Below are 72,089 nucleotides of genomic sequence, written 5' to 3'. Positions count from 1 at the left end.
CATGGTGAGCCAATAGAAGCCTTGCCTAATAATTTTCTTAGCTAGTACTGCTCCTCCCATATGGGCTCCACAAATTCCTGAATGTACTGATTCCATTGCCTCGCGGGCTTCTCCCGCATCCAAGCATCTTAGTTGTAATCCATCCATGTGCCTTTTGTAAAGCAAGTCGTTGTGGATGACGAACTGACGAGCTAGCCTTCTAATCACAGCTTGATCCCTAGGTTCTGACTCTGCCGGATATGTTCCATCTTTCATGAAGTTCACGATATCGAAATACCACGGTTTTTCATCTGCCCCTAACAGCATTACGTCTTCGTAGCACGGTTTGTGAGATCTTCTCAATACCAACGGTTTCGAAGCAAGGTTCCGGGGATTGTCCCAAACTGACACCAAAGTGGCCAAGGCATCCGTCGCCTGGTTCTGTGCTCGAGTAAAATCGGGCGTCGCCCAAAGCCGTTGGGCGGCCGCCCAACACCACGTTGGGCTACCGCCCAACATTGTTGGGCGGCCGCCCAACGATTGTTGGGCGATCGCCCAACAATTGTTGGGCGGTCGCCCAACAGCGTTGGGCGAGCGCCCAACGCGAGGTTGGGCGCGCGCGCCCAACTGCCGTTGGGCGTCCGCCCGACGCGGTTGGGCGCTCGCGCCCGCCTACTGATGGGCTTCCGCCTGACGCGGTCGGGCACTCGCTCAACGGCCGCCGGGGCACGTCTTACGTCGTCGGGCGTGCACGCCCCGCGGCTGTCGAGCTCGCGCTCCGCGTCGTCGGGCGTTCATGCGTCTTGACTGTCGAACGCGTGTTCCGCACTGCCGGGCGCACACGCCTCGTGGCTGACGAGCGCGCATCCCGTGCCGCCAAGCTCGTGTCTTGCTCGGACACCGAGCGTGAACCATTCGTGGTTGGATGCGTGCGTCCGACAGACATCGAGCGCGCGCTTCGCGTCGTCGAGCGGGCGTCCGACTATCGTCGAACGCGCGCCAGCCGCCGCTAAGCACTCGCACCGTGCCGTTAAACATTCGCGAGCTATCCGATCGACAACAGCGACCGACCGTAACTTATTTATTTTATTTATTTATTATTATTATTTTTTCTTTTTGAAACTTTCAGAATCAATCGCTTCCACCGTCTTGTTTCCAGGTTTTCGTCACAGGTCCTCCGACTCGGTGTCTACAGCTGCCATGGAGACATCCACATCAACAATTCATATACACAATTTGTTGAAATTGTTTACATATTCTCGAAGGGGTTCATTCGCCTTCTGCTTTAATTCAAAAAGCTTCCGTGACTTGACCACTGGAGGAATACAACCGGCGAATTTAGCACAAAACTCTCTACTCAATTGATCCCAACTGTCGATTGATCCAGGAGGTAAAGATTGAAACCAATCATAGGCAGGGCCTCCTAAGGTGGTGATAAACATCCGGCATAAGACCGCCTCACTTGCACGGTTAAGGCTGAGCAACATTCGGTATTTTCTTGCATGGGCCTCCGGGTTATCCGTACCCATATAAACGGGTATATTAGGTATTTTAAAATGCCTTTCCGTTTCTTCAGCTTCGATCCATGCTGTAAAGGGTGAATCACGATTAGCGAATGGATTATGTCGGGCATTCTCTTCATTAATGCGAAGCACCGCAGCTCTAACACGATCATCAAAATTCTCCGGACCCGCCCTCGGCGGTCTTCTAGGGGGAGATCTACTTAGAGATGATGAGGAGCTAGACCCGGATGATGGATGTGATGGCGAATGCCCACATCCACCACTCTGTCCTCCAGGGGGAGCTTGGCCGTTATCCCCTCCATGGCCTTCCGAAGGGACGTGTCTATCCTCTCCTTGGTTTGGTGGTGGCGGTGGCCTATCTGAACGTGGCGTCTCTACTGGCCTCTTGCTATGTCTACGCCCAGTAGATGGGGGTGATCTACCCCGACGGGAAGATCTCTGTCTCGGGGGCGAAGGGGATTTCGACCGCCTGCTTTTCCTCTTTCTCTGCTTTTTGTGCCTTCGACCTTTTGATTCGCCTTCGGGGAGATTCGACCGCGGGCGGCTTGGGTTACCTGATCCGCCCAGATTTATCCCTTGGCCTGCGGATCCCCCAGGTGGAGTTTGATTATTCCCACGACTTCCTCCTGCTCCGTTAGAGAATAATTGCCGATTGAGTGGTGGGTTATTGCCTGCTACAGTGGTAGTCACCATAGAATCCGTGGGTTGAATTTGGAAGAATGAAGAATCATAAGCGTTTGATCCTATAGCGGCCTGTTGCCATAGAGACGTCGTAGGATTTGTGCGTTGAAGCTCTGGTACTATCATGAATGACCTCAGACGTCTTTCCATCTCAGGGCCAAACGCTCTTCCAATGGATCCTGCACATGTTTCAATGAATGTATCCGGCGATATACCCCTTCCATCCTGCGTCGCAGGAGTGCTCATATCAACGCGACCAACGCTTGTTTCCGGTTGACTTGATGGTGTTACCGATGGTGTTTCAACCCCCGAGGAGGGGTTCTGTTCTCCATTCGTCATATCTTTTTAATGTGAATGAAACCCTTTATTTTATTAAGGCTCCACCTTCACCGCACCAATTGATGACTAGTGGAGAATTTCCGATTGACTTCCGTCTCTGTGGGGGCGTCGTTGGGTTCGACGGGGGGAAGCTCCGATGCCAAAGTCAGTATAGAAGAACAAGAGAGCAAACTGAATTGACAAAGGGTGAGTGAATGTGTACCTTGATAGCTCGAGATACTAGCTATATATAGTCATGAAGTTGTAACTTTTAGTAACTAGAAAGTCTCCATTAATGCTCCATTAATGGCGGTTTCGGGTTTCCTTTAAGCATGCCCGTTAGTAAATTGATTGCTTATTAATGGTCTTTATTGCGGGATCGGTTCAGCTGTTTCAATAGCGGATTGGGCGGTTATGGCGATTCGCCTCGTAGGTTCGCCCGCGGATCTCTTGTGGTGAGATGTGGGTGATCCGCCTGTCGGATCCCTTTGCTTAATACGCCGTGATACTCCGGTATCATGTGATCAACACGTGGCGCTCTAGGCGAATATCCCTTTTGATCCTCAGGATAATATCACCATGTTATCATAGGGGTAGAGATGTTATTGATTTCTACGGTTGGCAACCCTCTACAAAGGGTATTTTCTCTGCCAAATAATACTATTCAGTTATTAGTCCTAGTTCCTCTTCAGTGGACTGGCATAAATTTGTTTGGAATGCTCACACTCCCCCTTCTCGCTCCTTTACTTTCTGGAGAGTTTTGCATGGACGGGTTCCGACTCACGATCTCCTGCAGCGCCTTGGATTCTCCATTGCCTCTTGCTGTGTTCTTTGTGGCAGGGATGCTGAGTCCATTAATCATTTATTCATTAGCTGTTCTTTTGCAGATTCTCTTTGGAGGGCCCTTGAGATTCATTTTGCCTGCTCTTTACCTCGTCATTCCCAATTCATCCACTTCTCCAACAATCTCCGTAGCATTCATTTTGGCTCCCAGGTGTCGACAATCTGGCGTGTTGCCGTTATCACTTGTATCTGGTTAATCTGGAATTATCGGAATGAAGCAATCTTTAAGGAGGTTTCTCCATCTATTCAACACTTGAAGCTCAAACTTTTTCGAATGATTCGCGAGTCTTTTGCCTTTTCTAAAGGTTTTTGCTCTTCGCGGAGAGATGCTGTTATCTTATCCAGTCTTCTAGCTTCTCCTAGACCGCCTCCTACTCCCAACATTATTCCGGTCCACTGGCTTAAACCTCATCCGGGATGGGTTAAGGCCAATATGGACGGATCTGCTTTTGGCACCCTTGGCGACGCTGGAGCAGGTGGTATTTTTCACAACTATCGAGGTTTTCCAAAAGGTTGTTTTGCTTTTTCTACCCCTCCTTCTTTTGCTTATATGGCTGAATTGAGAGCTGCTATTTTCGCAATTGAACTCACTTGGGAGAAAAATTGGCATCAGCTTTGGGTTGAGTTAGACTCAATGTACGTTGTTAATCTGCTGAGACATCGTTCCATGGATGTTCCTTGGAGTATTCGACAAGAATGGTTGCACTGTCTCAGCATTTGCTTTAGGATGAACATTCTCTTTTCTCATATCTTTCGGGAAGGAAATAGAGTTGCTGATGCTTTGATAAAATTTGGAGTCTCTTCTTCAATGATCAATTGGTGGCCTTCCGCTCCTGATTTTTGCCACAGGTTTATCAGTGATGACATTTGTAGTATTTCACATTTGTGTTTCTCTTAAATTTTTCTCCTCCTCTCTTCTTTTTGTTTGTTCTTTTTCCTCTCTTTTTGTTCAAACATTCACTTTTTCATTTTTTTAATATATTACGGGCTTGACTGTTCTTAGGCCAAGAGTGCTCACCCCGCCCTAGTTCTGTCTCGTTCCAATTTTTATATAAAAAAATAGATATAATTATATTAGATATAAGTATATATAAAGGGATGGTATGAATATAATTTTTTTAAGGGTTAATTTCAAATATAATCCCCTTTGGTTTCAAGATTTGGAAAATAAATACCTGTGGTTTGATTTCAAGCAAATAAATACCTGTGTTATGCTCCATTTTTCAAAAACGCGGAAACAGATGATGACGTTGTCTATATGCTGACGTGGGCGATGGTAATTTAGTCAATAAGAGTTAATTTCAAATAAATTATTGTGGTTTGCATGTTTTTGCAAATAGGTACCTATAGTTTGGATATTTTTACAAATAGATACCCGTGGTTTGGATGTTTTTGCAAATATGTACTCGTGGTATAACAAACCAAAAACAAATGCTTAATTTATGCAAATATTATCCAAAAACTGAAGCTTAATAACTTTGGCAATTCCATACTAATGAGTTGTCACAAAATAGCTAACAGAGGATTTGTCATTTCCATGTCATAATACAGATACAAAAACATGTAATCAACAAGTGGTCACATATTGTCCAAAAAAACCTTAACTATGCGGCAACTGACTTCATTGTTTATGCCACATAATAGATTACAAGTTCAATTATTAAGAAAAAATAATTGTGATGAAATCAAACACAAAAAAACCACAACTTCAATCACTTGTCCAAAGTCGGCCTCCCATATCCAAATCTTTCTGACAGTCCTTCAAGACAAGATACCCTTCTTGGAGGCACACTTCTGCTTGTCTCGGGCATCTATTGTGAAACGCTTCTCTAGGATGATGACAATATTGGTGTAATATAACTTGGATTTAGAATTGTTGCTCTTGGAGGTCTAAATTGTTGTGGAGGCAATGATGAGCTTGATGGCATAGTCGGATTTGCAGAACCTCTACCTTGATTTTTAGAACATATACCTTTACCTCTCCTTGCCTGTGTAAGAACATAATACATCAATGAAGTGTAGCCACTAAAAAAATTAACAATAATCCATATTATTTTCTCTTTGAATGAATTCTATCATACCATAGGTTGGCTTTTCACCCTCCTTATTTCAACGCAATTAGAAGCATTATGCCCTGGAGCAGGTTGAGAAGCGCTAATAAAAAGAGCAGCTTGCTGTTTAAAAATTGACACACAGGCTTCTTGAGTTTACAAACATAACCAGAAAACAAATTGACAAACATAACCAGCAGCAGTACTAAAACAATTATTTGGTTAAATTATGAAACAATTTTACCTGATTACTTATTGAGGCACTTTGACCATTCTTCCTTGGTCTTCCAACCCTTCTTAGTGGACTCATCTACACACAAGCTTATTGATTACATAATTTGACTTAACATTCTAACAATAAAAGCTAAAGCAATACTATATTACCTGAACATTTTGACAAGCCCTTCTCTTTGTAGTTTTGCGCACCCTTCTTTGCCATGAGTTTCCCCAGTTATCCCAGCTTTACATCCCCTAGCATTATGTCCCGCTTGATTTCACTTGCCACATTTAACAACACCTCCTACCCTAGGAACCTTGTAGGGGTTTCTAGGCTCATCTGGTTGTCTAATCCTTCTCTTCTTAGGCCTACCAGGTGGCTTTTGCACAATCCAAGGGTGGATATCTGGGTATTGAGTCCTCTCCTAATCTTCCTTAGAAGGTACAAGTTTGAATGTATGACTATATATATCTATGTATGTGGACTTGTGGAAGTACTTGTCCACATACATCTCCGGTTTCTCCCTGTTCAAGTAAATGGCAAAAATTGCATGCCTACAAGGCATACCTGAAAATTCCCACAATCTACATGTGCATGTCTTAGCATTGAGATCTATTGCCACACATCTACTAAAGCTTGTGGACTTTGTATAATTTAGGACCAGCAGCAGTACTATCACAATTCCTACTTAACACTTTCAATTTTTCTAATTTTTCCTGATACTTAGGGCATATTTCCCCAGGGTACCTTTTGCATGCCAAGAAATTTTATATAATGCCTCTTCATTAAATTTTTCCTAACATTTTCTACCATCGAAACAATAGACAAACATCTATCATCTTTAATATACGCATTGAAAGCCTCACAAATATTGTTTTGAAGTGTATTTGACCTTGTCCTTTGATTGAAATTGCACATGGCCCATGTTTTAGGGTCATGTTGCATGACCCAATCATAAGCTTGCTGGTCAAACTCTTTGAGTTTGCTCATATGATGCTCCCAAAGCTGCCTTGTGCCTACAGACGCAACATCCCATAATAAATTCTTGTATTCGAGACCTTTAAACCGAATCTTCATGTTCTCGTACATATGTTTAACACAATGTCTATGTTCCACATTAGGCATTAACTCCTTGAATGATTCTACCAGGCCCTACAATACCAAAAAAATCAAACATTACATATTATCAACAAATATCTTACATGTATAAAGTAAGTGTAAATATCAAATAATCTGACCTTCTGTTGACCAGACATAAAAATCCAGCCAGTCTCTTCCACACTTCCAAAATCATCTTAGAGAAAGTCCTAAGAACCAAGACCAAGATTATTTGCATTCTGCATCCACAATAGCTAAAGCAAGAGGGAACATGTTCTCATTCCCATCCCTTGCTATAGCAGACAATATATGGCCTCCCATGTAGCTCTTCAAATGGCAACCATCCAAGCATATTAAAGGTCTGAGACCAGAGAAGGTATCCTTGTTTTTGTGCAACCAACCTATAGTACAAATACTTGAACAAAACTATTTCCTTAGAAAGGCTGCTTATATTTGCAGCATCATCTTCAACTTCGTTTCTGTCTTCATGTACTAAAGTTAACTCTGTCTTCATTTTAACCATATTGCCAGAGTTCGCGACTTTCACAGTTTCAGCATAATCGTACAGTCTTTTGTACTGTTCTTTTACCTCGCCTTCTATAATTTCCCTAGCAGCTTTTCTTGCCCTATAACATTTGGATATTGACACCTCAAACCCCAATATTCTCTTAATTTTCTTCTTAACCACGGTTACTTTCCAATCTTCATCATCTCTAAAGTCTTCTAAGAATCTCTCAGCTATAAATTCAACAGTGATTAATTTAGGGTCACACTCTCTGGCGCAAATATGTTTTGGCTGTAAAGATTTAATCCTAAAGGTCTTGTTATCCCTCAATTTTGATGCTCTTATCTTGAAATTACATTTTTATCCTTACAACCAGCAGATATCACATCTGTATAATTTTTCTTAAGCACATAGGAATAGCCAGTTTCAATAGCCCAATACCTCAATGCTTTCCTAAATTCTGCTGCTAATGTAAATCTCATACCAAGAACCAATTCACTTCGCACTTCTGGCCTATAGACAATATCTGGGTCTTCATTATCAGAACCATGTAAAATGCCCAATTCATCATCTAAATCAGGTGCGGGCTCATCAAATTCTCTCATTTCTTTTTCTATCATTTCTGGTGGTGCATCTTGTTGTGCAATCGATGGTTCTTCATCCACTAACTCCTCACTTTCATCATCCTCTAACTCCTCACTTTCATCATCCGCTAACTCCTCACTGTTATATTCTTCAAACTCCTCGCTTTCATCATCTCTAAACTCCTTATCTACATCTTCTTCAAACTCCTCATTTACATCCTCCCTGATCACTACATTCTCACCTGCACTACTTCTAGAGTCAGTTACATTCGCTCCTCTCTACGGTCAAAGGCGATTTTACAACTTGAGTCATAGTCACTAATGTAGACGGACATACATGAACAATAAAGAGAACACAGTTAATATACATGCGAGCAATAGCTTCTTGTTGGATTTTTTTTAGAATATATGCATCTAAATCAGTTTTCTTCGTCTCCATATAAAGTTAGCGAAACGGCTTTTTAAGCCCATGAAATTTACTCGATTATTTTATGGAGTCCCTATACTTTCTTTTCTTTTTCTGTTTCTGAAGCAAGTCTTGAACTTCTAAGTTTTTATTTAATTGGGCTTAGTTGATACTTTTTTAATTAATACAGGACACAAGTTGAAAGAAAGTAAATTTTGTATGCTTTAAAAGGGAGTCAATTATATCAAAGAAAAAGTATAATAGAATGACTTTATAAAGTTCATGGGGTCAAAACTGCATGCTACAATATTGATGTTCATCCCATTTGGCTTGTGGGAACCTCATGACTATTATTTCTATATGAAAGTTCATTTTAGATTTTAGGAAAGGTTATGAAATGAAACCTGGAAGATTATTCGTCTTTGTGGGAATTCTAATCTTTCATACAAGAGTAGACATAGTGGTAATATTCAAGTATGAAGCATCTCAAGTTCAGTTCACATAAAATTATTTAGAATTAAAACAAAATCAGGAATAAAGAGAACTATAGAAAGGGAGAAGTGACAAAAAAATTTATCAGAAGATAGAATCTTCTTCTTCCTCTTATATTTCATCGTACAAGCACCAAACCAGATTAGGAAAAATAGCACAAATCTAACAAAATTTTCCAAGATTTCTAGCGTCCAGCTCATCTCTACCAAAATCTCAAAAATCTGGAATTTTTACACTAGCAAAAATGACAATAAAAATGTAATAGAACTGATAATACAAGCTCAAGACTGATAATGCCCAGAAAACCCTAACCTATTTCAAACAAGTGAGACTAAAATTATGAAAAATTATAAAGTTTTTTAGACAACAATTTCATACCTTGTTTTCCACGCTAACCCTAGCCAAAAGCCCCAAAATTTGACCCCTTGATTACTTGCGCTTCGAAAATAAGGCTCTAGAGATATTGAGCAGCTTCTTTTGTATCTTATAATTTCGTTATGGTGAAGAACAAAATGAAGTAAACAACTGATTGAGATTTTAGGGTACAAAAGTGGGTAGAGAGTTTTTAGAGCAAGAACAGAAGTAGGACATGATATCACATCTGGAGAAATTGAAAAGTAATCGTGTGTGGTATTTTAGGGTAAAAAAGTGGGTAGAGTTGAGTTTGCAAAGGCTTTTATAGTCATTTTTTCTAAAATGACTGAACTACCCTCGCCCACTAACGTTGTCTTCACAGTTTCCGCGTATTTGAAAAACGGAGCATACCACAAGTATTTATTTACTTGAAATCAAACCACAGGTATTTATTTGCCAACACTTGAAACCACAAGGGTTATATTTGAAATTAACCCTTTTTTTAATAATATGAATTCTTAAAAAAATAGGAATTTAATTTAATTAGAGACTAATCTAAGAGTCGTTTGGTTCAAACTTTGGAAACGGAAACGTAATCGGAATAGGAATATGACGGAATCAGAATCCGAATGATTATTTATTTATCTTGTTTGGTTAGTTTGGAATCGGAATCACATTCCATTTGAAGTTGTTTGTTTCTCTAATAATCGAAATCAGAATTAATACAAAGCTTAATAATAATAAAATATCAATTCATTTTATTTATTAAGTTATATACATATAATTTTAATTTGTATATACCTTAATATGTATTTGGGTTAATAATTTATTAGACATCGTCTTTTTACTTAACACATAATTTAATCCTCTATTTTAAAAAACACATTATAAAATGTCTAACTTTTGTAATATATAAACAATAATACATAACTATGTTAAACCATTGCTCAATTGTATATTACAGGAGCAATCTAAGCTATTGGAATTTCACAATTGTAAATCGTGGAGCAAAATAATTGGAATTGCTCAATTGTACATTGTGGAGTAATATTTTTTATTTGTTAAATTTAATAAAGAAAATGAATCAATTTTGATGGGAATCATGATTTCCCTATATGGAGGAATAGAATTCCCATTACTGTATTAATATTAGTGAATCAAACAATATCAAATGGAATCAATTATTTCTGTATATTTTTTTTTATGAACCAAACACCTCCTAATTAGACTAGATTTATCCTAATTAAATAAAATAGACTTTAAAGTTGGAAAAGCTCCCCTTAATTCCTATTTTTGTGTGCCGCCCCCTATACGTATGGGTGTGCATCAGTTCGGTTTAACCGCATACCGAATCGAACCGAGTGAATTCAGTTTTTCAGTTCGGTTTTTTTAACAATTCGGTTCAGCATCGGTTTTAATTTTAAGTGTATTTTGGTATTCAGTTCGGTTCGGTTCGTTTCGGTTTGACAGAAAATGTAAAAAAAACAAACCGCACCGAATTACATATATTTTACATTTTTTTTATATATATACACATATATTTGATTATACAAGTTTACTTTTTTTTTTTAATTATTGTTGAGATAATAACCCAATATAGATATATTTTGGAAATATTTATTTTTGTTATTGTTGAGGTAAATTTAATGAGAAAATATAGTGATTTTTATTTGTTATTTGTTATTTTTAATTTAATTCGGTTTAAACCGAACCGAACCACATATTTCGGTTCGGTTTTAATTCTGTTTTACCTATTATTCGGTTTGGTGTCGGTTTGAATTATTTTGATTATTTCGGTATTCGGTTTTTTAGTTCGGTTCGGTTCGATTTTGTACCGATGCACACCCCTACCTTTATGTGTTTTAGGTTATTGGAATTATTTCAAGCTAACCTAATCATAACTTACATTATAGTCTAACCAAGAATCTTTTTTGTGGAGGGATGTCACATTAGAAGAAGCTCTTTATCCGATTGCGATTATTTCAACATGTATGATCTCAATCAGAAGAAGACTGGTACATTTTAATTAATCTGTTCATTATCATGCATATAGTATGGCTTAATTTAAATGGGATTTAGTGATTTTTTCCACCGATTTTTGCCAGGATAATCCCAACAGCGTAGCAACCTAGGATCTCAATTAAGAAGTTTGATAGTGCTTGGTCTTTGAATGCCTTGCGAGGTTCGAAGGCGATATCGAACTTTGTCAGCTTCAATGTCCATTCGTCGATTCTTCTTTGAGATTTGAGATCTTTGTAAAATTTCCCTCACTGGAATATATGTCCTCACAATTATGGAATGACTTTGAAAGTAATGTTGAAGCTTTTGAGGTGATTACTACGCCATATGCTAATTTTTCCGACTTTAGATATCTAGTTTTTGCGTCGCGCAAGACCATGCTGACATAATGTACCAGCAACTGCTCGATGCTTTCCTCTCGGATTAACACCATGCACAACGACTCATCAACGACACTAATGTATAAATATAGCGTTTCACATGGTATTGTCCTGCTTAAAAGAGGTGGAGAAGTTAGGACAACCTTTATTTTCTCGAAGGACTTTTGGCATCTAGTCGTCCAGTTGAAATCTTTTGCTCCTTTTTAGACATTTGTAAAAGGCAAACACCTCTTTGTCGAACAGAAAATGAATCGTTCAAGAGAGTTCATTTTTTCATTCACATTTTTCATGTCGTTTAACTTTTTTGGGGGGCTCCATGTTGATGATGACTTGAATTTTGTTTATGTTTGCTTCAATTCCTCGCTAAAGGTACATTTTTTGGGATTTAATTTGAGGTTGTATTCCCACAAGGTAGCGAAGACCGCTTGCATGTATTAAGCATGATCTTCCATTGTCCTACTCTTTACAATCATATCATCCACGTAAATCTTAAGTTTATCCCTCATGATGCCCTTAAAGATCTTGTTCAATAATCACTAATATGCTCCAATATTTTTTAGGCTAAATGGCATGACGTTGTAATAGTACATCCCCTCTTGCAAAGTGAAACGAGTTTTGATCATGGCGTCCATGTTCATTAGGACTCAGTGGTACCTATAGGCCACGTTCAGGAAATAGTTGATCACATACCCTATTGTGGAGTCAATAAGCATGTCAATGCATAGAAAGGGATAAGAATGCTTCGGGCAAGCTTTGTTGAGATATATGAAGTCTACACATAATCTCCATTTGTCGTTTCCCTTCTTCGCCCCAACTATGTTAGCCATCCATTTGGGGTAGTAAACCTCCTCGAAGCGACACCAGTCTTTTAACTTCTTAACTTCTGGTTGGATTATATTTTGCCTCTCTGCCCCGTGGTTCAACTTTTTTTGTTTGACTGAAGTAGCTTCGGGGGTGACATTTAAAAAGTGCATCATGACACTGGGAAAAACACCCACAATGTCTTACAGACACCAGGCAAAGAGTATGATGTTTTCATTTAGCGTGCTTACCAACTATTCTTTTGCACCCTTCAGCATGTCTCTTGAGATTTGAATAGACTTCCCTTCGGCTAGACACACTGTTTCAAGAGCTCCCACTGGTTCAGTCATCTCTCTTTCTTTTACCAAATCTACCGACACGAGTTCCATGTTTAGGCAAGTTATGTACATCTCTTGAGAAATCATTTGATTCCCTTGAGTGATAGACACACCCGATAGAGATTTCCATGCTAAATGGTGGACGGAATGGGCTCAAGTGGGCTCTAACAGCAACGACCTGCCTACCATCATAATATAAGGAAGAACGGTATCAACCACCAATAATTATTCCTTCGTATGCCATTTGGTGGTGCCATCTCTTATTTCAACCTTCATTCGTATGGTGCCAGGTAGAGGAAGTGTGTGCTTGTTGATGCCAACTAGCATGGACAATGTAAGTACCAATCATTCAACATCTAGGCGAATGGCTTTGAGGCTTTCCTAGTGATGATGTACATCAAACTCCTTGTATCAACAAAAACTTGATGGACTTTGAAGTCTTTGATCAACATTTATATTACCAAAGCATCATCGTGTGATTGTTTATGGAGGTTTTTCAATGTGTCAGAGATGAACTCCGACTTGGATTCTAATAACCTTTCCATATCTTTTAAAATCCTCTTTTGCTTCACGAAATGATCCTCTCGTGTGCCACCGTCTATGCCATTAATGACCACTTTGGGTGTGCATTCGGTCAGGCATCGGTCATGTTGCTTTAGGGCCTTTTCAAGATTCTTTAAAAACTTATCTAGTTTGCCTTGTTATACCATCTTGTTAAGCTCCATAGCTAGTTTCATGAAATCCTCTGTGTCATGACCTTCCTCTTATGAAACTCGTGATATGTTCCATTATGGAGACGTCTGGAGCACTTCAGTTTCGGTGGGTATTAAATGTGTTGTCTATTTTTTTTCAACCCAATTGAGGATTTCTTTCTTTAGAGCCTTCAAAGGTGCAAAGTCTCTGTTCGCTTACTCTCGTGACCTTCATCGATCTCTTCCTCTGTCATTTCTAGACTCTTTTGGAGTAGTGATTGACCCTAACATGTCCTTTATCAAGGGATTCAGGGGCTGCCCATCCCATTTGACAAAATCTCTAGCCCGTCACATTATATTTGGGAAATTCTTAGGTTGTCTAGTGGTTAGCGCTTTGGATATATCCTTGCCACTACAATTGAAATCCATCACTTACATAGCTCCGTCTATATTTAGTTAACGGATCTGAATTGTAGTCTTCTTAAATCTTTCCACCCATCCATGAAGAGTTTCATGAGGCTCCTACACTTGGTAGTCAAATCCTGCATAGTCTTGCTTTCGGGGATGGACATGATGAAATTTTTGGGAAACTTATTTTCCATTTGGTTGAATGTCTGTATGGATCCTGAGAGGAGTTGATGCTAAATTGTGGGGATAGTGGATCAAAAACTCTATGGGTATATTGGGAAAGACTCTAGATATGAGTGCATTTATATCGGTGGTGGATTCTAAGGCTCGGGGAAAGTTCTTCACATGCCTTGTTGGATCTGTCATCCCATTATATTCTTTCAACTTTGGATATTTGAACCCTTGAGGCATGCGTTTGTCCATAATTTCTGTACAGAGTGGTGCATTGACATTTGTTATCTCGGGTATCCTATAATCCATCCCTATTGAAGGGAAATAGGCAATCATAAGGCAGCGGAAATATAATTTTTTTTACCTATTTCCTTAAACGAAAATCCGTTCATCGTTATTTCATACAAAGAATGATAGAAGAAAATACCTTATGTGACGTACTATCTACTGTTGCTAACGTAGTGCCCTCAACTCTAGTTCCGAGTTCATGAGCACAAAGAAAAACACAAGAACAGATCAGTCAGAATCTCAACCAAAAGAAAGCAATCAATAAAGATTGTCTCTAACAAATCAACACAAGATCAAAGAGAAAAAGGAAGAGATATAATTAATCAGATGGAAGCAAGCGGAACAATTTCTTCCTCTACTGCAGGGGTCGAAATTCTCTCTCTTCTAGGATTAGGCTTGGCCAAAATTCTGTAATAAGAGGGGTATAAATTGTCTCTTGTATCTAAACCCTAGTTAGATAGAATTATGTTGCTTATTTAGAGTTTTATTCTAAATAATACTCTATAAATATTATCTATAATTATATCTAAATATAAAGATAATATTTAGTTGTTTTATAGAATAATAATTAGAAGAAACATAATCACATTAAACCTTCTAATTTAATTACCCTATAATTAATTTAACCATAATTATAATCTAATCATAATTGTCTAAATAAATTAATTCCCACATGTGTCTAATACATGCATATCCCCCCCTTTATATATTGGGCCTTAAAAAAACTCTTTTAGGCTTCCATCTATTAATTATTATCCATTCCTCTTTTTGGTTCTAAGTCTTATGTGTGACCCATTAGGTTCTTATTGCTACTGGCCGTATACAACCATTAAATTAATTTCCCAAAATTATATTTAATCTTTGTATAACGGAATGAGTGCGTGGACTGTGAATAGCAGAACCGTAAATATTCCCCCAGAGCTATAAGAAGACATGCAGATTCTGTCGTTGACCTTTCCGTATTAGGTACAGTATAATTCGATCATTTATCAACTACATCCTTGAACTGAATCTTATGACTATGGATTGTGTCAAGTCATATATAACGAGACGTTCATTTTACTTGTATAGGTCGAGTTAACTCTGAATAGATAGATTAAGTGAAATCTTTATTTCAACCTTTAATCCATCACCTTGCAAGGATTTAGAGTCAAGTCTTCCACAAGTGATCCCTGGACATATCTCCCATTTATCAGGAGTGACAAATGCTCAATCCTATTCTGCAATTACTTTCTGTGATACCCAATGCCTGCCCGCACACACCCTAGGGCCATCCCTGTTATGGATCGTGTTTGAACAGAGTCAAAGTATCACATTCCATAATCCAGAATCACTAATTAATATTATTTTGAGTCTGATGATTACTTATACCTATTAATACCAATGTGATGAACAGGTGACACAAGATAAATCCATCCATCCTGTTATCTCAAGTCAGGTCTCCAATCCTAATGAACTCATTCACCGGATCCATGTAATTGCGCAGATATCTACATATCTGAAGCTTGTGAGATCAGCTCTCTATTCACAACAAAAGACATTGCCACATGCAATTCTCAACAGTATTATGTCAATCCCTATTCAAACATATTACTTGACTTGGGGTGGTTTTAAGTTTATTAGTTTATTATAATATTTTGTCTCACTTCATGCTTGTATGAATACTTTATAATCACTTTAAATAAACTTAAGGATTTTCTTTTATTTGACTTATTTTGTTCTTAAAAGTAATTGCCTTTATATAGTTGAAAACCATATCTTATTAAAACAAATGATATAAAAGAACAATTCATTTACAGCTGGTTTATATCCTAGAACAAGTAACTATAGGACACTAAACCCCAACACCTATATCTACCATGACATTTCAAAGCTCCTTTTGAATGTTATTATACATTTCCTCCTTGAGGAGAATGCCTTTGCCTTCTCTCCGATTCAGTTTGGGATGTCATCGATTGTGAGATCTTGGTCTCAAAGCCTTAATTCGGTCTTCCCCATATTGTAGAAGATGGTATTTTGGTCGAACTTTGGCCAATGGTCTTCTTTTGCTTGGTAGATCTGGATTTGTTAGAATGATGGGATGTCTGGGCGGTTGTAGATATCAAGCCTCGCCCGGTGAATCCAAGGGGATGATACCGTTGGCGATAATGATATGATTGGAGCCGAAAGCAACCAATCTGGGAATCAAGCTACTCGGTAGGATCGGAGCTCGGAGTTGGAAGAGTCGCCACCCACGAATGAGAAATGAACACCGGATTCCTCAGATTAGAAAGCCTATTTTTGTTCATTTTTCTTTCCAAACCTATTTCAAGTGGCTCACTTTGAGCATTAATTTTTCAGTAATCACTCCTCTTTTTTAGGCTTATAATATACCATTGAAAAGATCTCACGACATAGAATACGTTGACACATGTCAAGTTCTTCTAATCTTTATTTACCTGTTACATATTTAAGCCTCAAGTTGCCAAAAAATAACAAACCAAAGGTGGTTTATAATTTATTTTGCACCTATCTAGTTTATAAAAATATTTTTACATTGATAAAAATGATTTATTTATTTATGACGTCATCTCGTCCGATCAATCGAGTCACCTTGTCCGTCTAATTAACGCCTTTTGTTTATTTTCTTACCTATTTTCGTTCGTTTACATTGACTGATTTGGATCCTTTATCGACATATTTTCTTCATAGGTCCTCCGACTCTAATGTCTACATCAGTGTTCGATAGTGGTGATACCTTTAGTGAGTGGCACTGGACTCTCTCTCCCTAGACCAACCTCGAGATACATCTTGTTGGGAATCAGTAGATAGTGTTCTCTTCCTTGGGGAGGTGCAGACAATATGATTTATGATAGAAAAGGCAATCGAATCGTGCGTACCTGCCTACTTATTGGCCTATTTCGCCTCTTTTAACTCTGCTCTAATGACATCCATTTGTCACGCATGTTTGGCCCTAAGGACATTCATTGACTCTTGAACCGGACCTATGTTGTAGATAAGATTTTTTGTAATTCCATCCATGAACCTTCATTGTTCAAGGTTTAGGGAGCCCAAGCATACCTCTAATAGCTAGTCTAGTGTTGGAGTAATTTGTATTGGCTCTATCAGGTTGTCATTCGCGTCCACCAGGCCTCCATTCCTAGTTGGTGGAGCTAAAGAAGAAGGAATGTCAGAGATCGAGAGGATTACAAAGTTTTTTCAATTGAGTCATAGAGCAAATATATTCATTCCATGCTCATCGCATCAATTGATGTGAGGGATTTATAGCTGAGTTGGGTAGATCCATTGAGTGCCTCGGATAAGACAAAAAAGTGAGCAAAGAGGGGCTGGGAACCGACAACCCCCCCCCCCCCCCTCATATGCCTAAATTAGTAATGAGAAATGATATCGATGAGTATGTAAACTTAGGTGAGCAAATCGAATGAATAGAATACCTTTTGAGTAATGTGTACTATGCAGTTATAGAAGATCTGGGTTCTGCGCCCTATATCCAAGTAAAGGACCACATGACAATCATTTAATGGGGAGGTCTGTAACGGGTTCATCAAGGACACCTGCAATTTTGCTAATCTCAATGCGGAGTGTGGGTCAAAATGTGCATGACCTTTAAGACCCTATTTGACTGGGTCATGTGGATCTGGTGATTACATTTGAAGATACGAGGACTTCATTGATACATGTGTATTCTTAAATAGTAGTGTGATATCACCTAGTTTTCTAGCATTAAGTGCTTGATTCATTTACGATGTTAACATAAAATTGCTTTTTAGCTAGTAAGAATAAAAGTATTTTTTATTAATGTTATTAGAACCGGACAGGACATCAAACCAGATTTATAATTGGGTCATGGGTCATTTGGTCGGATCGGATGGATCAGATTGGTCGGACCAGATGCCATTATAAATAAATAAATAATATTTATATATATTAAATATATATAATTAATTTAAAATTATTTTTATAAATTATAAACAACTTTTGGTTTGTTGTTTTTTTGTCAACTTGATACTTAAATATATAACGGATAAATAGAGTTTAAAATAACTTGAAATATGTTAATGTATTCTATGGCATGAGATCTTTTTAACGGTATATTATAAACTCAAAACGGACAAGTGATGAATGAGAAATTGATGCTCAAAGTGAATCACTTAAAATGGTTAAGAAGAAAATAAAAGAAAATTAAGCATTCTCATCTCATAGAAAAGAAATAAGAATCTTAACTAGTTTATAAGCAAATAGTCTTTGCAAGCTTTTAACCAACTACGAACAAAAGCTCTAACCAATTACCAGAACAAAAGCTCTCTCCTGCTTAGAGTAACCATCGTGTTAGAGACGCACCCACACATGTTGGCAACGCGAATGCCGGATCAAAATGAGGCATCTTAAACCGCAAATACAATCCGTTTCTGTTAAATTTGAAAAATCATTGTGACTCTGTATTATATGCTAAAAGTTAAAAACAAATTTGACAAACTATCTGTATTGAGTGACAAAAGAAACTGTGGGAGTTAAATTAGAAAGGGCCACATGCAAATCCCAAGTGGGTCAAATGTTGGACAAGTGGCAAAATGTGAATGGAGCAACAAAGATAACCCAACCCTGCAAAATTTAGATACATTGGTTCTTGATGGAGATATAAGATATGAGTGGCCCTTCCTTGGATTTTGGATCATATAATACTTATTTCGTACCTTGTGTTTGATCTCATAATTTCTGAATTGTCTGTCACACAACACAACCCTAATTTATCTGCTACCTTTTTCCTTTTAATTGGTATGTATATGTTCTGTACTTTCTCCTCTTTCTCCCCTTTTTTGCTCTTTTAGATTTCTGGGTTTTTCTCTATGTTCTCATCCTGTGTGAAACTCTAATTTCATTCATATATATGTTACAAATTTTGACCCTATAACTTAGATATATAAACATATCTGTAATCATGAAATTAATAAGAACACAAAATGATTGATTGGAATGATTCTCATAATAACCTTTAGTTTATATTATCAGGTCTAATTTGGATGGCTGTAGTTCCAGTATGCTATAAATTGCCCTACAAAGATCATGTCTTTCCTCTCAATTCTGTAAGACACCAGACGACAGCAGATGGAATTTATGCCCCTAAAAGATCTGCAATTTTGAATCAAGGAACTTTCCATTTCCAGAATCTGATTCTGACCCAAACATCTTCTCTGCATAGACTCTGGAGCATAAAAGGGGAAAATTTAGGCATGGAAGTACAGACAAGTAAGCAATTGAGGTTGCTAGATTCTTATTTTGGACAACTCCATGGCAATGGAAATAAGCCCTCTTCAGAATCTTCTGATGAGGCGGCTGCCTCGGTGATTCCTGATAAGAGTAAAGAAATTAGTACAATGGAGGAATTGAAATCTCTCAATTCTTATCTTGGAAAACTCAATAAAGGTTAGAAATTCAATTAATCATGTCTTATATCATTAATCATCTCACTTGTAAATTAAGCTTGATGTAGATTTTTCCTGTGTCTTCAGGTACAAAATCAGAAAATTACGAGTTGTATAATTTAGAAGACCAAAGTGAAGAACAGAATTCAGTTTCAATGTATGATGATTCTACAGTGAAAAGTTTCATCAAGATGGGAAAAGAGAATGTAAATGGTAGTTCAAGTAGTTCACAGACCTTGGATCAAAACGAAGAAACTTCTGATCTCTACTTAATGTGAGCTCTAATCTTATTTTTGGTCATGAATTCTGAAATGAAGTTATGTTTAACTCTGAGTGTCCCAATTTTGGTTGCAGAGGTGTTTTGGTGTCTATAAACATTGCTGTATTCCTGTTTGAAATAGCCAGTCCAGTAAGAAATTCCGAGTTGGGGCTGTTTTCGGTGCCATTACTATACGGAGCAAAGATAAACGATTTGATCCTTGTTGGAGAATGGTGGAGGCTAGTGACACCCATGTTTCTGGTACAAGATTGAAAATTGGGTTCGTGTTACTGTTCTTTTCATCTAATTTCTTCATCATTTGAACATAAGAAGCATAGTTTTTAAACTCATTTTTGCATTCAATTCCAAATATGCATTACTCAAACTTGTTATCTATTTAATTAGCATGAATACCTGCAAAATATTGTGCAGCACTCAGGAGTATTTCATGTTGGTCTAGGATGTTGGTCACTTATGACATTTGGGACTCAAGTTTGCCGAAGTTATGGTTCATTCACATTTTTCTTGATTTACATACTTGGAGGACTTTCTGGCAACTTGACCAGCTTCCTTCATACACCTCAACCAACCGTTGGTGGCACAGTAAGCAAACCACTCATTCTAACACACAAAAGAATAAAAGTGTGTCCATATACCACTAGAAAAAAGCTGACTTGGGACAGAATTCTGTCACAAATTCTGACGGAATTCATGGATTACTGACAGAGTTTCTGTCCAAATTAGCTTTTTTCTAGTATTCTTTTTTATAAATTCATTTTTGAAGTTTCTATGAACAGAAAGGTACTTGGTCATATTGGTTATTTTAAAGCAAATGGTTACTTACTAATGTAGGGACCGATATTCGCGATAATCGGAGCTTGGTTAGTCTACCAAATGCAAAACAAAGATGTAATAGGTAAGGAAGTTGTAGACAGCATGTACCAGAAGGCAATCATCATAACTGGTCTGAGTTTCATTTTAAGCCACTTTGGTCCAATTGATGACTGGTAAGAATATTTTCTTAATCAGTGAATTGAAGTTTAATTTTGTTTGGGAATGTATGAGGGTTGATTTTGATTTGGATATTGGTTGTAGGACACATTTAGGAGCAGTTATAACAGGAATTGTGTATGGATTGTTGACATGTTCATCACTGCAATTGGATAATGCATCATCATCATCTTCAAGTAGTAGAGCTCAAGAAGAAGGGATTGCATTAGTTAGGCAATACTCAAATCCTTGCAGATCGCTTGCTGTATTTGCAGTATGCGTTCTGTTTTTGAGCTCTTTACTTGTGTTTATGGAACCTCCTCTCAACACTCCACAGCCTGATGAACTAGATTTCCTTGCACTACTTTCTTAGATTTCTGCTATATGTACCATTCAATGTGAATTTTCTCATTTTATACATTTCAACATATGAAATATTACTGCATAGTGCAAGGGGTATTTTTGTAATTTCCAATCCATCTGAATACATTGGTGCCTTTATATTAACCTATAATATAATGAAGTTAGGACATGATCAATGATCAAACTCCCATAATGAAATTAGATATTTTGAGTATGCCGTAGATATTGAATAAGAGAGAGTAAAAGTGTCACCTTAAGCAATAAATGTCCTTCATATTTGAAGACAATCATCACTATTTGATGGACTCTAAATATCTAGTAGCTTGTGAATCAGTCATCGGGTGTTTGGATGACTTAATTTATATGGAAGTGCGCTCAATACACTACTTAGGTTTTATACCATATCATATGAAACTAATTGAAGTGTCGACGCGATAGGTAGAGTTTGCTTGATTCTGTGCATTAAGTTTACGTGACACACGATAATAGACTAGATTATTGATGATTGTTATCTATAAAAGAAAGAGATAAATATAAGTCAATTTGACTTCTAGGATCAATTTGCTTCAAAAGTAAATTTTATTGTCAATTTAATTCTTCAAACTTGGTGTTTTTTAATAAATTTGAAAAAATAAAAAGTGAAGTCAAAATCAATTTTGACACCAATTAGCCCGTTATTCACATAACTTCACAGAATAACAATACATGATCCGGCCAATAAATAAAATTAAAATTAATTACTAGGATAATGGTCAAATTTAACTTTAACGTTTTTTTGAAGTATGCAGTTAATTTTAACATACAAAATGGTTCAATTTAATACTAACGTTTTCAAGTAAGATTAAATTTAGTCATGCAGTACCAAAAAGTTAAAAATATTGATTTGACTATTATTTTACTGTTACATCAAACATTTTAAACATCAATTGCGTTTAAGATATTTAATGTATCACTAATATAGTTTTAAAAAAAGCTTGTTAAAATCTTCAAAAAAAAAAAAAAAAAAAAAAGCTTGTTAAAATTCTATCACATACAAATTAATCACAATTTTTTTTATTATTAGAGTATAATAAATTTACTTTATATATGTAAGGGCACTTTTTTAATTACTTGTAAATAATATATGATCATTGTATCCAACTCTCATAAATAGTATAAATATGTGTAAATATTTATTAATATATAAGAGAGTATATTTTAATTTTGTTCCCTCTTCCATATTTATCAATGTGTCTAAAATATTTATTGTCTTACTAATATAGTTATAAATAGCCAATAAAAAATGTATGAAAAAAATACTATAATTTATTAACAAACTTGTTTGAAAGGTTTAGGCTCTGTTTGGGAATTAGTTGTTAGCTGATTACATTAGCTGTTAGCTGATTACATTAGCTGATTTGACTAGCTGTTTGTGTAGACCTGTTTGGTAAAAATTAGCTGATTGATAATAGCGGTTTGTGCAAAAAGATGAATAAGGGCATTAATTTTGGCGCAGGAGAAGAGGGAGTCTATCTATTAGGGTTAAAGAAGTCCATTAATTTTAATATTCCAAAATGCTAATTGAAAAAGCTCTTAAAGAGCTTTTTCTAAATTAGCGTTTTCATCCCAAAACTCTCTCCCAAACCTCTCTCCACCAAACACTTCAATCAGAGGTTTTAGTGGTCAAACCTCTAAAATTGGTCAAAACCGTTATTTTTATCCCAAAACGCTCTTTACCAAACAGGGCCTTAATGTGACAATTAAATAACAATCAAAATATTTTTTTCAAATTTAGAGTAATATATAACTAAAATTAATATTGCTTAAAAACAAGGTAAATTTCAAATAAAACCAATGTGGTTTCACTAATTTTTAGATAAAGAACTGTGGTTTACTTTTTGTCAAAACGAGGATTGAGGTTTCACACTTTTAAGAAAACAATGACCTTTTGGATTAATGCTATTAAAACCATCTTTAACGACCTTAAAATGAAAATTTTCAAGAATTAAAGTTGTTCAATGTCATATTTTCTATGGAACTACATTTTCGATTTTCGAAAATCATCTTTTTTGGAACTTTCTCTCTCTAAAAATTAACTTCCTCTCTCTTTACCAAACATCATCTAAATAATTTCAAAATAAAAAAGTTGAAGAATTAAAGTTGCTTAGAATATTAGTAGTTCTTAAAATATGTCATTTTTGAAATCGTCAAGGGTGATTTTAATAATATCAATCGAAAAAGTCCTTATTTTACTAAAGTTGAAAACTTCAATCCTCGTTTTGACAAAAAGTAAACCACAGTCATTTATCTGAAAATTAGTGAAATTACAGGGGTTTTATTTGAAATTTACCCTAAAAACAATTAAAATTAAATTTACGGTAATATATAACTAAAATTAAATTAATACTATCTTATTAAAATTAAAGGCTTAAAACACTATTTGACCTCTGATCTATCTAAAATTTTATCATTTGGCCCCTGACCTATTATTTGGTCATATTTGGCCCCTGATCTATTCTAAATTGGTGAATTTTCACCCAATTTGGATTCAAACTTAACCGAATCACTATCTCATTGATATGTAACAATATTTTTACACTTGAACTTAATGGATTTTAGTTTATGATTTGTTTTTTCTTTTTTTTTAATCTAATTAATTATTTCCACATAATGTGGAAAAAAAACTTTAAGAAATATCACGTTTCAGTGTCAAAATATCGTTACTTATCAATGAGTTCATACAAATTGGGTGAAATTTAACCAAATTGGATAGGTCAAGTGCCAAATGTGACCAAATAATAAGTCAGAGGTCAAATGACACAATTTTGGATAGATCAGAGGTCAAATGACACAATTTTGGATAGGTCAGAGGCCAAATAATGCTTTAAGCCAATTTACATCACTTCATACCTTAAAAGTAAGGTCATGTTTGGTAAATAGTTTTTTTTTGAGTAAAATTAGAGGTTTATTGAGAAACTTTAGAGGTTTTGACTAGTAATAGTAGTGTTTGGTGAAGAGAGGTTTAAAAGAACTTATTGGCTCCAAAAAGCTCATTTTAGTAGTTTTTTCAATTAGCTTATTGTCTCATCTCTTTTTATGGACATTTTTACCCCTAATTAATACTCTATAATTCCAAATAAATGTTTTATCATGTTCTTATTTATCATTTTACACAAACAGTTATTAGCAATTAGCTAAGTTTTAGCAAACAAGTTCATACAATCAGCTAGCGAAAAATATAATCATCTATCGGCTAACAGCTAATTCCCAAACAGGATCTAAATCTACACGGAATTCAAACTAAATTTACACAGAGTTAAAAAAACGTTAGTATCAAAATTCATATTTATACCTTAATTAGTTAATGTGTTGGCGTTTTACAAACTTTAGAATTAATCATCTTAAAGGAAAAAAACTTATGAATTAATTAATAAAATAAAGAAAAAAGAAAAGAACATGAAAAGTTTGCCGATTAGCTTAACTGGGACTCACTCAGTCCTGACCTCCACGTCAAAGGTGTTTCTCTCTTTAAGAAAAAGACACCTTTTCCTCAAAATTCCTTTGCTTTTGTTTAAAATAGAAAAATATGGTATGATATAACCGCTTCCTTCCTTCCTTCATAGCTACTAATCCATAAATAAAAACTCTAAAATGGCAGGAGGAGGAGAAGGAAGGGTTCAGAGAGACTTAATAGGACCTCTTTTAGCTGTAAACTTTGTTTTTAATCTTATAGTACTTGGCCTAGCTGCTTGGTCTCTTGACAAATACATCAATGGCGAACAAAATCACCCTCGTAAGTCCTACTTTCTCTATACTATATTTATGGGATTTTGATTTTGATATTGTTTAATGTGTAGATTTGGGAGGGAATCCGTCAACAAGCTTCATGCTGGTTTTTGCTCTGACAGCTGGTGTAATAGGTGCAAGCTCAGTAATAGTAGGGGTTTTGCACTATCGCACCTGGACAGATCATACTTTGGCCTCTGCTACTTCTACTGCTATTCTTTCCTTCGCCATTACTGCTCTTGCTTTTGGGTATGTATTCCTCTTCACTCTTCTATCAACTTTTTTCTTTTCTATTTTTACTTTTCGAGATAAAGTGTAAATCACCTAACTTTAAATCTAATACTTAGAGGTGCAATTTCAAAATTAACCACAGATATAATCTAATCTCCTCTAACCTATTATGCCATAAAGTTGAAATTGCACCACCGTCTGCCGAAATCGCTTACCTCCATTATTTTTTTATTGAGATAATGTATTTTTTTCCCATAACTTATACACTTTGTTTTTGTCAAATAGTCCAAAATGAGATCGGAAATTGGCATGTCAAAGAAAATAAAAAAGCCACAAATTATATACTAACATATGTTAGTTTTTGGACTAACTTGATATTGATAAAGAAAATACCAATTTATAACTAAAGTTTGGGGGGCGAAATAAGCAAGTGTTGAGTATTGTCCAACAAATTGTTTATCAATGATGGAAGAATACCAGCTTTCTACTATGAATTGAATTATAATCAAATTTCTTTGGGTCGTTTACCAATCGGAATCCAATTTATTCTTTTATCATTTAGCTAGAGTAATGAAGTTCGATTTTGAAATGACAAGGATTTATTCAACTGTAGCAAAACAACATATAAACATAATCTGAAAAGGAATTTGATTATGAAGATACCAATGGATAGATTTCAATGGGACTCATCATTTCTTACAGTTTAATTTATATACTAAGTATTGTTTCATTTTATGCATCTAACTGGATTGATCTCTTTTCTTGTTATAGGCTTGTGTGCAAGCAAATCATATTAGGAGGGCGTAGAGGAAAACGCTTGGTAACAACTTTACATTAATGTGTCTTTCCCCAAACATATTCATTTTTTCTTTTTAGTGAAAATGCAAATTAACATATGATATAATAACTGATGATTTGCAGAAAACACTGGAAGCACTGATCACAATTTCACTTCTAAGTCAGTTTCTGTATGTGGTACTCCTCCACGCAGGGATTCTCAATCACCGTTATGGACCAGGTTTTCGCGGCCAAGACAGGAGCCAAGATCGCAGCGTTGCTATGAGCGATCAGCCCCAAAAAACTAGTACTCCTCAAGTCATCTGATTCCCAAACCAACTTGAACATTTTTCCTTTTGTAGATATGCTTGTGTTTCATCTTTACTTCATTTTTTACTTGCAATACCAAAACCTTTGAGACCCTAAACCTTGTCTTGTAAGTGAACTTGACCAACTTTGAAATCAACTGGTTTGAGTTTGAGTAATTAATTTGCTGGAAATGACTGCAATATATCATCGAGGTAACTATTTCACTAATGAGAAGAACCAAGAATCACAGCAAAAGTGTCAATATAGAGACTTACTTCTAGCGGTGACAGATCCAGGGGTCAGGAGGGCTAAACACCCACTGGTCACCGGAAAAATGTCAGGAAACTTCTATATATTGAACTCTTAATTTTTCCTATAAAAGCATTCAAAACATGTCAATTGAATACTCATATTCACTAGAGAACACCTCAAGTATTCCTTATCAGTAAATCTTAAGATCTGATTCTGAGTGTTGGAGAGTGATTTAGATTTTACAGCAGATGAGAGAAAAAGGAAACATATATTGTCATGGGAACCTCAGATTGTTTGTGGGGGAGGAATCATAAAATTAGGATATAATGAGATGACAGAAAAAGAAAGCATATTCCATCTTTCACTTATTTAGAATTAGATTAAATATTCTTGTATTAATTATTTTTCTGAGGCTGACAAAAAGTAATATGTAATTTGACCTTGTTTGGAACAAGATTGATACATAATAAGACAACATTTTATTTCTTACCAAACTATTTAGTATCAGTTTGCCATTCTACAATTGCTAGAGTATGTCGGCCGCCGCAAGCAACAAGTTTAGCAATCCAAGAACATCCCTCGGCTTCAGCTTCACTTTCACTAACATCATTAGGAGTAGGGATCTCAATTGGCACTTCCATTGGTTGTCCTGTTGTCACTTTCCTCCCATTTCCAAGTCTTCCGTGGTCACCTCTGCCAAACTGCCCCCAAAAACAAGTCGCGATTTTTCAACATTTCAAGTTAATTTTTAGCAACAAAAACCACTTGCAGAAACTTTCAATAAGCCATAACATTGCACACAATGACCATAAAAATAAAAATTCTACTTACAGAAAATATCCGTCCGCCTCGCGTCATTGCAACTGAATGCGTCCCACCGCAAGATATCTACGACATCAACAGATTATATTAATCAGAGAATGTGAAATGAAGTACTGAGGCTACAAGGATCCATATAGTTTTCCACCAAATGACATTTCATATAGATGAATGGTACCTGAACAATGTCCTCCCCTGCCAAGAGATTAACCCTTTGAGGTACCATTTTACTGCTCTTGTCATTATCTCCAAATCCAAGTCTTCCATGTTCCCCTCTACCCCACCCGTACACCTACAATAAAGTCAGAATTCATGCTCATTGTTGCAAATACTCATGAACCAAGTAGGCTGTTCTTAGACAGTTTCAATTTCACAATGTATAGAAACCAGAGATTGACTGCGTGCATAGCATATGTGACCGCACATGTAATAAAGAGGGAAGCAATACAAATAATCCAGTATCAAGAATCAAGGCTATCAGATTTTAGGACAATGCAAAATGTTAAATGGAGGCATTTTCCTGGTCAAGAGAAGAAGGTGGGGGAGGGCCTGAAAACGAGAAACAAATCCACCAATTCAAGTTCAGTGAATTACCATTGTTAAAAGCCATCCGCCAGAACAACTATTAAACATAGTAGATGAGGAAAAACACCATTCAGTTTCTAATGCTATTAATGGTCCACGATAATAATCAATGGAGGGCCTGTGAGGGTCACTTGGTGGCATTTACAGCCGGTCCCAAGCCCGGACAAAGGAGGAGGGTTGCGGTAGGTTTGTGGTGGCCAGCGTAAAACTTAGCCACATCTTATGACATGAACCAAGATATATGGTTCATGTTAGCCGACCCCGAATCATTTCGGGACTAAGGCTTCGTTGTTGTTGTGATAATAATCAATGGAGGCTTCATAATTTAGATCAAACATGTACATTTATACAGTCTACACTATGTAAGAAACACAAACAATTACACCTAAATGCAAAAACCCATGGACATAGTAGAGAGCATGGATACCTCTCCATCGTCAGTTAATGCAGTAGAATGCCATCCACCAGCAGCAATATCAACCTGTTACACATAGAAACATATCCTGTCAGGGAAGAAGAGCAAACATGTAATCTAAAAAAAAATCATGCCTAACAACCACCATGTGGTTACTGATATGTACATATTGGAACCAAAAATCAAGTCTCACAGAACAAGTAAGTAAGAAGAAGATGAAAAAGGCAACCAAATTAGGAAAAAGGACCTTCAGAAGCCACCTAAATAAACTAACTATGCACTATCTAGCTATAAATACTAGTCAAGTGAAGATAAAAAGAGCTCAGACAGAAGCATAGCAGGCAGAGCAATACAAACCAAAGTGAGACCAGAAAGTCCTTGGACAGGAATAGGTTGTGATCTGGGCTGGGTATCCCCTGTTCCAAGCTGTCCGTATTCATTATTACCCCACGCCCACAAAGTTCCATCCTCTTGAAGAGCCAAATTATGAAATGCACCCACTGCAATGAGTCTAACCTTTTCCAGGCCTTGCACCCGCACTGGAACAGATATCTGTTTTCTGCAAATAAAGAAAAAATGAAAACACAAGAATGCAGAAATGCACCAACGAGCGAAGTATACTCCAAATGACGACCAAATGGTACAGGAGAACAAATGGAAATATGTGAGAGATTGCAGGATTAATCAAGAAAATATACATGTCTCCAGGAGGCCACGGTTGGCCCCATGTCCATACTTGTCCTTCATGTGTAAGCACCACGGAATGAGTACCCCCAGCAGCAACCTAATCCATTAGCAATCATAAGAAACTTTAAAAGCAATTCAGAGCAAAACAATGCCATTGAACATAAAAAAAAAAAAAAAAAAAAAAAAAAAATACAATCTGCAAAATATGCAACATCAGCGTGAGCGCTAACTTCTCTAAGAATCCATGACTGGTACCACTACAAGACTGATATTGAATAAAAGAAGGACATTTCTGTGAGGCTCAAAATGAAAAAGTATTTTTCTGGCTAAATCTCCACATCCCTTTCATTTGAGTCATTAATGAACAAGAAACCAAAAAGATTTCCTTCAAGTAGAAAAGTAACTCACCTGACTAACAGTGAGCTTTGGTGCACAGCGCTGGGGAATGACTATATCTCGTCTCAATGGCTTGCCGGTGTCATCCTTCCGCTCAGGTTCTTCACCACACTGCCCATACTCATTTCCACCTACATCATAACATACATCACATCTTCAGATTTATCAATTTACCATAAACATTGCACAAACAAATAAACCAAGGCAACCGTTAGCTGCAAGAAGACACATGCATATAACTAATGAAGTCAATATATCTTCTGAACTCATCATTTCAGTTAATCATCACCCAGATCAAGTGACTTGCTCATATTTCAAGAAAAACATGAGAATGACAAATATATACACATACCCCAAGCGTATGCGCGGCCTTGATCATCAACAGCTAAGCAATGCCATCCACCAATAGCAGCCTACAAATCAACCCCTAAACCAGAGTTATATGAAGTCCATCAATTAGCTAAGGCAAACTCAAATATGGTTTAAGAGCCCAGAACAAAAAATACCTGAACAATGTTAGCATTGTTAAGCGCCTTAACTTGGCTAGGAACATTCTCAGTCTTAGTCTCGGGTGGATGCCCCAGTGTCCCTCTCTGGTTCCACCCCCATGTAAACAACTAAAAACCAATGCAGATCAAGGACAGCTAGTATCAAATTTCAGCGAGCAAGCATCAATTGAGTATAATCAAAGAAGGGCATGATTAGTTAGTGAAAGAGGAGAAATAACCTTGCCGTCATCACAAATAGCAAGAGAGTTGCGACTGCCACCGACAACAGAACGGACTTTGTAAGGCTTGAGAGCTTTAACAACGCAAGCCCATTCTTTCTCCTCGTTAGTACCAATTCCTAACTGCCCATCTTCGCCAGAGCCCCTGAGATTGCAATAAAAGAGAAAAGAGAAAACTAAGCTGGAGCAAACAAGTTTAATCATAAAGAAAGAAGCTGTGAGATACTTACCAGGCGATTATAGAGGTGTGAGTAGCCATGGAAGAGATGGGAATTGAAGTGGAGAGCAAAGAAAGCAGAAATGGGGGAGTATAGAAGTGGTTTTTAGTATTGGGAATAGGAAAGGAGAGAAAAAGTGAAAAAGGAGGGTTTTAGTGTTTGTTTATATGATAAAGGAGGGTTTATTGCACACTAGAATCGGGTTCCTGTATTTTGATGAATAAGAAAAGCGGGAGAAAATTGAAAGAAAGCCCATCATCTCCAACTTTTACCATCTTCTTCTATTACGACAATTTTTCAAAGTTTCAAACTTTAGCTGGATATAGTTTCTTCATTTAGATAGGAATTTACATAGATGTCTTTCTATTTTTATTTTTTATTTTTATTTTGTTAGGATTTGTTTCAAAAAGAAAACTAAGTGTTTCATTTATAAAAAAATATTACAAAACACTACATATATTAGAGAAATTTGAATATGCATCTTTTGTGTGATAGAACAATAGTAGACAGCTTGATACTATTTTTGACACAAATATGAGAAACACACTTCACCTAAAATCGACTTCAGATTTTTTTTTACAGGTCAATGAACTAAATCTGTTTGATAACTGATAAAACTTTTTTGTTTTGTTTTTCTATGAATCAAAAACATAATAACATTATTAAAGGGACATAAACAACAACCATCCATTAAGAAAGAAGAATAAAAAACTATAAAAAAAAAAAAGGGCGGCCCGGTCGCATTACGCGTCCCCGCTGAGCGAGGGTCCGGGGAGGGGTATGATTAATTAAGAAAATTATTCCATAAAGAAAAAACAAAGAAATAGTTATCATCTAAAAAAAGAGAGTTTTTTAACGGTTAGATTTATTATAAGTTGTAGGGGTAAATTACATACGTGGTGTACAACATTTACCCATTTTCACACTTTGGTGTACAACCTTCAATTTTGCACACTAAAATGTACAACCTTCTAGTGACCTCCCACTAAAGTGTATAGCAGGTAAAAATGATCGGTCAACCCTGTTAACCAATTGGTCAACGTGACACCTCATCAATTTTCACTCCTTAAAAATTAAAAGTGATCCCCACATATTATTAATGTCACGTCCGGATCTAAATTTCTAGAATTTATACCTTGATAGTACTATATATTATAATTATTAGGTGTATGATTTTTATTTGATGCTGTAGGAAAAGTTTGGAGTTAATTTGATGGATTTATGTGTAAATTAAAAGTTAGGATAATTTTTAAAATATTATATAAAGATGGAGAATCAAACGGAATATTCGCCAAGTTTGAGATATATATCTCAGATCAAATGATTTAGGCGGTGATCACATCTTTTCTTTTTCTTTTCTTTTCGTTTTCTATTCTTTTTAAAATTCATCAATTTTCTCTGAACCGTTTCTACACCGTTTCTTTGATTTACGGAGATTGGACCGTCCGAATCACTTGAAATTGGAACTATAGCATCCGTATATATAGATTTAAGTTCTAACCGAAGAGTTTTTGAGTTTTGGCAGTGTTTGGAGGGAAACGTCTTAGACAGAATTTAGAGAATAATCGATCGGGTCAATTAGTAGCCAAGGTAAGTAACTATCAACTATATTTTGAGTTTTATGTATATAGATATTTATAATTAAAGAATTTTCAGAAATTGATATTTCAGGGTTTATATGGATATTTTGTAAAATTGGGGTTTTTCACGATTTTACGTTTTATTGTGAAATTATGGTTCAAATGAAGCTATTGATTATGCTTCTATGTGAATTTTAGATTTTACTTGATTATGTTGATTTAAGGCTTAATTTGGTTGATTTACATATATAAATATATGTTTTTGGTTTCAATGTATATATATAGTGAATAAAATGAATTTGATGATTTCTTACGAATTGTTTTTGGATTGAGAAATCTGTTGCGGTTATTGTTATTATTATTTTGGATTGAAGTCCAAATATGATTTTTATGATACAAAATGGCTAATTGAAGCCAAATGATTTATGATTATGAAATAGTTTGGAATTTGAGTGTGAAATGAAATTTGGTACGTTATGATTTTATGATTTTATATCCATCGAGAGTTATCCGGATCGGTGGTTTTATATTTGAAGACCATGTTCAGTGAGGGACATGACATGTGTACACAGTCTGAAGATCTATTGGGTATGACAGCGAAGTGTTGGGTAAGACCATATGGGATAGGCAATGTTAAGAGACGTCTCGACTATATATGTGGTTATGGATTGATACTTAAGGGGAGAAACTCGAGGATCGATACAATGTTTTAAGTTCATTTGGATTATGTTTTCAGTTATGATTGATTTTGATATAAGGTTTTACGTTTGATTAAATACGAGTTGGTTTGATAAAACACTTATTTGATTACAGTATTTTATAAGGTTTTGAACTCAATAATGGATACAAGATTATATATTTTTATGGTTTTAGTTTACTACTTTGACTATATTATGAACTTACGTTTTGAGTATAGTTTATAAGGTTTTGATTAAATCACTTTATAAACATATATATGTAGCTATGTTAAGTAAAGTTGGTTTTTATAGCTAATAGTTTCTTACTGAGATTTTTATCTCACGTTTTTAAATGTTTTAATGTTTTTAGGTGAGAAAGTACATGATATAGAGAAGGTTACCGACCGTTTAGGCGGGGTTTAGAAGTTGGCTGCTTACTGTGAGAATTATGGTTAGAACTTTGGTAGTTCAATTGTAATATAATGGCGTTGGATAATTTGGAGACTCTTAAGTATTGATTATGATCTTTCTATTTCACGCTCGATGCCGATTGAGGTCGTCTAGGGTCGGGTGTGACAATTAAATTACTTTTGTACCCTTAATTAAAAAAAATCTCAATTCCCTCTTCTAATTTTTCTCACATTTTCTCTCTCTAATTTTTTTTAATCCATTCTCTCTCATAAAATTGATTTTGTCTAACATCATCTCTCTAAAACATCTCTCCTCTCTCTCTTCACCATTTTTTCATATCCAGCACAATTTCAAGAAGAGGGAGAACGAAGATGGAGGTTTGTTCACTGTTTTTATAACTGGAATCATTTCCAAAAAATAGTAGTGAAGGAAAATCAGCAGGTGAAGGAAAATCAACAGTGAGGGAAAATCGCAGTGAGGGAAATCAGCAATGAGGGAAAATCGCAGGTGAGGGAAAATCAGTCGTGAAGGAAAATCGCAGGTTAAGGAAAATCAACAGTGAGGGAAAATCAGTACTCGTAATTCATTTGCAGGTTTGAAGGAAATCGCATCCGAAATCGAAATGAGGAAGGCTTCAACAAGCTCCGATGCGTTTGATTCAACTTCCATGGCTGCCGATTTTTCTTTTTTCCATTTTTTTTCTTCCTTTCTTTTTGTTTTAAAATGAAAATGTATTTATAGGTAATTGATAAATTTTAGAATGCATTTCAAAAAAAAAACAAATTGGAACAAAGCTGATATATTTAAAAGAGTGAGCAGAGGAGATAAGAGAAAAGCAGGAGAGAGAGAGAGGAGAGAGAGATCAGTGGGAAAGAATGGATTTGAAAAAATAAAATTTAGAGAGAGAAAATGTGAAAAAATTAGAAAGATAGAATTATGGAATTTTTTTATTAAGGGTATAAAAGTAATTTAATAATATGTGGGGACCACTTTTAATTTGTAAGGATTGAAAATTGATGAGGTGTCACGTTGACCAAGTGGTTAACAGGTTTGACCGGTCATTTTTACCTGTTGTACACTTTAGCGGGAAGTCACTAGAAGGCTATACACTTTAGTGTGCAAAATTGAAAGTTGCACATCAAAATGTGAAAATGGATAAAGATTGTACACCACGTATGTAATTTACCCTAATTTGTAGCTCAACTTTTGTTAGGATTTGTTAGTTACCCAAATAAAAAGATTGATAATTTATTAGTTGTTTTGTTTTATCATTATGCCAATCAATTAATATATTTCAAGTTTTTTAAATATTTTATGAGTTAACACTTTAATCACTTCATTTATTTTTATATATTGTCATAGCTCAAAAAAAAAAAAGTATATAAGAATTACAAAAGAAAACCATAGTCATATAACTAAAATATTTGTTTTTAGTTTTCAAATTTATTCAAAATATTTTTAATAAAATTTGTGTAGTTGATATATATATATACCAATATTTTTATATTTTAATATATTAATGGTAAAAATAAAATAAAATATATTATTTATTCACTTAAATTTTTTTTGAAGATAAATTCACTTAAATTTTATTCATATTTTATTATTATTTAATATAATATCTTTAAATTAATATTAGATATTATTATGAATTTTTATAAAAAAATTAAAATCTTATTTTTTTTCCGCTTGATCACACATTATATTAAAAATGAAAAGTTATGTTTAGCTTTAATATTGTATATATAACCTTACTAACCTCTTAAAACAACTAAGTTAATTGTATTCTTAACCAACTTACTAACTTTTCTTTATAAAAACATCCACATATTTACTACCTCTCAAGCTGGAGTGTATATCGATAAATTTGAGAAAACTCCAATTCCTTAATAAAAAAAAATACTTTAGGCATCAAAGATTTTGTGAAGATATTAATAAGTTGAAAATGAGTAGAGATTGGTAAAGGTTTCACAACTCCAACTTTTCCTTTACAAAGTGGAAATCAAACTCAATTTGTTTGGTTCTTTCATAGAAAGTCAGATTTTTTTTGGTAATGCGGAAGAATAAGGAATTGTCAAAAAAGAAAGGAATAGAATAAGGATGTGGTATTTGAACTATCCGTAAAATGTATAAAATCCATTGTAATTCACTATTTACCAAGGTTGTAAAAAAGTTAGGCGTTAGCAGGACAGGTAGAGCCTTTAAGGATTAATCAGCGATAAGTTAGAGATTAATCGGGGTTTAATCGAATTTATATTTTTATATCTTTTATTTGTTAATTAACAAATTGTTATGTAAATTCAATTAAAATATGTATTATACTATCTAAAAATAATAATATAAAATTATTTAATACAGAAAAACACATATATTGGTAACATATATCTTTAAAAATATGCAAACATCAACATTTCAAAAATAATATTATTGAAACAACTCAGAACTGAATTATAGTAGCAACATATAAATTCATAATAAAAAAATGTTTTTGTTCATCATCACTTAGGCATCCTAAACAGAGTCCAGACGGTTAAAAATCGCATAAGAACAAAAAAAATGTCAAGAGGGACTAATCAAAGAAAATCGAGGCGTATTCTCAATTTCGAACGCCTAGGCGGCCTTGTTTTTTAACAATGCTATTTACTGAAAACATTGCTCGATATTTAGCCTTTGTGGATGACTTTGATACTATTGGTTGCTTCTTGCTGTCACACCCGACCCTAAACGACCTCAATCGGCATCGGGCGTGAATTAGAAAGATCATAATCAATCCTTAGGAGTCTCCAATTTATCCATATATCATAATAACATATTTATTTATTTATTTTGACCTTCCTCTCCAATATATATTCTAAAATAATTCATATTCCTACTACATTAGTCATTCGAGGACCTCAACATATATTTCCCAACTCCATCATATTACAATTGAAATGCTAAGGTCCTAATAATAATTCTAACAATAAGTAACAACTTCCAATCCTCGCCTAATCGATCGGTAATCTTCTCTATACCTGTACTTTCTCACCTAAAAACATTAAAACATTTAAAAACGTGAGACAAAAATCTCAGTAAGAAACTATCAGCTATAAAAACTTAATTTTACTTAACATAGCTACATATATACATTTGTAAAGGGATTTAATCAAAACCTTATAAAATATACTCAAACTTAAGTTTATAAGATAGTCATCAAAACCTTATAAAATATTCTCAAAACGTAAGTTCATAAAATAAAATTTGTGTATGTGTATCCATCCTCGAATTCCACCCGTGTAGATCATAACATCAATCATAACAATATCGAGATATCTCATTTACATCTCGTTCCTTGCCTAACAATTAGGACTACCAGCCGTGCACTCTGGCCATACCGCCATTAGGTATGGTCTTACAACTTACAACTCCTACCCCGGACAATCCTAGATGGACAAAACCATTTTATCTGTCAAAATATCACAACTCATAAAAATCATATTTGGACTTCAATCCAAAATAATAACAACAATAACCGCAACAGATTTCTCAATCCAAAAACAATTCGTAAGAAATCATCAAATTCATTTTATTCAATATATATATATATATACACATTGAAACCAAAAACATATATTTATATACTTTCAACCAAATGAAACCTTAAATCAACATAATCAAGTAAAATCTGAAAATCACATAGAAGCATAGTCAATAGCTTCATTTGAACCATAATTTCACAATAAAAAGCAAATTCGTGAAAAATCTCAATTTTACAAAATTCCTGCATAACCTTAAAATTTCAATTTCTGAAACTTCTTTGATTAGATATTTATCTACATACATAAACCTCAAAATATAGTTGATAGTTACTTACCTTGGCTACTAATTAAAGAAAACACACTGTCTAAGACGTTTTCCTCCAAACACTACCGAAACTCAAAAACTCTTCGGTTAGGACTTAGATCTATGCATAAGGATGATATGTTTTAAATTTCGAGTGATTTGGACGGTCGAATCTCCGTAAATCAAAGAAACGGTGGAGAAACGGTTTAGAGAAAATCGATGAATTTAAAAATGAATATAAAAAGAAAAGAAAATAAAGTGATAATCTCTGCCTCTTCGTAGATTTAGATTTATATATACCAAATCTGGCGAATATTCGGTTTGGTCCTTCATTTTTATATAATCTTTTAAAAATTATCCTAAACTTTTAATTTACACATAAAACCATCAAATTAACTCCAAATTTTTCTTATAACACCAAATTAATATCACATACCCAATAATTATCGTATATACTAATATCAAGATATAAATTCTAGAAATTTAGACACGAACAAGACACTTGCTCTTCCAGGTTATTAGTGAATCCCCTAAAAATACACAGAACCATGTGATTATCTTCGTATGTCCGAACAAGTAGCCCAATCCGCATCTAAATCAGCTTGTAAGAGTAATTTGGATTGTGTTGTATAAAACAACTCTTTCCCTGTCGTCTTTTAGATAATGCAATATTCTTATAATAGCTTTGTAATGTATGTCAGCTGGTTTAGCCATAAATTAACTTAAAGTGTGAACAACAAAAGTAATGTTTGATCTTGTATTGGTTAAATAAATGAATCTCCTACAGACAATGGAACACCTTCATCCTTTGTCAGTCTAAAAATTGCGTTCATATGTGTTGAGACTCGTTTTTGCCAATAATATTGTATCAGCTAGTAAGTATAAAAGTATATGATAACATTGAGATATTATCCTAAGGATCAAAAAGGATATTCACCTAAAGAACGCCGCGTATTAATCCCCAAAGGAGATCCGGATGGCGGATCTCCACGATCCCACTCAAAGAGATCCGCTGGCGAACCTATATGGCGGATCTCCTCATCTACATGATTCGTCACTGTAACGGCTAAGGCCGACTCGGCCATAAAGGCCATTAATAAGCTATCAATTAGCTAAACCGCCAGTTTAAGGATAACTTGTAACCGCCATTAATGGAGCATTAATGGCGACTTTCTAGTTGCTGAAGGTTACGACTTCCTAGATATATATAGCCTACATCCTTAGGCTATCAAGGTACATTCTCACACCCTTTGTCAATTCAGTTTGTTCCCTTGATCTATCTTACTGACTTTGGCATCGGAGCTTCCCCCCGTCGAACCCAACGACGCCCCCACAGGGACGGAAGCAGATCAGAAATTCTCCGCTAGACATCAGTATACTTTCGTTGTAAAATATCCAGGCCAGTTTTGACCCGTGCAACTTCAAGTCTACGAAAGTAATTCTCCTAGATTTTTTATTTTAAATTCTTCATCCATGGGTTGCTTAACTTTTGAAATCTTAAAAGAGTCTATCCCAATTGGTATAATATCATCTACATAGATAGTATGTAAGTAATTATGCACTTCAGTAAATAAGGAATTATCAACTATAAATGGTTTATAACCATGTAAACCAAGAAAAGTAGACAATCAAGCAAAGGATTGCTCCTTAACTTGTTTTAAACCATAGAGAGATTTCTTTTATTTACAAACCATACATTCTTGTTGTAAAACTAGACCTGTTGTAGGTGTCATATAAACTTCATCAATAAAAAAAGCATGCAAAAAATAATTGGTGACATTAAATAGGGTAAATTACACCCATGGCCACTGAACTTTATCCATTTTTATATTGTGGCCACTGAACTTCAATTCTTCACGGTATGACCATTGAACTTTACACTTTGTTACACTGGTGGCTAGTATCACCGTTGACCAATGTTTTTTTACCTTTGCTCTCTCTCTCATTCACTCCTTCTAAATCCTAAAATACTCATTTAGCCCTTATTCTCCTTCTCCTTCATCAACCTGGATCTTTTCTCTCTCTAACTCTCCTTTTTCTCTCACTGCCTTTAGCAAACTCCATTACCAAATAGATGAGAATTATTGAACTCCGGCAAAATCTCTTCGGTGGACTATGAAAATTTGGTGTAAAAATCTGCCATTGAGTATGAAATTAAACTCCCATTTGAGGACCTTAAACTCCACCGATTTGGCTTCAGTTGAAAACAACCAAGCCATTGCTCATCTCCTATGAAGACCAAAAACATAGAGTGAAGAACGAAAAATTAGCAATGTGATGCGTGCCGTCTAGTGTAGTGTTTTCTACGACAAAATATGTATATACTAAGTGCGTTACGACTATGGATGTGATCTTTCTAAATGCTCTATCTTTACTAGACGTCACTACTTAGGGGCAAGTGTACCCCGTCGTATCAAGTAATAATCCGGTTAAGACCGGGTATCGAATCTACGGGATTTATAACTGCAAGTATTAAACGACTCAGTTTTATACGTTATTTAAGCGGTGAATACTTTGAGATTGATATGGGGACCAACTACAAACTACTCCTAACTACGGGTGAGGCGAATTTATATAATGAAACTCTATGGAATGATACGGATGGCGATAAGTTATAAATATGACAAATAATGACTCCTAATGCATATACGGTTGATGTTTTGCTCTTGCAAAGACGACTACGTGTAGTGTAACCGACCCGTGAAGTACTTAGACTACGTGGTTCCTAGTCAAGGCGTGTCTAATGCTTGGGACTAGAAATTAGGGCCCATAAGTTCCGTGGCTTGTCAATTCCTACGGTTTCCGGAGCGTCACTTCCGGTAAGGCAACACCTATATGAATCCCTAAAGATAGCCCGAATGGCGTCGGAAATCACGTTCTCCTACACAATAATCAATTACGAGTATCAAAACAAGCAACAAACATCAACACATATATAGAAAAAGAGATTATGAATCATAAATTATAAATATGGAGAATGTGAATATGAATTACAACCAAGCCTAGTACATAGGATGAGTACAAGCTAATTAGCAAGTGTAAAGGGAAGAGTCCACCCTCGGAACTAGCTAACCGGACTCAAAGCCGTCTCTTAGGACTTGGAGGTGGAGCTTTCGAGCTTGGTGAATGGAGGAAGGACGGAACTTTGACGGGATGCCGGAATCAACGAACAAGCTCTCAAGATGAAAGAGTCTAGCTACACAAAGCCTAAAACAAAATCTAAAATGACAAGAGTTTGCCTATGTTACCAGGTGTGTCTGAAATGAGTGCTAGTCACTCTTATTTATACACATCAAGCTAGGGGTAAAATTGTAATTCCACAAGGTGTAAGTATGGAGGAGCATGATTTTGTGCAGAATTCCCATAATACGCCTCGCGTAGGGTGTGGAACGCCCCGCGTGTTTGCCCATTCCGTCAGAAATTTCCTGCATGTGGACCAATTCCAGATCTTGTTGTCTCAAACACGCCCCGCGTAGACTGGGATGCGCCTCGCGTGTTTGAGTTTCTGAGATTTTATTGCTTGAATTGGGTCTTTTACGCCGTGCGTAGCTGAAGCACGTCCCGCGTAAATGAGCCTCTGAGCTTTTTGCATTGAAGAACTTCCTTACACGCCCCGCGTGTAAGGTGGTACGTCCCGCGTATGGATAGTTGACACAGGGAGACCATGCAGTCTGACTTTCAGGATTAGGCTAATCATTTCTGACACATGTTCCACGCCTCGCGTATGGTGGTACACGTCTCGTGTATTGGTGACTAGATCCCACGTGGTGCTTGTGGATAAGTCAATTATTTCTGATCCAGTGTTTCACGCCTCGTGTGAGGAGTGATGCGCCCCACGTGTATGGGTGGATTTTTACTTCTTACTCGTACCTGAAATACAATTCTCGAGAGCCGAGTTAGCTTGACGTTTTATTTTCTAATATTAATCAAAAATACGGAAAATTAACAGAAAGTAAGGAATTTATTTTTATTTCGTTATTTTATTAAAACACTCTATTTTTGTAATTAAACTTATTTATTTTTTCTAAAATTGAATCGTAAATCACGCTAAAAGATAGGGGTAAAATACCCCTATCAAACCTCCTCGGACTTTAAAGTTTTACTTGTCCTCAAGTAAAAGAAATCGAAAGACAAGGGATTGAGATTATTAAGAAATAAACCGTCGGTTGGTTTTACCAAGTGCGTGATTTCAAAGTTAAAGTTTTATGCAAAGTTTTCGGTAAGTACCTACGCAAACAATCGAGTGACCAAAACTTGTTTGAAACCTCCATGATCAAAATTAATAGGCAATATTAACGGGGACCGATTACCTTTTGAGAACCCGATAGTACCTCACCAAGGGATTTCACTCTTACGCTCAAATTTTGGTGGGTCGGTGTTTTAGCACTCTTCTTTGCACTTACTCGAGATCACTTTGAGTTTGCATTTTTATCCGGGTTTTCCTCCTATGTTATGGCTAAGGCAATATCAAAAATGAACCTGGAGGGGGGTTGTAATGTGGGTGGCTTTTTAGTGGTTAATTTTTGAAAACTCGAGTTTAAATACCATTTTGATGATTGCACCGTATTTTATTTTGGCCTTGGTGAGTTCATAAGATATAACTCGAAATTGCTCGTGTGGAGCTTGAGAATGCCTTTTGCTCTTTATTGCGTTTTTCTTTTTCTTTTTGTTTTGAGAGCGGCACAAAAACGATTTCGAAAGCTTAAAGTGCTTATTTATCAAGGCCTTGGTTTATTTCGAGTGCAAATCGATTTTGTTGATATTTAAACAAGAGGAAAAAGGGTATTAACAAGAAAAGTCGGTTAGTAGGCTCAAGGGGGTTTCCTAGAGGTTGATGAAAACGAGAAAAATAAATTAAGAAAAGAATTAAACTAAGTGGGCTCGTTTTATCATCTATTGCCGTTTTAACCAAAATAAGTGTACTAAACCCGGTATTAGATGCAAACTCTATGAGTCGAGTAAAGTCAAAGCTCTCGAAAAATTGTGAAAGAAACAGAGTTCTCGTACGAACTCTGATAACAAGGGAGAAACTTATGATCGGAGCTCGTCCCTGTGGGGGGCGTCGTTGGGTTCGACGGGGGAAACTCCGATGCCAAAGTCAGTAGAGAATATGAAGAATAAACTGTATTGACAAAGCTTAGAGAATATAGAAAAGTCTGAGTACCTTGATAGCCTAGAATGGTAGGCTATATATAGTTGAGAAGTTCGTAACCTCTAGGTAACTAGAAAGTCCCCATTAATGCTCATTTAATGGCGGTTACAAGTTACTCTTAACCTGGCGGGTAAGACAGTTAATGATCCATTTAATGATCCTTTATGGCCGAGTCGGCGGCCAGCCGTTACCAAGGTGAATGGAGAGATTCGCCTTAGAGATCCGCCAGCGGATCTCCTAGAGCTAGTCCAGGGAGATCCGCCAGCTGACTTCCTTTGCTACGTGGCATACTTAAAGGCAGATATCTCTTTTGGTCCTCATGATAATATCTCGATGTTATCAGAAGCCCCCCTAAAATGCCTTTAAAGTCCTTTAGGGCTTTTAGACTTCCGCGCGCCGTCATATGCGCCATCATTAATGTGCGCTCTGTTCAACGCCATTTGATGGTTGACACGTGTGGTGGCACACTGTCCTAGGCAAGTTCAAAAGAAACCTTTTTCTCATTCTAATTTCTCTTTCTTCTTCATTTCTTCATCTCTCTCCGTCTTCGAAGCTTTTCCTAGAAGTTTTCCAGAGCTCTTCTTCAAACTTCTACGTTTCCATGTAATTGCCCTTTCCTTTTATCTTGAATGTTTAGAAGTTCATCCTCGTCTTCTGGGTCGACTTCTGAACTTTTTAACTCGTCATCTCCTCCTAAGATTGAAGTAGATTTTAGTTGGACCACTTCATCGTCGGAGGACTCCCAATCTTCTGTAGGTGCGATTAATTCCGGTTTAGCTGAGTTCAATAACTCGGCGCGTAACCATTACCAGACTCGTTCAACCAGAAATCCCTCTTTCTTTTTTCCTGCCTCCGGTGCCGTTCCGGCCGGTGCTCGTAACCGGTTTCTGGGTTCCATGGCCACTTCTTCCCTCCCTGCTAAGAAAAAGAATCCTCGAACGGAGTCCACTCCATCCCGTATGAATGCCGTGGATTTGGCGAATCTGGCGGATCGCTTTCCGTGGATCAAAAATTACGAAACCCAACTTGCTGCTTCTCATCAACGCCCCTCCAATCCGCCTAACGGCTTTTTTACTGTATTCTGTAGTCATGTAGAGAGAGGGTTTCGCCTTCCTCTTCCCAAGATGATGGCGGATATCCTCTCATATTTTGACATTGCCGTCAGTCAGCTACATCCTAATGGCTGGCTCGATATGGCCCTAGACTGCTATCTCGCTTCAAATTTAGGCGTTGTTTATACGAGCCGTATTTTTAGGGCCTTTCATAAACCTTCCAAGAGGAAGTCAGAATCCTATCTTACATTTGTCAAATTTGGTGTCTATTCGCCCTTTTACGACAAAATGTCCAACGTTCATAGCTGGGATGAGAGTTTCTTCTATGTGAAGATAAAGGAGGATGAACCGTTAGGTTTCCCTTCAGTTTGGAATTCTCGTCCGCTACATATGGCGGGTGACATACGGATCTTAACAAGCAGTGATGAAGAGGTGGCGGATCTCATGAAGCAGATCAAGGTGGATGCATGGACTTATGCAGATGCCTTAGCCTTCATGATGAGTGACATTCCATTGATTCACCGAGAAGGGGATCAATTTATTTATTCGAAAATTACTCAGTTTGATCAAGGTACCTTTCCGTTACTTCAAAAGTCTTGATTATCTTGATGTCTTCTTTGGCAGGGGTGTATCTAAGGCCAATCACGCTCTTGCAGAGATGCGCAGGAAGCTTTTGGAAGATGAAGCGCGCAAGAAAAGTCAAGCGGCTAATCCTCAAGCCGATACGGGCAAACGTCCTGCAGAAATAGCTGTTGATCCGCCACTGAAGAAGAGGCGGCCCAACACTATGGGTAGTACCAAGATTATGGCGGACGCGATACGATCCGCCAAACCTGCTGAGAAGATTGTTCAGGTAATCCATCTTTTGATTTCCTCTGTTGCTCATCCGATTCTAAAGTGATGTATGGCTCTTCTCTGTTTGTGCAGATAGCGAAGCCCGATATTGGAGGATACTGGTCCGTCAAATTGGGGGCCCAAGGTTCTTTTAAGAATGAATCCCTTCTGAATGATCTGGATGAGGCCTTGGGTCAGGTGGGAGAGGTACAAAGGAACTACAACCAAATCCCTGGGCCAACTCATGTCCAGAAGGGGAAATCGGAGCTTCTTTCGGTGAGTTCAAAAAGAATGTAGATAATGATAATTCCTTCACCTCTTTTTCGCCCTTGGACTAAATCATTTTGTCTTTTATAGCTGTATGCCCGTCTGCGTACTTTGGAAAATGGACTCCTTCAGAACGTGGCGGACAGGGCAACCATTGAAAGGTTAGAAAAAGAGATAGCGAATGCCCATTCCACCATTGCCTCTGCAAACGCGGATCTTGCTTCCGCCACAGCGGCTTTAGTTCTTCGGGATGAAGAGATTAAAAGTTTAAAGGCAACGATGGCTTCTGATGCCAAAAGCCATGAGGATGCTCTCGGAGAAGCTGAATACACGGTGGGTGTACAGGCGTTTTACTATGGCGAGATGCTTATGGCGTACTTCTCCCTGGCCCATCCCGAAGTTGACTTCACAGATCCTCTACTCGCCGTCCCCGAACCAGAAGACGTGGCGAGGTTCAACAAAATGCCAGATGTCAGGGAATACCTTCGCAATTATGTACGGAAATGGATGAAAGGACCCCCGCAGGAGACCAAACCTTCTACCACAGTTGTGGCGGACAATTCTAAAGAGATGCCGCCCAAGGTAGGTACAGAGCCCATTCTTGATTCTGTCCTTCCACCGGGTCCTACTTCTTCGAAGGATAAGGAGGTATCTCCTGGTGGCGGATCTGTGACTGTGGAGAAGAAGGATCCTTAAGCAAGCATCATAGGCGAAGGAAGCAAAAAAGAGGATGCCCCTATTATTATTTAGTTTTTGTTTAAAGATCTTTTTGTAAAAAATCTTCTAAGTACAATCTGGTTAATCCTTTACGCTGTTATCTATTTATTTTACTCTTACATTTACGTAAAGAAGTACTTTGAACATAAGCATGTTTAGGATTTATGTTTGGAGTAGGTGGCCAGCCATACTCCATGGTATGAACCTTTGTGAAGGTTTGAAGCTATTTTATTCCTTCTTGGAGGAAGTAAAGCTGCCCGGGGGTTCAATTTGCTACCTATCTTTGAGGTGAAATGATCCGCCCGCAGGACTTGTGAATCCCTCTCTGGGAGGGATAAGAGAGTGTAAAGACCTTGCGTCCAAGGATCGTTTTAACTCAATTGGTGATCAGGATCCGCCAAGTGGCGGATCTACATTGAATATGGAGAGCGTTGGATGCCCCCCTTCTTTTTAAGACTGGAATATTGATATTGCAGCAGTAAACTATAAAAAGAACATAGATGATAAGACCAACAATGTTTATTAATGGGAGAAACACCTTATTACAGCAAATAGGTCTTTATAAATGAGCCTCGTTAAAACCTTTAACAAGAAAAACCACATGGGAAAAAGCTTGTTAAAGGAAAAAGAGTGCTCAAGACCATGAACATACTTCATTTTTTAACAAAGTATTTGCGGAGGTTTTGGAGATTCCATGTGCGTGGCAGTGTATTGCCCTCCATATCTTGTATTTTGAATGTGGTCGGTCCAACCTTGTCTACTATCTGGTATGGACCTGTCCAGTTGAGCCCCAACTTGCCCTTGCCTTCTCGAGATTGGACTTTGTCAGTTTTGCGAAGCACAAGATCTCCTATCTTTAGATCTACAAGCTTGGCATTTTATCATGGTAAGCCGCGATCCGTTGTTTGTATGCTGCCATGCATACATAGGATTGGTTCCTGCGATCCTCAACCTGATCCAAACGCTCCCTTAGTCGTTTATTGTTGTCCTCTTCACAATAAAAGGCTACCCGATCACTGGGGACTTGTATCTCAACTGGGATCACGGCCTCCACTCCATGAGAAAGGGCGAATGGTGTTTCCCCAGTAGCCGTTCTTGGGGTGGTACGATAAGCCCATAAAACACTTGTAAGCTGATCTGCCCACTTCTTGTCATGCTCTCCCAACCTCTTCTTTATCCCCTTAACAATTGTCCGATTGGTAACTTCGGTCATTCCATTGGACTGAGGATAATAAACGGAGGCGAATCTGTTCAGGATGCCCAACCCCTCACAAAAAGCCTTGAATTTGCCACAGTTAAACTGTGTTCCGTTGTCAGTGATGATGGTATGTGGAATGCCATATCTTCCCACGATGTTGTCCTTGACAAACTCCACCATCTGTTCTGCTGTAATAGAGGAAATAGCCTCGGCTTCTACCCATTTGGTGAAATGGTCTACTGCCACTATTACGTACCTCTTTTGCCGACGAGTTGGGGGAAATGGGCCAACGATGTCTATTCCCCAGAGGGCGAATGGACGTCCCTCGATGATTGGCTTTTGGATATGTTTGATAGTATGTTACTCATTTGCGTGAATCTGACAATTGTGACAAGATTCTACCAAAATCTGGGCATCTAATTCAGCTGTGGGCCAGTAGAAACCTGCTAACCTGGATTTCTTCAAGATCGTGGTGGAAGCTTCATGTGACCCACAGGATCCCTCGTGTAGCTCCTTGAGGATCTGCTGCCCTTCTTCTGGTAGAATGCATTTCAGCCAAGGATGACTAAAGGATTTTCTGTAAAGACCATCATTCATCAAGGAGAAATAGGCTGATCTCCTAACTATCCTCCGTGCCTCTTCCTTGTCTTCAGGTAATGATCCATTCAGCAGATATTGGCGGATGATCGATCTCCAATCACCCTCCACCGTTGTGAATAGGGACACTTCTTCAGAGGCAAATGCTGGAGCCATTTTTACTTCAAAGGGACAATCCGGGTCCGCCCATTTTTCCTCACAGGAAGCCATTTTGGCCAATTGATCAGCCTCTGTATTGGATTCCCTTGGTATGTGAATCAATTCCCACTTAGTTTCTTTAACTTCAAGGTGATCCAGCAACTTTTTGACTTCTGCTACATATTTGGTCAGAACCTCGTCTTTCACCTGTAATTCTTGATTACTTGGTTGACCATTAGTTTTGAATCGCTATATATCATGATCCGCTCTGGGGTGATCTCTTGAAGTAGACGTAATCCCAGTATCAGAGCTTCGTACTCAGCATCATTATTAGTGGCATGGAAATTTAATTTTGCTGCGTATCGCAATCTTATGTAGTGGGGACCTTTGATCACAACTCCCACACCTGCTCCATCCGCCGAGGAAGCTCCATCAGTGTACATCGACCATTCTTCTAACGGAGGCTTGGGATGAGATATCCCTTCGTCAGTGAATTCATTCACGAAGTCCGCCAGGACCTGACTTTTCAAAGATGATCTGCTTTCATTTCTTACATCAAATTCGCCCAGGCGAATCGCCCATTCCATCAACCTTCCTGAAGTGTCCGGCTTCTGCAATACCTTTCTCATTGGTATATTGGTTCGAACTATTACAGTATGCGCCTGAAAATATGGCCTAAGGTGAACTGCCGTGGTTACAACAGCCAGTGCCATTTTATCCAGCCTTGAATATCTGGTTTTAGCGTCTTTCAAAACTTTACTCACGTAATAAATTGGGAATTGTTGGCCATCTTCTTCTCGTATCATGACTGTGCATACGGCTTTATCCGTGACCGATACGTACATGTAAAGATCCTCCCCTTTTAAAGGTCGGCTCATCATGGGTGGCTCTGTGAGGAACCGCTTGACTCCTTCAAAGGCATTTTGACAATCCCCATTCCACTCGAATGCTTTTTGTTTCTTGATGACTTCGAAAAAAGGCTGACATCTACGAGCTGAGCAAGAGATAAACCTGCCCAAGGCTATGATACGTCCGTTGAGGCGCTGTACTTCTCTGATATTCTGGGGCGCTTGCATTTTTAGGACTGCTTTGACCTTGTCAGGATTTGGGCTGACTCCTTTTTCGCTGATCATGAATCCTAAAAACTTCCCATATATTGCCCCGAAAGTGCATTTCTCTGGATTCAACTTGATGTTGTGGTGCCGAAGTACGCCCAATACCTCCTTTATATCTTCCGCATGCCTTTCTACAATTGTGCTTTTAATGATCATATCGTCTACATAGACAGAATAATTACCGCTCTTATTGTCCGTAAATATCTTGTTCATCATCCTCTGATAGGTAGCACCTGCGTTCTTAAGCCCGAAGGGCATGACTTTAAAACAATAAGTAGCTTGATGCGTCACGAACGAGGTCTTAATTCTATCTGAGGGCTCCATGGGGATTTGATGATAGCTTGACTTCACGTCAGTAAAGGAGTACATTGCGTGACCGGCAGTTCCATCTACAAGCATGTCTATGCATGGCAAAGGATAATTATCCTTGGGGCAAGCTTTATTGAGATCTGTAAAGTCAATGCACATGCGGTAAGATCCGCCAGCTTTCTTGACTAGCACGACGTTCGCCAACCACTGTGTGTAGAGTACCTCCTCAATGGCATCCGCCTTCTGGAGCTTGGCGATCTCTTCCTCTATCACCTTTTGCCTTTCCGGACCATGGTTTCTCCGCTTCTGAGCCACAGGAACTGCATCTTTATCAATGTTGAGCTTATGGGTGATCACATCTGGGCTAATTCCTGGGAGAACTTCGTCTTTCCATGCAAAGACATCTTCAGCTTCATAAAGTACTTTGGTGATTGCATCTCTGATCTTGCCCCGTAGCCCCTTAGCTATTCGTACCTGCTTCTCCTCTGCCATAAAGTACATTTCGGTTTCGCCTAAGGCCATTGTGACACGCTCCTCTTCATCTTCTTCCTTAGATTGAGGGCGAATCATTAAGGATGCCGAATATGTTTCTTGGGCCACCTTTTGACAACCTTTGACCATCACACCTCCCTTGACCGTGGGAATGTAAAGTGTCAAATGGCGAATAGAGATAAGAGCTGCAACTTCGGAGATAAAAGGTCGTCCGAGGATAATGTTATAAGCTAATTGTCCATCCAAGATCGAGAACTCCAAATCTCCTCTCCAAACTTGATCATTATCAACAAGCTCACAATCCAAAGTAACTTGGCCTTTCGTCTGAATGGTATGACCTGTCACTCCTAAAATGTCAACCACCGTCGGCTCCACCTGGACGGGATCAATCCGGAGTCTGGCGAATGCTCCTCGGGTAATGACATTACATGAACTTCCCGTATCAATCATTACCCTCTTCATTTCCCAACCTTCAACCATCATGGTGATGACCAGTGCATCCGCATGGGGTGGAATCTCAGGACCTGCGTCTGAGAAAGGGCGATTTAATGATGTCCTATCAAGGGCGGTCGTCTTCGCCTTTTTCGATGCTGGCTGATAATCAGGTCCTCCTGTTATGACATTGATGGTACCCTTTCCTTTCTTCTTTGGGTCCTCCTTGGATCTATCCTCTTCTTTTCCTTTAGCTTGGATGAACCGATCCAATTTACCTCTTTCAATGAGTCGTTCAATTTCTCGAGCTAACTCCCAGCAAGCATCCGTATCATGGCCATTTTTCCTGTGATACTTACAATAATTTTTAGGATTTTTACCTTTATTGGTGTACTCCCCCCCTTTTGGCTCAGGGTATGAAATGCTCCGCTTGTGCTGGCTGTTCTCAATCCACATAAGAACTTCACTTTTAGAGGCATTGAGAGGTGTGAAGGAGGTGACAAATGTTGATTTATTCCGAGAATCCCTTCGTTTGTTCCGAGAAGAAGAATCCTGACGTTTGTCCTTATCCCGGTCCCGAGGACGAGATTCGCCTCTGTCCTTTTTTGGTGATGATGGCGAACCTCGGCGAATGTCATCCACTTCTATAAAGTCTTTACAACGCTCCATTAACTCTGCCATGCTGGTGGGCTTTTTACGAATGAGATCCTCTTGCAAACTTTTACAAGTAGTGTTTCTCACAAAACACTCCACAGCTACGGAGATATCTACATCAACGATTTGTATACACAATTGGTTGAAAGTGTCCACATAGTCTCGGAGGGGTTCATTCGCCTTCTGCTTTAATTCAAAAAGCTTTCCAGATTTCACCACTGCAGGAATACAACCAGCAAATTTAGCACAAAATTCCCTGCTTAATTGATCAAAGTTGTTTATTGATCCTGGAGGTAGAGATTGGAACCACAAATAAGCTGGACCTCCCAGCGTGGTGACAAACATTTTGCAGAGCACGGGTTCGGTGGCTCTATTGAGCCTGGCCAAGATTCGATACTTTCGAACATGAGCTTCCGGATTATCTTTGCCTGTGTATATTGCAAGATTAGGAATCTTGAAAGCTCTGTCGGTTTCCTCTGCCTCGATCCAGGCTGCAAAAGGCGAATCCCTATTGGCGAATGGATTGTGCCTAGCATTTTCTTCATTCATTTGGAGTACTAGGGCCCTCACTCTATCATCAAAATTCTCCGGATCCGCCCTGGGGCGACCCCTTCGTGGCGATCTACTTGGAGAAGAAGAAGAACTTGAATCAGACGATGGATCTGATGGCGAATGTCTTCCTGCATTACCACGTCCGCTCCCTCCTCTTCCTCCACCATCTCCTCCACCACTTCCTCTGCCTGGGGGAGTTGGACCATTTCCTCCTTGCTGGCCTCCAGACGAGGTGCGTCCAACAGTTCCTGAAGATGGATGTGGCGGTGGTCCACCTATATGAGATGTTTTTTCTGGCCTTTTACTTTTTCTACGACCAGTAGATGGAGGGGATCTGCCACGGCGTGGGGATCCTGCTTGCTTATTTTTATCCTTTTTATGCTTTTTACGAATGGGCTCCTTAAATCCGCCAAGAGACGAATTTGTCCGCGGGCGCCTAGGTACATTTGGTCCATCAAGATTAAACCTTGGAATCTCCGATCCGCCAGGAGGGACCGTATCATTCCTTCGACTTCCCTCGCCAGGAAATAACTCCCTGATAACCGGTCGTCCGCCACCCGATGCCGTAGTAGTTATCATGGAATCAATGTTGTGAGCTTGAAGGAATGAAGAGCTATGGGCACCTGGTCCCAGACCAAAGTTTAATGGAGGTAAAGATGAGACAGCTGACGTAGATACCGTACTCCAACGAGGAGGAAGAGTCATGAACGCCCGGAGGCGGTTCCCAATTTCAAGCCCATATCGTGTCTCGATATCCCGAGCACACATATCGATGAAAGAAGCAGTGGGCATGTTTCCATCGATATTTGTTACAGGAGCAGTTGTGTTAGTACGATCAGCACTAGATGGTGTAATTATCGGTGATTCAATCCCAGAGGAGGGATTTTGTCCTCCCTCGGTCATGATGTTTCAGTGTGAACGAAAAACCCTTTATTTGATCAAGGATTCCACCTTCACCGCACCAATTGATAACAAGAGAGAAACTTATGATCGGAGCTCGTCCCTGTGGGGGGCGTCGTTGGGTTCGACGGGGGAAACTCCGATGCCAAAGTCAGTAGAGAATATGAAGAATAAACTGTATTGACAAAGCTTAGAGAATATAGAAAAGTCTGAGTACCTTGATAGCCTAGAATGGTAGGCTATATATAGTTGAGAAGTTCGTAACCTCTAGGTAACTAGAAAGTCCCCATTAATGCTCATTTAATGGCGGTTACAAGTTACTCTTAACCTGGCGGGTAAGACAGTTAATGATCCATTTAATGATCCTTTATGGCCGAGTAGGCGGCCAGCCGTTACCAAGGTGAATGGAGAGATTCGCCTTAGAGATCCGCTAGCGGATCTCCTAGAGCTAGTCTAGGGAGATCCGCCAGCTGACTTCCTTTGCTACGTGGCATACTTAAAGGCAGATATCTCTTTTGGTCCTCATGATAATATCTCGATGTTATCAAACTCCTTTAGGCTCAAAAATATCTCACAAAAGATTCGGGTTTAAATTGTGTACTATCGAGTCTTCGCTAAACTTTCAAACATCCCGTTTTTATTGCCTTTTTAAATTTCATTATGGAGATGACATGTGGGTTAGGACTCAATGCTTTTGTTTAGTATAAACCTAGGCTTTGCATAAATTCTAGAACTTCAAAATTAAGACTAAAATTTCTCACTAAAACCGATCCTTTGTGTTCCGTCTTTTTATTTTAAGGACAAATAACGGAACTTTTAATTTATTTCCGAGGGAGGTAGTGTGTCGGAAAAATTTTCAGAATCGATAAATTAGTTCAATTATTTTGTTGTTTATTTGATTTTTATTTATTTTTGTTTTTGTTAGTGCAAAACAAACTGAAAGTGCGGGGTTGCACGACCCTCCGCGTTATTAAAATGACGTCTATTCCAAGGACGTCGCAAAAGAAGAGAAAAACAAAAACAAAAATAGACATGAAATTAAAAATAGACCCTTTGAAGGTTTGGTCCTACGCGAGGCGTGCCCAAGGGGGCGCCCCGCGTAGGAGGTGCGTTTTGGGCTCTTTTTGGGTCAGAGACTCAAATATGTGGGGCGCAGTAAGAGGGGCGCCCCGCGTGTTTGAGTTGCTGAGTTTTTAATGGCAGAAAAATGACCGGCACACGGGGCGTACCAGGAGTACGCCCTGCGTGAATGTTATTAATGGTGCACAAAATAGAGAAAAATGAACACGAAAAAGAATGGAACATAAAGGTAAATTAGATATATATTAAAACAGAAAGGAAAGTACAATAAAAAGATAAAAGGGCAACAAAAATAACAAATGTCATACCTAAAACAAAACGAACTAAAATAAACACGAAAAAAGAAAATACAAAACAAAGGAAAACATAAAAAAATGAAAACTATGGTTGAGGCGGAGGAGGGTTTCCGTGGATGTTGAAGTGGGTATAGAAGGCGTTGGTGAAGGTTTCGAAGCTGGCCCTATCCGATTGCCTTTGGGCCTCGGAGGCGTCGAGGCGAGCGTCGAGGCAATCGAAGCGGGAGTCGAAGTGGGCCCGATCACGATGTTGGTTGCCCTCCAAAATATCCAACCAGGCATAAAGAGAGTTGAAGTCGTGGAGGGGTGGAGGACTAAAATTGAGGCCCATGCTCGAGTCCGAGTCTCCTTCCTCATTGGAGTGGGCCGCCCCCGAAGTTTCACCCGGGCCGGAGGTTGAACGCTTGAGAGACTTAAAGGCGTTCTTTTCCACAGGTCGAGGCAAAAGGCTCGGGAGACGATCAAGGGCGGCTTCACCGAGAGTGGTGAGGGCAAAGATGGTGATGATGTGGCCAAACCCGAGCTTGGCCCGCTTCCGGATGGGTGTGGAGCGGAGGTGGACGGCCACATGGAAGGAGAGGTCATAAGTGAGCCCGTTGGCACAACAGTAGAGGGCCAACAGTTCATGCTTGTTGACCTTGGTGGACTCAGACTTCCCCGAGAAGTAGAATGAGATGAAGCGGTGGAGAAGTTGGAGGATAGGGTCGCGGATGCAAGCCGGATGGAGGTTGGAGATGTCGTAATCTTCGGACCCGGTGATGGAGGTCCAAAAGTCTTGGGCGGAGAAACCATCGGGCCAATGGGTGATGCCCGCCTCCGCTTGGTGAGTGAAATGTCTGCGGAGCCATTGAGTGTCAATAGAGAAGGGGCGGTTGTGAAGGCGGAAGTTGAAGAGGGCGGCTCCGGGGACCCCATTAGAGGTGAGGGTGGTGAAGAACTCCACCACTAGTGACGGGTACACCCGCCAGTGCGTAGAATAGAGATCGTACCAACCGAGGGTGCGGAGGCGAGCTTCGAAGGGACCTCCGAGATCATAATGATCAAGCACGCTATCCGAGATGTACGTGAGCTCCTTGACCGTGGCCGCGCAAAGATTTTCATAATTTTAGGCCTCCTCCTCGGTTAGGAGATGAAAAGGAGCCCGGTATTGGCAGGTGAGTGGTGGAGTTCCCTCCCGTTCGGGTGATGGTGGTTGTTCATTTTGGGTGGAGCGGGAGGAGCGAGCACGAGTGGCCCGTGGGGGACGCTCATTGGCGCTTCGTTTGCGTGCCATGGTGGTAGTGGGTAGTGGGTGATTTAGAAAGAGTAGAAGAAGAGTTGGTGAAGTAGGAGTAAGTTATGGGGAAGGGAAAGAAGGAAAAGGGGGAGTATTTACAGGAGAGGGATGGGAATCCAAGTAAAACTCGGATTCCCAAGGGGTACGCGAGGCATGAAGGGGCCACGCCACGCGTATCCCACCTCATGCCCAGTAATTGACACGCAAATGGCACAGTACGTGGGGCATTTGGGAGAACACGCCTCGCGTATTGCGCCTCCTGGCCCTAATTTGGTGGGAGAAGGGTGAGGACGCGGGGCGTACATAGGGGTACGCCCTGCGTAAAAGACAGAAGTTGAAACAATTTTTTGGTTTTTTGATTTTTTTTTTGTTTTTAATTTGGTGGTTTATGGTTTATTAATGAGTATTTAATGATTTTATGATTTTTAAGTTTAATTAAGAAGGTGGTTTAAATAGAATTAATGTGGAGGGAAGGTGAAATGATTTGAATTTGAAAGGAGGTGATATGATTGGAGGTGAGAGGAGGTGGAGTGTGGAAGTGGGAAAGATATATGGGGAAGTGGGAAGAGTGATGGGAAGAGTGGAGAAGGAAAAAGGCTGCCATGGGGAGTTGTAATTCACAACTCCCCGAGGATACGCGAGGCGTGCCCTAGGGCACGTCCCGCGTGTCCTCCCTCGTGGCATTTATTTGAGAGGGGTTTTAATTTTCGAAGGGTATACGGGGCGTGGTAGGAGGGACGCCCCGCGTAGTGTGTCTTTTATTGAGAAAAATGGGCAGACACACAGATGCGCGGGGCTTAAAGGTGTGGACGCCCCGCGCGAAAAAAAAAATTTGGATTTAAAAATGGGATTTGTTTTTCTTTTAATTTATGAAAAATGATAAAAATAAAAATAAAAATAACAATGAAAATAAAAAAATAGAAATAAAAGTAAAAATAAAAATGAAAATAAAATTTAAAATAACAACAACTCAAAGGGAAAACTAAAACTACATAAAAGGGTAAATAAATAAAAACAAGTCTATGATACATATAAACAAGGGGTTCGAGAAATTCAAACCAATGCTACGTTTAGAGTCGAAGTAGCTCGACTTTCTCATGCGGCGGCTCAATGCAAGCTGTCCGAGTTGGAACTTGACGGGTCCGAACTTCCACTATTCAGGAGCGTTATCGCCTGTCCGGACTCCCGATTTTTGCCCCGCAGGTTTTGTTCGGTGTTCGCCGGGAGGGTTCCTAGTGGCCTTTCTTGTTGCTGACGATTCAGATGGGCTACTTGGCGGCTAAGATCCCTACAAAACACCTCACTATCGGAAAGACGGGTTAATATATCCTTTAACAAAGACGTGACCGATTGGCCATGTACATTGTCGGGAGGTGGAGCGTTCCGATTACCGGGCATGGCTTGTGATTGCCCTAGCCCGTTTTCCCGATATTCTTGCTCAAAGTCGGATGGGGGCCTCAACACATTATTATTATTGCCATATGACAAGTTCGGGTGTTGGTACCGAGGCCGCCAACCGCTGTTATTATTATTGTGGTGGTGATAGGAGTTCGGATTAGGATTGTACCTTGGATTGCCTCCTATATAACTTACATTCTCGATGTCACCGGTGAAAGGGCTACCGGTTTGGCAATTGAGTCCGTCATGGTCTCCACCACAGTGATTGCACATCAGGACCTGTGCACTTTTGTTGAGGCTCAACTGGGCTATTAACGCGTCAAGTTTCTTATTCATTTCCGCCATGGAACTTTTCGGAGCCTCTTTCTCCACAGCGAACGTTTGATGTCGCGATGGTCCGGCAAGCCGATCCTCTTGCCACTGCACGCTTTTTCTTGCGAGCTCATGAATGAGCTCGTAGGCCTCACTTGCTGACTTCCGAAATAGATCCCCACCTGCAGCGGAATCAACAGTCGCACGATTAGTGGGGGTTAAACTGTGGTAAAAGGTGCTTACCAAGTCGTGCTTTGGGATGTCATGGTGGGGGCAGTTTCGGAGCAACTTCCGGAACCTAGCCCAAGCTGCATGAAGGGCCTCGCATTCCAGTTGCCTAAAAGACGTGATATCAGTCCGTAACTTGACCGTTTTGGACGGCGGGAAATAGTAGGAAAGGAACTCCTTCTCGAGCTCCTCCCATGACGTGATGGATCCCGCCTCTAACGAGTGTAGTCATTCCAACGCCTGTTGTAGAAAAAAAGTCGGAGGACCTGTGACGAAAACTCATAACAAGACGGTTGAAGCGGTTGGTTCCAATAATTTAAAGCAAAAATAATAATAAAAATCACGAGAGGATCTGTAGGGGTTGCGGTCGTCGAATGGACGGCTCGCGGGTGCTCAGCGGCGTTGGGCGAGCGCCTAGCGGCAGCCGGCGCGCGCCCGACGGCAGTTGGACGTGGGCGCACCCAACATCCGTCGGGCGGACGCCCAACGACGTTGGGCGCGCGCCCAACAGAGGTTGGGCGTACGCCCAACAGAAGTTGGGCGTTCGCCCAACTGATGTTGGGCGTTCGCCCAACACTGGTTGGGCGTCCGCCCAACCATTTTGGGCGTAGGCCCAAAATTTTTGGGCGTAGCCCGACGCCCTTCGGGCTACGCCCAAATTTTTTTTGGGATCCGTGCCTATAAAAGGCACGGATCCCCATGCATTTGAGGGGATGTGGAATTTTGAGAGCTTCTCACTCTAAACATTTTTTAGAGAGAGAAAATGATTTTTTTGGGAAAAAACATTTTTTTTCCTAAAAATTTGGAAATTCCTAAAAGTTAAATATTTTACCAAAACACCGAAAATCACGTCGTGGAATCAACCGACTTCAACTGTCAATACCGATCTTGAGGTATTATCCGAGGACTAGACTCACTTTATTTATTTACTTATTCATTTTATTTATTTATTGGGTAAATTCCAAAAAAAAACCCTGTGGTTTCACCGATTTCCAAATAAACCCTTGTGGTTTGTTTTTACCAAAAAAAAGGAGCGTGGTAACGCTGTTACCCGAAAAATGGAAAATGGGTTAACACCGTTAGTTTTGATGACGTGGCAAAGGGTAAAACAGGAAAAATTAATTTTTTTTATTTTTTATTTTTCTCTCCTCCTCCTCCTCTTCTTCTTCTTCTTCTTCTTCTTCTTCTTCTTCTTCTTCTTCTTCTTCTTCTTCTTCTTCTTCTTCTTCTTCTTCTTCTTCTAATTTTTTTTAATTCTCTGGAAATTTCAGAACCTATGAAATCCATATGTTAAACGCAGTCCATAGCCGAAATCGCGAGATCAAAATCATAACCGAAATCAACAACATATTAGGCGATTGAAATCGAAAACAAAAACGATGAATTTTCACAGCTGTAGAATAAAAAAAATGGTGTATGCTTTTACTAATTCCTTTCAAATGTGATGTTTAAATTCAACAAATTCATCAAGCTGGCCCAAATTCAACAAATTCATCTGTTAGATCCTTTTGGGTATGCTTTTACTTTCCCTTTCAACAAGTAGAATGTCTCTTCTGCATCAAATTTCAACTGGTACTTTCCTGGAGAACAACCCCACCTTCACCCAATAAAAATTAACAATAAAAATCAAAACTTCATAGCATAAAAACCAAAACCCAGATGAAATTAAGGGAAAACTCACTTGGGCCAGCACTTGATGTTTAAATCATTGAGTCTAGATTCTGATGGGTTCTTTTCAACTGTGATTCTGAGGTTTCCATGGCTGTCGACTCCTTGACGATGGCGATTGTTCCCTTCTCCGGTGGTTAGCGATGGAAGATTAGCGGAGACTTTATGAACGGCGGTGACTCGGTGGTAAACAACGGCGAATCACAGAGGCTGCGAGATGTGAAACCGGCAGCCGTTGACGAAGCCAACACGGTGGATCGATAATCTCACAGACTATTATTTCAAATCTTCCGTTGCAGAAGAGTTCCAGATCTTCAACGGCGATAACGGAGACTATTACTGAGAACGACCATCATTTCCAGAGGAGGAAGAAGAAGAAGGAGGCGGCGGCGAAGAAGAAGAAGAAGACGAAGACGAAGGCCGAAGAAGAAGATCAATATTAGTTTTAATTTTCTTTTCTTTTTTTTGTTTTTTTTATTTTTTTATTTTAATTTTTCCCAGTTTACCCTTTGCCACGTCATCAAAACTAACGGTGTTAACCCATTTTCCATTTTTCGGGTAACGGCGTTACCACGCTCCTTTTTTTTGGTAAAAACAAACCACAGGGGTTTATTTGGAAATCGGTGAAACCACATGGGTTTTTTTTTTAATTTACCCTTATTTATTCTAAAGTTTTTATTTATTTAGTTAATTATTTATTTATCACATTTTATTTATTAGTCCGTATTTATTTAATTTTCGTCTCGTATTAAATAAACGTTTGTTTGGGTTTTGAAATAAAAAACCTCGTCTTAACATCCCAATATGAACCGTGATCCCGTTTGAGGGTAGTTTGGGAATTCCGACGTTGTATACGTATAGATTTTAGAAAAGCCTTTCTAATTAACGTTTTAAAAATAAAACATCGTTTTAGGGGTCTCCGTTATAGACTATGATCCTATTTGGGTAGTTCGGAGGTCCAAAACGATAAAATAGATCTAATTTACAGTGTTTGAACAAATCTGGAATGTTAGGTACTGTTTCTATAATTTTTCATTTTCTGTCACAAAGGGCAGTTTCCCGACGGAATTTCCGTCGGTAAAGCTGCTGAAATGTAAAAAATGATATTTTGGTCATTCTTTCTCAACTTTTAGACTTTTGGTCCTTTATATATATATGTATAATTATATAATATATGCATTCAAATTATTTTTAATTATTTTGTATATATATTTATTCAACATGTTTAGATATCATTTGTCATTAATTTGATTTGATAAAATTATAAGTATATATATAGATTTTCCTTTAAATTCATTTAAACTATACATATTTGTCATTTTGGGATTATTAAGGGTTATTTTCTATATATACTTGTCATAATAGTTGTTTTGGGGTTAAAAGTTAATTTCTTATTATTTGTGAATATTAGTGTCATTTTTATCTATTAATCCTAGTCTTTATTATTTACCTTTTCTTTTAAATGTATATGTATAACTATTATTTCTATTAAATATATATATATATATATATGTACATCTTTCTTCCCTTTTTAAATTTCCTATATGTATATATGATTTAGAAAATGTTTTGGTTGGGTCAATTTGGATTTAATTTATTAATTGTTGTCATTATATTCAAATGAAGGATAATTGAGTGAAAAAGGGGAAAGTAAACCACAAAAAGAGATTTTAATTTGCTTATTTAAACTTAAGTTTTCTAGAAGTTCCTAATGTAAATAAAAGGCTTTCCCATTACTCTAAACCATTTTCTAAAAACATCGCGTTTTAAAACCTTAATTCGTTCCAACGACGGATTAGCGAACATTGTAATTAAAATTGTTTTTTTGTGAATAATGAAGTTTTGAATTGTTTTCCTAATTAAATGGTTTTGTACAAAATAAATTGACTTGTATGCTTAATCACGTTTTTTTAGATTAAAACTGTTTGCTCAACGTTTTCAAACGCTCGAGTCGTTCCAACGGCGATTCGAGGGAACATCATTAACGGGGTTTTGAAACGTACCTAAATCGTTTCAATGGCGATTAAGGTACGAACCATGTAAATAAACTCGTTTTTTGGGAGTGAGATTAGCGTAGATGTAATATACGACATAAAGCCTAAATCACACTGTGAATAAATCAATTCTTTCTTCTCCCCCTCTCTCTCCTATATACTTTAAATTTATGCAAAATGGGTGATTCTTTACTAAAATGGCTTTTAATGACATGCTCAAAACGGTTTTCAAAACGAGAAAGAAAAGGTTTCAAATGAATTTTAAACTTAAAGAAATATGCGATTAGTCCGTTATCGCCTAACACGATGAGTAGGAGGCCGGTGGTTCATAACCGGGCGATGTCGGGGTGCCTAGTAGCCTTTCTCCGGAAAGGAGCTAGCCTTCTCGGCTCGTACCTAAGTTTCCCGAACCCTCACCGGTCTCCTGCAAGGGATCGGTGTTCATTTTCCCATTCGTGGGTGGCGACTCTTCCATACTCCAGGCTCTGGTCCTGCCGAGCAGCTTGATTTCACGATTGGTTGCTTTCGGCGCTAATCACCGCTTACGTCGCCATGAGGTGTCCACCCCCCGGTCCGCCCGGGCGAGGCCGTTCGGCACCTTGTCTAACAAGTGGCGACTCTGCTGGGGAAGCGAGAAATTTGATTTCGGAAGGCGTGTATTAAGCCCTTAACGGGGACGGATCGTATTATTTCTTTTCGTATGCATTCATAAGCATTATTGCAAACCTTTTGGGTAATTTCCGCGAAACCTTTAGCGAGAGTCCATTCGTCGCTCGAAAGAGGCTAGTGTAAGTTCCCCTTTACAGTAAGGCGCCAAAGGGTCCCCATCCATTCGTTAGGGGCGAATTTGTGCGGTCCTGTGAGGTCCCGCGATCAGCCATGTCAGCATATAGTAGCCTTAGAAGTTGCCATAGGATTACCCGTTACTATTTTTGATGTGATAAATGAATCAGTTCGTGTTTTCAAATTGCCATGATACGTGTCTAATCCTAAAATACGTAAAGAAAATGAAACGATACGTTAATATATACTCTTAAACCGATATACAAACTACCCCAAAACATCGAAACGATTCGAACTAAAGACGACTTAGTCATCTCGTACGAATGAACTTGTGCGACCCGTCTGGTCCCTTTCCGTGTCCCGAAGAAGGCACATGTTCAGGAAATACGTTATGATGTAAGCACGTATTAGTATGAATCGGTTTGGTATTAAGGATAGTTGTATCTCGATTCAAAAGACTATATTAACGGTAGCCGTTATTCACATTCTTTAAATAGGTTGGGATAAAACGAGATTATGACAAAACAGAAACGAAGAACATTCTGTTTTGAACGACCCCGTTGTAACGTAAAGAGTTTCATGAACTTGGCCCGTCCCTTCCGAATAAAAAAATGAGCTCTTACGTTATACCTTATGTTGTTCTTAGGAGAAATGGACGTATTCGCGAAAGTGACTAAGGAAATAAAAGAAAAGCAAAAATCAACAAACGACCAAAATCATTCTTTATCTACGATATATGTCAATCCCGAGAGTAGTTAAAGAAAATGAACCAATGTCGTTAAATACGTGCCTCGAACTGGTATATACGCCGTTTAAGATCACAAAGCCGTCTTAAGCTAAGAAACTGCATTATCACACCATATGGACGAGACTGTAGGTTTGACTAATGGCTCGATCATTTCGACCGTTACCAAAACTACAAGAAGTATGGCCCGATCTGCGTGTTTGCTTGACTCGTGCCTAAATGAAAAAAAGAACGGTAATATCCCTGCTTCGAGTAAGCATGCGATTCAACGAAACGTTGATTTTCTATAACCATGCTAGGGTGATATATCCCGTAAATTGGAAGGAAATAAAACTTGTTGCTAGCCGAAAGATTACCGTGCGCTCAAATAAGACTCGTCGTCTTTTTACGTAGCCAAAACGAGCAAACGGATTCTTAACGCTAAAAACAAACACGTTACGCGATGAGTCCGTTCCTTAAAATAAAAAGTGCTTTCATCACTAAATAAACACGTGGTTACGTCTCTCGATAGATCCAAAAAGATCTCGTTGTAATCCAAAAATCGAGACACGAACCCACGCGAATAAAAGGGAACGAGTCATTGTCAATAACGAACGATTGAACCAGAAGAATAACTCGTACCACGTCTAAATCCGAGATACGCTCAAAAGGGAATCAAAACCCGAACTAATGCATCTCGTGAAATAACGAGGGATGAGTTATTCGAAAGAACAATCCATTTGGTCGATATCTTAGTCACTGGATGTGGATACGTCAAAACGAACTGTATTGTCTGATGGATGATTTACTTTTTTCTGCAATAATCGTCGGCATCACGCGTCCCCGGGACCGCAATATGAGCCCTAAACCAAAATTCTAAGAAAGAGACTTGGACCATCGAGTGTGTGGAGGAATAAGGGTGGAAGAGAGATGCGGTGATACGTGTAATTAGATTGACGTTTGTTCTTCTTATCTTATATATCCGTAAATAAATAAACGCACACACCACGAATCATGCATATAAAATCATGCATACATACTGATGGATGCCGTTTGCGCAGACTTCATCATTAAGCGGTTGTAGGGTTCGCGAGAGTAACTGGCTAGTCAGGCAGTTTGATCAGCTACAGATTGACAGTTCCGAATCGAGAGTAGTGGCTTCTGAATCATCTTCGTTCAAGTCAGCTTGGTATTCTGTCAGTATGTCTACATCAGATGAGAGGATTGCTGGGTTAGAAAGAGTCGTAAACAATATCAGCCATCAGTTGACTACAATTTTAGACCAGCTAACTGGGCTGGCACTGAAGGATAACAAGAGTGGGAGTAAACGTACTCAGAATGACGTGAACACTGGTCCCCGCTTTGGGAATGAGGATGACTATCAGGATTACATCCAGAAACATCTTGAGAAGGAGAAAGTTAAAGGAGAGGAATGGAAGCAGCACATCACTCAGGAGGTGCAAGATTTGCATGGAGGAAGCTCCGGGGGTCAGGATTTTTATGATTTGAAGAACTGTTTATCGGCAACGGCTTTGCCTTTGAAATTCCGGATCCCGGACATGGAGAAGTTCGATGGAACAGGGGATCCTACTGCTCACATGAATCGATATGTTGCTGTGATGAAGCACACGATCTTGACTGAGGAGCAAGTCTTGGGGCTGTTTAATGCTTATCTGGAGGGGGCTGCCCTCATATGGTTTCATGCGTTGCCGTTGGTAACAAAGAGAAATTGGAAGGAACTAGCAAAGGCATTCATTACACGATATAGCTTCAACACTATGTTGGAGGTTACTTTGAAAGAGCTAGAGAGCACCAAGCAGCAAGCGGGGGAGTCCTTGTTTGACTTTGTGGGCAGGTGGAGAGCCAAGGCGGCAGTTATGAAGCAGGAGCCGCTTAAGCAGGATCAGATCCGAATGGTAATTGGCAACACGTCGCCGTATATTAAGGAGGAGCTGCGGTATGTGCCTTTCACCAATTTCAATCAAATGTACTACTACGCCTTGATAGTTGATAAAGAGCCGAAAATACCTCAAACTAAGCGGAGGAAGTTGGTGGACGGTGCCGGAGGGCCAAGTGCTCACATAGAACCCGTCATAGTAAGAGTGCTTGAACTCGATGCCATCAAGAAAACTAGCCATGGGATGAGCGCAGTCAGATCTGGGATGGAGGAAAATTTTTTGGTGGGGTCATTCTATGAATTTAAGGAGGAGTTGTTGGACTCCGATGAGAAGAGGAACGTGGGAAATGGTTTGTACGTGTCTGTTTTGGAGGAAGAGCCAACGGAAGAAGTGATGGATCATATAACTAAAACTGACGAAACCGAGGGGGTATCATCTCGGAGGATCATGCCGGTCTTGAAATTGTTCAGTGGGATAGAAGACCCTGAAGCTCATTTGTATGGATACGTGTGTGCTATGTTTGGGGAGCCATACAAAGTGGAAGAAGTCGCTCCATGGTTCTATCTTTCGCTGGTGGGCGAACCTTTGAAGTGGTTTCAATCGCTACCCAACTCGACTAAGCATGATTGGTCACTGATGTCAAGCTTGTTTTGGATGAAGTATTGAAGAGACAAAACACAGGCAGGGGAACATAGCGCGATGCAAATTGGGCCTATCAAACGTCCGTTTCCGACTGTCAGCAAGTATAATGAAGGGAAGGACCCCATGGAGCACCTGCATTTTTATCTGTCGGCTATGGGTCCTCTAGGTTTCAAAGAGGAGGAGATTACGAGCTTGTTTTGCAACTCATTGGCAGGAGAGTCACTAGTGTGGTACATGTCTCTTCCAATGCACATTAAAGCAGATTGGGCAAAAATGACTAAGAGATTCATCAAGAAATACGCCGTATGGGAATGTCCAGAGGAAATGCCTGCGTTACCCGAAGAGGAGACACCTGAGGCAGTAACAGCCATGTCTAAGTATAAGGGAGATGAGAACCCCATTGATCACATAAACCGTTTTCGTGCCTACATGTTTGACGCGGGACTCTACCGAAGTGAGTTAGTCCAGCATTTTCCAAAGACACTCATAGGAGAAGCTTTGGTGTGGCACCGAATGCTCTCAGCAAAGACCAAAGGGGACTGGGGATCCCTCATGGAGGCCTTTGTGCAGAGGTATGAGATGTACATCCCGTGGACAGGGTCGTTGGAAGATTTAGAAAGGATCAAGCAATTTCCCGAGGAAGCATTCGTGGATTATGCTAGAAGATGGAGGTTCAAGTATGCCTCATGTCGGGTCACCTTGAGCGATCAGGAGCAACTCATGTGCATCCGGAAGGGTGCTATTCCACTTGTGGCTAGAAGAATGAACGGAGTGTTCCTCAAGGACTATGAAGAACTGATAGGCTGGGCTCGGTATGGATCGTCAGACCCTTCCTACGTAAATCCGAATGTCCCTCACATAATGGATCTGATGGTCGTGGACATTTGGGAAAGTTCCTCCGACGAGGAAGGTACCAATCAGAGGGTTCCGATCAACATCTGGGATGAGTCTGATGATGAGTCGGAAGTGGCTGCTAGTGCCGAAGGAAAGATTCTGCCGGGCTTTGAGATCTTCAATGATATCACCAGCTGGGGCAAAGGAGAGGCAAGCTGCTTCGTCGAGGAGATCATGATGTTAGATCTGAATGCCGAGGAGCAGGTCATCACTATTGAGGCAACTATGGGAGCGGCGGACGAGCCCAACACCTCCAAGGCTTATCAGAAACCCGAGAACCCCGATGATGAAAATTGTATTACTACTTTATTTGAATCCGATGATGTACTCGCCAACACTATCAATGAAATGAATTCTGATTTTGCTTACTTGCTTGATGTTGATTCTGATCATTCCATGCATTCTCATTCATATAACATGCCTACATTTGAAATCAATACAATAGAAATGTCAACTTTCAATCTTGGCACGGATGAAAATCCTAAACTTATACAAATTGCTCAAGAATTAACTACTGAAGAGAGGAAAGAATTTGAGAGAATAATTAAAAAATACGAAATAGTGTTTGCTTGGACATACAAAGACATGCCAGGAATCGATCAATCAATCGTAACTCACCGTATTCCAACATACCCCGATGCTAAGCCCGTGAAACAGAAACTCCGACGCATGAGGCCAGAATGGGCAGATAAGATCAGAGAGGAAGTGAAGAAACAGTTAGAAGCAGGGTTCATCGAAGTAATCGACTATCCCCTTTGGGTCGCAAATGTAGTGCCAATCGCGAAGAAGGACGGTAAAGTGAGAATGTGCGTCGATTATAGAGATCTCAATAAGGCTTGCCCTAAAGATGAATTCGCATTGCCTTACATCGACGTATTAATCGACAGTGCAGCATCGAGTGTCTTACACACGAATGTTGACGGCTTCATGGGCTACATGCAAGTTCAGATGGCAGAAAAGCACAAGGCAAAGACCTCGTTCACAACTGAGTGGGGAACGTACTGCTATAGGGTAATGCCGTTTGGTTTGAAAAATGCCGGGGCAACTTATCAACGGATGGCTACGGCACTGTTCCATGATATGATACACAAAGAGGTGGAAGTCTATATGGACGACATGATGGTCAAGTCGGAGATGAGAGAAGGGCATTTCGCTGCACTTGAGAAGTTTTTGGCCCGAATTTCAGAATTCAAGCTAAGGTTGAACCCGAAGAAGTGCTTCTTTGGCGTTTCATCGGGGAAGATCTTAGGCTATGTGATCAGTAACAAGGGGATTGAGGTGGATCCCGACAAAGTAAAGGCCATACAAGAAATGCCGGCGCCAAAGAATGAGAAAGAAGTGAGAGGATTCCTGGGGCAGGTTCAGTATATCAGTCGGTTCATATCACGACTCACTGCGATCTGCGAGCCTATCTTTAAGCTGCTACGGAAAGATCAACCCACGGTTTGGAATGATAAGTGCCAGCAAGCGTTGGAGAGTGTCCGGAACTATTTGTCTAATCCACCGGTTTTAAGACCGCCTAAACTTGGAAAACCGCTTCTCCTCTATGTAGCAATCGAGGAGCGATCTATTGGGGAAATGTTGGCCCAAGAAGGGGACACCGGTGTGGAGCACGCAGTGTATTATCTGAGTAAGAAGTTCCTAGAATACGAGCTTAAGTATAACATGATCGAAAAGACGTGCGTGGCAATAGTATGGCTAACAAGGAAACTACGACACTATTTTCAATCTTACAAAGTGATCATTATTTCCCGGATGGATCCCGTAAAGTATCTATACCAAACTCCGTCTCTAACAGGGAAGCTAGCCCGATGGTTGTTACTCTTGTCCGAATTTGACATCGAATATGTAACGAAAAAGGTTATTAAGGGGAGAGCCGTAGCAGAATTTCTGGCCAATCAGCCTCTAAATGCGGAAGAGGAAGAGATAAACTATGATTTCCCCGATGAGCACTTGAACGCAATTGAAGTTATACCGTGGAAAATGTTCTTCGATGGAGCGGTTAACTCAAATGGAGCCGGGGAAGGAGTGCTACTTATCTCACCAGAAGGAGAAAGGGTCCCAATGGCAAAGAAGTTATCCTTCCCTCTCACCAATAATATGGTCGAGTATGAAGCGTGCATCTACGGGTTAGAGTCCTTAGCAGCGCTGGGAGCATCATATGTTGAAATTTGGGGCGACTCAAAACTGATTATCGAACAAGCACAGGGAAACTGGGAAGTAAGGGAAGAAAGGTTGCATCCATACCTAGACCAGTTGGAGGGATTGTCACAGAGATTCAGCGAGTGTCGTTTTTATCACATTCCTCGAGCACAGAACCAGGCAGCGGATGCTTTGGCCACTTTGGTGTCAGTATGGGATAACCCTCGGAATCTTACCTCGAAGCCTTTGGTGTTGATGAAGTCCCACAAACCGTGCTATGAAGACCTAATGCTGTTGGGAGCAGATGAAAAGCCTTGGTATTTCGATATCGTAAACTTCATGAAAAGTGGAACATACCCGACAGAATCAGAACTTAGGGATCAGGCTGTGATCAGAAGGTTAGCTCAGCAATTTGTCATCCATAATGACTTGCTTTACAAAAGACACACCGATGGTTTACAATCGAGGTGCTTGGATGAGGGAGAAGCCCGTGAGGAAATGGAGTCAGTACACTTGGGAATTTGTGGAGCCCATATGGGAGGAGTAGTATTAGCAAAGAAAATCGTAAGGCAAGGCTTCTATTGGCTCACCATGGAAAGAGATTGTAACGAATATGCGAAGAAATGCCATGATTGTCAAATCTACGGAGATTATAATCACTTACCAGCTATGGAACTGCACGTGTTAGCACCCATTTGGCCGTTTGCGGCTTGGGGCATTGATATCATCGGGGAGGTGAGGCCTAATGCGTCAAACGGACACAAATTCATCGCAGTTGCCATTGATTACTTCACCAAGTGGGTAGAGGCAGAGTCATTTAGCAAGTTGGGGTCTAAGCAGATGAGGAAGTTCATTGAAAAGCACTTGATCACCAGGTTCGGAGTGCCTCATCACATGATCACGGATAATGGGGTCCAGTTTCAATGGGAAATGAAAAGTCTCTTCCAAGAGTACGGTATTGAGCATCATAGATCTTCTCCATATCGCCCACAAGCTAATGGTGTGGTAGAGGCGGCTAATAAGAACCTTAAAAGGATTCTTGTAAAGATAGTAGAATCGCACCGGAATTGGCACGAGCAGCTTCCACTCGCTTTATAGGCTTATCGCACGACGGTTAGAACGTCGACTGGGGCAACGCCGTTCTCCTTGGTATACGGGGCCGAAGCCGTTCTCCCGATTGAGATTGAAAAGCGATCGTTGAGAATCGCAGTAGAAGCAGAGATTCCCGAGACGGAATGGGTGAAGAAGCGATATGAGCAATTAGCATTGGTGGACGAGAAATGGATGGAGGCTCTTTATCATATGCAGTTATATCAGAGAAGGATGGCCCGGGCCTTCGACAAAAAGGTCAAGGCCGGCCCTATCAAAGAAGGGGACCTGGTGCTGAAACAGATCCGAATGACGCACACCGACCCTAGGGGCAAGTTCAGGCCAAACTGGGAAGGACCATTCCTCGTGAAGAAAATCCTAAGCAAAGGGGCGGTGAAGCTAACTACTATGGACAGCATGGAGTTCTCCGAACCTACCAATCTGGATAGGCTTAAGAAATACTTTTCGTAAAAAAAAAGAGAAAAAAAAAAGAAATGAAAATTCCCGATAGGTTGAAAACCCGCAAAGGGCGACCTATGCAACAATAAGGGACATCCCAATGGGTGAAAACCCGAAAGGGCACTCGTTTGAAAATTCTGGGATAACAAAAGGAGAGTTGAAAAATCGCTGGGATCTGAAAACCGAAAAAAGGCGGATCTTGGTAACAGTGGTTATATTTTGAGCAATTATGAAAATAATGTATAAGCGGCTAAGTATTTCTGTTGTTTGTAAATAAATAAAGGCATGAATATATTTGAAGAGAATGATTGGAATCATTATAATCTACTGAATGCATTGTATTATGAATCATGAGTTATACATTTCCTACCTCTTTTACATGAAAAGCCTACGTCCTATCCACCCCTCTCCCTATATACAAGCTATACATCGGGGTAATACTAATGAGAAAACTACAGATAATGAGCCTAATGAGGAGGAAGATCCCAGAAGTCCTCAAAGTCCCTCAGACGAGAAGCCCGCTCCGCAGATAAGGCCTCCTCAGCAACCCGACGACCCTCCTCGATGGTAAGGCACCCCGCGGTCTCCACTCGCGTCATCTCCTCTGCGGCAAGATGCCCCTCGGTCTCCACTCGCATCATCTCCGACCAATGAGCATTTCTCTCTCGATATACTTATCTGACCCTAGCATCGGCATCCCGCTGTGACTCACTGAGCTGCTGCTCGTTCGCATGAAGATCACTCTGCAAATAAAAAAAGAAGAAGGAAAAAATGTATCAAAACAGGCAACAATTGAAGTCATACATACATATGTGCATCACACGCATACATTTCACTACACTAATACAGAATAAGAATACTCACCAGGTGGCCGGCACAGCGCAGGTTGAGCTGCTCTCTAAAATAACCGGACAATCCCATGTAATCGGTACACGTCTCCCTCAAAGTATGGAGGGCATCAGGGGGATCGAACGGCATCCTCGAGGTAAAAACCGAAGGGGCTGTCTCGATGCCGGAGTAGGCCACGCCCGCCTCGCCGTAATGAATCACCGAAAAATCTCTCCCTGGGATCGGGAAGGGTGTGCCAAGGCGAAGCCGCTCTGGTTGGGCAACGCCCGAGGACTCGCCTGCATAATAGGAAGGCTTTCTCGCAGACGTCCGGGTCCGAGCACTATCGAAAAAGTCTGACGTCCGAGCGCTCCTCAAGGAACCCTCCTACACGTAAAGACACAATAAATACCCATAACCATCTCGTAAATAAAGAATAAATAGGTCAAAGCACTCACCGGAATCTCCTCCTGACCAAAGACCGTAGCAACAGCCTCCGCCGAAAACACGTCATCCGCAGGGTCCACATCCATCGCAACCTCAGGAGGATCCAACGGGGTCAACAGAGTCGATAAATACTGGGCGCGACCCCCTGCGTGGTCCCACACATCTCAAGGGGCAAATCGACGTGTCAAATCGCGACGGATGTCCGACAAGGGCATGACCCTCACCGCAAACATGGACACGGGAATCTCACCTGGCGTCCAATGTGTGGCGCTAACCCCAGTAAAACCCCGGTCGCCCAAATACCATGCTCGCACGCACGGGCCGGTGAGCACACACTGCTGCCCTTGAATGCGGGTGATATAAGCATAATCGGGACCAAAGTCGAGGTCGTCCCATCTGAATGAAATCTGAAAAACAAAAGAAAGGTCAGATAAGATCAAACGAAAATCCAGCATAGTTAGGAGACGTTCACCTGTCCCAAGCTCCGCGTGTCGATCCATAATAGGAGTCGAGCCACCGTCCGCCTCCTCTCGTCGTGCAGATTAAAGTCACTCCACCTCGCCATGAGTGGAAGCCTAACCGCGCGTGGCCTACTCCTGTGGGCGCTCAGAAGAATCCGCCTCTCATAGGCCCAAAACTGCTAGTAGAAACTGATGTCAGAAGCAGAAATCGTGAAAAGAATAAAGAGACAAGTCAAGGATAGAGGGCGTACCAGGAGGGCAAAGGTGTAACCACCGAAATCCTTGCGCTTCCGGCAAGTCAAGTCCAGGAATTTATATAGGAAAGCCAAGCCGGCTCCTGCCCAATCATAGGACGACACCGCATCCAAATCACGGAAAGCCTGGATGAGACCCGCATGTATGGTTCCGCTCTTAGTGCGGAAGATCGTCTCGCCTAAAGCGTACAGAAGGAAGCTGCGAGTGGCCTGATCCGTGTCATCTCGGTCACAGAAGTCCCTGCGACTCAATAATCCAAAAGTGGTAACAAACTTCGTCGGGGTGGCCTTGACACCTGTATAGACTCCGGGTCCGATCAGAGCAGATATCTCAGCCCGGTCAACCCGAGGACGCACCATATTGAAGAAAAGCGGAACCGGGATGCCGCTACCCCGCAATCCGGTCAGCAGGGAGAAGTCGCGGGGCGAGATCGTCATCTCCCCAAACGAGAAGTGAAAGGTGTGGGTCGAGTCTACCCATCTCTCACATAAGGCACGCAGACCGAGCCGGTCACACACTCCGTTGGCACGAGGCAGCGCCAGGATGAAAGGCTCGAAGCCCAACTCTCGTACCCGAGCTTTAGCCGCAGGGCTAAGCATGGCATGCCAGATATGAATGTCATCGGTGGTCCCTGAAATGCCAATGACCTGGAAGGAACGGAACGAGTAAGGCAAAGGGCCAAACTAAAGTCATTACTCCTCAAGAACCTCGCTTCTATGCATAAGTCTAATAAAAGTTTGTTAACCTAGTTATTCTTCCAGTTATGTTTAAATCTAACCTAGAAGTTCCTGTCAGTTAGGATCGTTACTCTGTGAGATTTCATTCGTAGGATCATTTGTACAGGATTTGATTAATTCATTATTCTGTGGTGTTCCGCTCTCCCGCGTGCTTGCGAGGAGCTTAATCTAATTCTAACTTGGGTTAAAAGTGTTTAATTTAGTTGTTTACTTTTTTCACTATTCACGTTTTTACTATTCACACGCATTATTCATATTTTCTACTATTCACGTGCACTATTCACGTTTTTACTATTCACGTGCACTATTCACGTTTTTTGCGGTTAGCATGCATTATTCATGTTTCTACTATTCACGTGCACTATTCACGTTTTTTGCGGGTAGCGTGCATTATTCACGTTTTTACTATTCACGTGCACTATTCACGTTTTTACTGTGGGCATGCATTGTTCATATTTTTACTATTCACATGTATATAGTTTATATTCTTTCAACAAACAAAAAGCATAAAGCATTGCTCACGTGCATGAAAATTCGCGTTTTCTAACTAAAAGTCTTTTAAGCAGCTTAAAGGTTAGCATGCAAATGACGTTCAAAATGGGGCTGCTAAGGCCTAGAAGTCTTGTCAAAGGATAAAGATTAAGGGGATACTTACCGGATTGATGTTGGTCCGGCTCAGATGAGAAGCAGGATGCTGAAAAGGAGCCACTCTATCCAAGTTCTCAAAACTCGCGTCCATACCCTTCGTGCTATCGTATTTATCCAAATCCATCACGAGAATGCTCTAAGTTTAGTGCTAGAGAGAGAGAGAAGAGAGAGAAGGTGTGGGGTTGAAATGAATCCCCACCACCTTATATAGGAGAAAGGAATGGCATTCCCGTAAATAGTGAAAAAGGTACGACGTGACATAAAGGTAAAAAGTAAATAATTAATTACCAGGTGCACAGACCTCCGATTTGCAGTCCGTTTCAGCTTGCGTTTATGCCAGGCAGTGACCAATACCATAAGGATATGACTTCAGACGACAGTCGAAATTTTACAGAACAGTGGCGCCAGTCAAAATACAGACGACAGTCGATAGAAAAATAATTTTTAGTCTAAAATGTTCCCGATGAAGAGATAAGGGCGTTCCTATCAACAACTCAAATACCCGAGACGATAGCTCCAGTAAAAATACAGACAATGATGTTAAAATCCAAAATTGCTAGAGAGAGC

The 72,089-nt window shown here is 39.4% G+C and overlaps 3 protein-coding genes across 4 annotated transcripts; 2 read left to right on the top strand and 1 right to left on the bottom strand.

Annotated features, from left to right (window-relative positions):
- The first annotated feature begins 18,805 nt into the window (after nt 1–18,805).
- Nucleotides 18,806–21,290, top strand: LOC136206955 (RHOMBOID-like protein 9, chloroplastic). The gene is made up of 7 exons (XM_065998165.1): nt 18,806–18,924; nt 19,159–19,572; nt 19,659–19,845; nt 19,926–20,091; nt 20,263–20,433; nt 20,683–20,837; nt 20,926–21,290. Exons 2-7 carry the CDS (start codon nt 19,170–19,172, stop codon nt 21,191–21,193), a joined length of 1,350 nt encoding a protein of 449 aa, XP_065854237.1. The 5' UTR covers nt 18,806–18,924; nt 19,159–19,169; the 3' UTR covers nt 21,194–21,290.
- A 3,416-nt stretch (nt 21,291–24,706) lies between these two features.
- Nucleotides 24,707–26,449, top strand: LOC136206945 (membrane protein PM19L-like). The gene is made up of 4 exons (XM_065998157.1): nt 24,707–24,955; nt 25,020–25,197; nt 25,951–25,999; nt 26,101–26,449. The coding sequence occupies exons 1-4, from the start codon at nt 24,814–24,816 to the stop codon at nt 26,281–26,283; spliced, it is 552 nt and encodes a 183-aa protein (XP_065854229.1). The 5' UTR covers nt 24,707–24,813; the 3' UTR covers nt 26,284–26,449.
- Nucleotides 26,323–30,663, bottom strand: LOC136206935 (ultraviolet-B receptor UVR8). Of its 2 annotated transcripts, XR_010676484.1 has the most exons (13): nt 30,377–30,663; nt 30,147–30,291; nt 29,926–30,036; nt 29,772–29,832; nt 29,432–29,550; nt 29,035–29,120; nt 28,694–28,895; nt 28,349–28,402; nt 27,515–27,628; nt 27,349–27,405; nt 27,008–27,218; nt 26,541–26,638; nt 26,323–26,459 (listed from the first exon to the last, which is right to left on the bottom strand). XR_010676484.1 is itself a non-coding variant. In XM_065998149.1 (11 exons), the coding sequence occupies exons 1-11, from the start codon at nt 30,403–30,405 to the stop codon at nt 27,012–27,014; spliced, it is 1,185 nt and encodes a 394-aa protein (XP_065854221.1). In that variant the 5' UTR covers nt 30,406–30,662; the 3' UTR covers nt 26,849–27,011. The 2 variants fall into 2 exon arrangements, 1 of the variants encoding a protein (XP_065854221.1); XM_065998149.1 differs by lacking the exons at nt 26,323–26,459; nt 26,541–26,638 and having other exon boundaries at nt 26,849–27,218; nt 30,377–30,662.
- Between the last annotated feature and the right edge of the window lie 41,426 nt (nt 30,664–72,089).

The sequence above is a fragment of the Euphorbia lathyris genome, chromosome 1 (genome assembly GCF_963576675.1).
Source record: "Euphorbia lathyris chromosome 1, ddEupLath1.1, whole genome shotgun sequence".
Taxonomy (NCBI): Eukaryota; Viridiplantae; Streptophyta; class Magnoliopsida; order Malpighiales; family Euphorbiaceae; genus Euphorbia; species Euphorbia lathyris.
The sequence above is the reverse complement of the archived record's forward strand: the minus strand, read 5'-3'. Positions and strand labels throughout refer to the sequence as shown.

What these genes read in the sequence shown, in the direction of transcription:
- LOC136206945 (XM_065998157.1), top strand. Translation starts at nt 24,814, where the DNA reads ATGGCAGGAGGAGGAGAAGGAAGGGTTCAGAGAGACTTAATAGGACCT. An exon ending in TGGCGAACAAAATCACCCTC is followed by an intron (nt 24,956 to 25,019) that starts GTAAGTCCTACT and finishes TTTAATGTGTAG; the next exon opens with ATTTGGGAGGGAATCCGTCA. An exon ending in ATTACTGCTCTTGCTTTTGG is followed by an intron (nt 25,198 to 25,950) that starts GTATGTATTCCT and finishes TTCTTGTTATAG; the next exon opens with GCTTGTGTGCAAGCAAATCA.
- LOC136206935 (XM_065998149.1), bottom strand. Translation starts at nt 30,405, where the DNA reads ATGGCTACTCACACCTCTATAATCGCCTG. An exon ending in GACTTTCTGGTCTCACTTTG is followed by an intron (nt 28,403 to 28,693) that starts GTTTGTATTGCT and finishes TATGTGTAACAG; the next exon opens with GTTGATATTGCTGCTGGTGG. An exon ending in CAGGGGAGGACATTGTTCAG is followed by an intron (nt 27,406 to 27,514) that starts GTACCATTCATC and finishes TTGATGTCGTAG; the next exon opens with ATATCTTGCGGTGGGACGCA.
- LOC136206955 (XM_065998165.1), top strand. Translation starts at nt 19,170, where the DNA reads ATGGCTGTAGTTCCAGTATGCTATAAATTGCCCTACAAAGATCATGTC. An exon ending in TCTTGGAAAACTCAATAAAG is followed by an intron (nt 19,573 to 19,658) that starts GTTAGAAATTCA and finishes CTGTGTCTTCAG; the next exon opens with GTACAAAATCAGAAAATTAC. An exon ending in ACTTCTGATCTCTACTTAAT is followed by an intron (nt 19,846 to 19,925) that starts GTGAGCTCTAAT and finishes TTTTGGTTGCAG; the next exon opens with AGGTGTTTTGGTGTCTATAA.